General features: G+C 34.9%; 4 protein-coding genes and 1 pseudogene across 6 annotated transcripts; 3 read left to right on the top strand and 2 right to left on the bottom strand.

The window, feature by feature from the left end:
- The first annotated feature begins 20,530 nt into the window (after positions 1–20,530).
- LOC140814245 (polyamine oxidase 1-like) lies at positions 20,531–25,295 on the top strand (annotated as a pseudogene).
- Positions 25,296–27,844: 2,549 nt separating this feature from the next.
- LOC140815407 (uncharacterized) lies at positions 27,845–28,861 on the top strand. The gene is made up of 2 exons (XM_073174527.1): positions 27,845–28,311; positions 28,528–28,861. Exons 1-2 carry the CDS (start codon positions 27,845–27,847, stop codon positions 28,859–28,861), a joined length of 801 nt encoding a protein of 266 aa, XP_073030628.1.
- A 7,457-nt stretch (positions 28,862–36,318) lies between these two features.
- LOC140815094 (monothiol glutaredoxin-S15, mitochondrial-like) lies at positions 36,319–40,832 on the bottom strand. Of its 3 annotated transcripts, none has more exons than XM_073174205.1 (7): positions 40,671–40,832; positions 39,348–39,448; positions 39,030–39,158; positions 38,740–38,839; positions 38,122–38,206; positions 37,482–37,560; positions 36,319–36,647 (listed from the first exon to the last, which is right to left on the bottom strand). In XM_073174205.1, the coding sequence occupies exons 2-7, from the start codon at positions 39,411–39,413 to the stop codon at positions 36,597–36,599; spliced, it is 510 nt and encodes a 169-aa protein (XP_073030306.1). In that variant the 5' UTR covers positions 39,414–39,448; positions 40,671–40,832; the 3' UTR covers positions 36,319–36,596. The 3 variants fall into 3 exon arrangements, with proteins under 3 accessions (XP_073030306.1, XP_073030304.1, XP_073030305.1); XM_073174203.1 differs by having other exon boundaries at positions 38,141–38,206; positions 40,671–40,831; XM_073174204.1 differs by lacking the exon at positions 40,671–40,832 and adding an exon at positions 40,548–40,664 and having other exon boundaries at positions 38,141–38,206.
- An 11,831-nt stretch (positions 40,833–52,663) lies between these two features.
- On the top strand, positions 52,664–53,989 carry LOC140814992 (protein ANTAGONIST OF LIKE HETEROCHROMATIN PROTEIN 1-like). The gene has a single exon (XM_073174087.1). The coding sequence runs from the start codon at positions 52,669–52,671 to the stop codon at positions 53,875–53,877; it is 1,209 nt and encodes a 402-aa protein (XP_073030188.1). The 5' UTR covers positions 52,664–52,668; the 3' UTR covers positions 53,878–53,989.
- A 913-nt stretch (positions 53,990–54,902) lies between these two features.
- On the bottom strand, positions 54,903–58,169 carry LOC140813544 (cinnamoyl-CoA reductase CAD2-like). Its single transcript, XM_073172100.1, has 6 exons — positions 57,974–58,169; positions 56,958–57,127; positions 56,615–56,806; positions 56,150–56,312; positions 55,897–56,077; positions 54,903–55,209 (listed from the first exon to the last, which is right to left on the bottom strand). Exons 1-6 carry the CDS (start codon positions 58,089–58,091, stop codon positions 55,080–55,082), a joined length of 954 nt encoding a protein of 317 aa, XP_073028201.1. The 5' UTR covers positions 58,092–58,169; the 3' UTR covers positions 54,903–55,079.
- Between the last annotated feature and the right edge of the window lie 13,920 nt (positions 58,170–72,089).

The raw sequence follows: 72,089 nt of genomic DNA on the forward strand, positions 1-72,089 counted from the left end.
TTATTGACAGGTTGACCAAATCTGCTTGTTTCATCCCATATAGAATGACGTATAGACAGGATCAGATGGCGGAGATTTATATTCGAGAGGTAGTCAGATTGCATGGAGTGCCGAAGTCTATCGTATCAGATCGTGATCCACGATTCACGTCACACTTCTGGCACAGTTTACAGCAGGCCTTAGGTACGACATTACACCTGAGTACTGCTTATCATCCTCAGACAGACGGACAGTCAGAACGGACTATCCAGACACTAGAGGATATGTTGAGAGCCGTGGTGCTATATTTTGGCATTAGTTGGCAAGATTCCCTACCTCTTTGCGAATTCTCTTATAATAATAGCTATCAGACGAGTATCGAGATGGCACCGTTTGAGGCTTTGTATGGCAAGAAGTGCAGATCTCCGCTATACTGGGATGACGTTTCAGAGGTACCAGAACTTGGGTCAGATATGATTCGTGACATGACAGAGAAGGTGAAACTCATTCAGAAGAGGATGAAAACAGCACAAGATCGACAAGCAAAGTATGCCAATATCAGACGTAGACCATTAGTTTTTGAGGCGGGAGATAGAGTATTCTTAAAGATTTCTCCATTCAGAGGCGTTGTTCGATTTGGCAAACGCGGGAAACTATCTCCTCGATACATTGGTCCTTACGAGATTCTTGAGAAGATTGGCGATCGAGCTTATCGACTTGCACTTCCTCCTTCTCTATCTGGGATACATGATGTCTTCCATGTATCGATGTTGCGTAAGTATATGCCAGATGTTTCTCATGTCATTCAACCTGACGAAGCTGAACTTGATCAGACTTTGAGCTACGTGGAACAACCGATACAGATTCTTGATCGGAAAGAAAAGAAACTCAGAACGAAGATTATTCCACTTGTTAAAGTTCAGTGGAGTCGTCATGGCATCGAGGAAGCGACGTGGGAGACGGAAGCAAATATGCGACAGAAACACCCTGAGCTATTTATATGATGTAAGTATTTATTCAGTTTTAGATAGTAATGCTGTTTTAAATACTTTGATTGATTTATTCAGTTCGAGGACGAACTTATGTCTTAGAGGGGGAGAAATGTAATGCCCTAGATTGAATATGAATAGATAGAAATTAAGAAATGTAATGCCTGAGATTGTTGGAGGTAGAACAGACGGGGCGAAACGATGCGGGAAAATATGAAATTTTAGATGTGCAAGACCGCACCCGCGGTCTGGCAAGCACCGCACCCGCGGTGCAATGAGCAGAAATTTGTAACATTCCCGTACCCACACCGCAACCGCGGTAGAACTAGACCGCACCCGCGGTGCTGAGACCGCACCCGCGGTAGTTACATGACCGCACCCGCGGTCATCACTTGTAAAAAATAAAAGTTCTGCCGAAGTAACAGCGCACCCGCGCTCCGAAGGGCACCGCACCCGCGGTCATGCGTGGCTTATAAAGAATGAGCCATGTGTTCAAACCATGCAACATATATATAGAATTGTCTCGATTCTTTCTTCATTTTCAGCAGAAGGGGTCGAGAATTCCAAGGAGAGAAACTTCATTTCTTAGACTCTGTAATTGTGCTTTTGTAAGATTTACTCATCCAAATTTTAATCCGACTGCGGTTTTGAGCTCCTCTCGTTACTAGCTACAAAGTGATGTAAGTTTTATGTAATTTCAACAGGTTTTGAAATTCAGATGTTTAGGAAATTAGAATATGATAGTTATATTGTGTTCTTGACGTATTGAGCATGATATATTCGTAAACAGATCAAAGAAATGATATCATATGTATTTCCTATGGATTTCAGTAGGATTTATGAATTATTGGGATAGAATTATTGTGTTTTGGATGAATATTGTATTGGATTATGATTGAGAATGAGTTAATGTTGATATCTGTTAAGATTTGGAGTGACCGGTATCGAGAATTACGTCGTTATGCCGTCAGATTTTATAGAGATCACGTGGTGACTTGGTTATGTGTTGATTTAGATTAGAAATTGATAGAGTGCGTATCCACATTTCCATTTCAGATTCGTATTGACGACCGTGACAGCGATTCTACGACGAAAGGTATAGTACATGTTTTGTTTGGGGAATCACGACTCAAATGAGATCACATTTGAGTTTCCCAACCAAAATCACATACTTGTTTTATTGTTCATACCTTGATATGATTATGATTGTTATAGATTTGTTTATCGAATTTGTATGCAGATCTTGCTATGCTTTGTTTACAGATCGTGTAGCATTGCATTATGCTTGTTTACAGATTTTGTATTCATGCATTAAGATAGGGCAGTCTGGAGATCAGGCAGACTACTAGATGTTCGGCGATATCTCAGCTTAGGGGAAGATCACCGCCCCTATTGTAGACGCGGATACAGATCAGGCCGAAGTCTAGGAATAAGACGTACATCACCTCGATTGGGAGGGTAGGTGACAGACAGTGACGTCTTATTCACAACGGGATCCCTAGAGTTCTAGTCGAGTCGCATCTAGACATGATTAGACTTGCATTGCATGATTTTATATGAATGACATTCATATCAGCATGTTTCATGTTTTAGATTGTTGTATTGCATGTATACATGTTTATACTGGGATTTGTTCTCACCGGTTTTCCGGCTGTTGTTATGTCTGTATGTGTGCATAACAACAGGTGGGGCAGGATCTGGGTCACGACAGAGATGAGCGATGGACATAGCGTGGTGATCACGGGCCTAGCAGATGGACTAGTAGAGTTACTTTTATCTTGTACTGTATTTCCCTACTAGTTACAGAGGATGGATTAAAACAAGAAATGTTGTATTCTATGTTTGTATATTATGTTTTCATGTTGTAAAATAAATAAAGAACTGATGTTGTTTAGTTACATTTGAGTTAATGTAAAAAGCGAAAATTTGACCCACTTTTATATTATTGATCCATTTAATCCCAAGATAAAGAATTAGAGCCTGGGTCCCCACAGCAACCTTCTTTCAAAAATACAACAACCAGCAGCTTTTCTCGAATCTCAAGTTTTCAAGGAAGTTTCCTCCCCGCTCCTCCGGTGTTTGTCCGATGCGCGTATTTTCAAGTTTGTGAGCCTATAAACGTTAAGGCACGCTATGTATCTTCCTTTCTCATCATGCATGCTGTAATTATATGCTGATATGCGTGCCAGGGTCGAAGGTTTCTTAGTTCTTGCATGTTTAATCGTTTATGCATTCGGTTTGTCATAAAATCCACATGTTACGCATACAACTCACGTTTTTCTTGAATAGGTGGTGTAAGGGGATGCTGATCTGCGCGTTAGGGGGCTGAACACATCAGGGATAAGGGTCCTAAGGGCTGGAGTCACGGCTTGGTTGAAGGGAAGGGTAGTTAGGCGAGTTGGGTTCAGTTAAGGCTTGATTTGGGGAGATCGAGAGTTTTAGTGGGTGCAGCCGTGCATGGCTCGTTTCCATCCAAGGATCCGACCCCCTTGGGTTCGTGACATGGCTAGGAGAGGGCTGTGAGTGGCTAGCTGTAACGCCCAGACATTCGTATGCATATGATGTAAGGTAATGATTATGATTAAGTATGGTCATTATTCCTTTTATGGTTTATTATGATGAACGTTTGGGATATGCTATGTAATGGTGATGGTTTATGACTTCAAGATATGATATGAATGGTATTGAATGATTTAGAATGAAACCGAGAATGTATGGGTAGAATAGAAAGTTGATATTTAGCCAAATAAGTAATAGAAGTGCTAAAACTGTATGAAACTGTGGCAGTAGTTGTGGTTTTTAGCATAATGTTTTGTATATTGATCCAAATGATGTGAGGCCACTTTCATTAGAAAGATAACACATAAGGCTATAACTTTCTTATTTTGAGTTTTGTCCAAATCATTGTGGAAGACTAGCCAAAAGCGCCCCAAGTGTGTCGTGTGTATCGTCGTTCTTCCAGTGACACATGTTGGGAGATTGAGCATAACTTTTTACTCAGACCTCCAAATGATCTGAAATTTGGAGGGATTAAAGATAAGACATAGAGCTACAACTTTGTAGTTTACCATTTTTCCAAATTATGACGGGAAGAGGCGTTTCGGAGGAGATCTTTGAGCAGGCTGTGCGCAGAGCGGCGCCCGAGCGGTAAGAAACTACCGCCTGAGCGCCACTGGTTCTGTTTTTTTGGTGTTTGGCAGAGAGTTCCGCGCTAGGGCGGTAATTTATGCCCGCCCGGGCGCCAGGCAAAGTGTAAAAACGTGTTTTGGGTATTTTTAGGCTTAAAATCGATTGAGACTTCATTTTTCTTCACTTTTCTTCTTCTCCTTTCTCTTCTCCATCGATTCCAAGCTAGGGTTCTTCATCTTCTTCTTATTTTCTCTTTATATCAAGTAATTAATCTTCAATCCGGAGTTGGAACTTCACCTTTTTAGTGAAAGGAGCTAAGGTAAGTTGTTTTGCTTCTTGTTCTTGAGTTTTTGTAGATGGTGAAGTTGGGGATTGGTAGTTGTGATTGATATATTGGATTAAATGATCATTAAAGGTTATTATTTGGATGTTGATGATTAGTTGTTGGGTTCATTGTTGTAGGATCATCGTCAAGGTTTAAGAAACCAATTGCTCCAAGTGTAGTAAGTGGAATCATTTCTTCAATGCATCACATGATCCTATATGTATGAGTTTTGATGATTTTATGATGTTAACTCCTTTCATATTCCATTCATGATATATATATGTAAATATGTATATATAGTAGTGCAATTATATGCATTTTGATTGAAAGGAGTTAAACTTTTCAAGATGCCTCTAATGTGTTTGATAAAATGCTTGAATGGAGTTTTATATGATTGAATGATTGAATTGATAGTGATAGTAGCGGTGTTGCCTCTGGCAATTCTAAATCCGCAATGTAATTGGCCAATTAACGATGAAAACATGTGCTCTCTTATAAGATGCATTTTATGCATAGGTACATGTCCCTCCTATAAGATTCGTTTTTACGAAGAGGGTTAGCAATGAATGAACTATCTTATAAGAACTATCAATTCTTCAGTTAATCAATAAAAATGAATATCATCCTTATGTATTGTTGTATTATGATTCTTGACGGATGATATTAAATGATGTTTCGACGTTTATGATCTGATGAGGTTGACGTTTTCAATAAAATGAAATGGAGGCTACATTTTATGTTTTACAAATAAAATGATATATATGTATCTTGTTAGTATTGATTCCATTTGCTGAGTTTTATACTCATTCCAGTTATGTTCATGTGATGCAGACACATGTAAGAAAGAATGATCATCCCGGAGTTGTCGAAGCGAGAGAAGAGAATATGCCAAACTTTGGAGACTTTGAATGGATGTTATTTTGTTATTGTCAAGCTTTTGACTAGTTTGGAAAACATTGAAAATCTTGTTTTTCTCTTTGGTTCTGGCAAGATGTGTAGATACTTTGTTTACTGCTATTTGATGTATATGAAAATCTTTTGCTTGTGTATTATGTGTTGTTTGAGACATGTGGCATGTCCTATTTACGGGGAGATGCTGCCCAAATTTTTTAAATGTACACATTTTCTCCAAATTACATTTTAAAGCTTCCGCATTAATTACGTATTTTAATCACGAGTGTTACACTAGCCGTGGTCCATAAGCTGCTCGAAGGGCGTGGTGCTAGGTTGCTCTCGAGTGGTTCGAATGTAGGTTATGGTGGATGGTTGCGCACGTCTGCGAGTTTGGGGGATAAGGGCGTGGTTAGGCCTAGTCTAGGGCTGGTCCAGCCTAGAGTCTAGCTAGGGTCAGGTTATTCGAATTATGGTGCATTAGTGTTCGACCGTCCCTGTTGGAGAAAAAATTCAGTAAGGGCCAAGGGATTTTTTGAGGGTTCTTGGTGGTCTGAAATGGGTTGTTAGGGGCATGGTTACGCATTATTAAGTCATGGTTTGCGTTGAGAAAAAATTGGTTGAGTTTCAGGTTGATTTGGATTAAAACCAGGACTTCGGTCCAAATTAAAAAATGAATCGAATAAGTTTTGAATCAGGCTCGAGTTTACGTCTAAAAAATATTTGTAATTATGTTTTAGGATGTTTTAAGAAGTTTGATAAGCTTCGGTCGAAATCTAGAGATTCAAGGGTAAAACAGTCATTTTGGGTTTTCAAGAGCAAAATGTTCATTTTGCACCAGGGTCAAGTTTTTAGCCATGACAACGGCCTAAACACGTTTTGACATGTTTTAAACATATATATTATCTTGAATGAGAATTTTTATGTAAATATGAAAAATACAATGCATGCTTGGTTTTAAGAAAAATTTACGTATATGCATAGTTTATTAAGTGATAAATATGATGTTATGTTTTGAAAGATGAGAGTTGGTTGTGACTAATACGATGACATGTAAGGCCAGAGATCAGTGGACGAGTAATGTTGTCGCTGATGTCCCCCGTGGGGTACCGCAATTACATGTAGATGGATCCATCGAACATGATAATATGAAAGTCACAATTAATGAACTGAATTCAATTAAAAGAAAATGTATGCGTATATGATGATATGATGAGATATGTTTTGACACGTTATGCTAATCTACGACACGCTTATGCTTTTAAGTTCATGAAATGTATTTTATTACTTTATTTTTCACTGTTGTGTGTTATATGTAGTTGTTATACAGGTGTGTTGAGTCTTAAGACTTGCTAAGCGTGATTGATGCAGGTGAGCATGTTGATGAGGAGGCTGGAGGTGCCGAAGTCTGATAGGTAGGGCTGGATGTGTGCACATGAACCCGAGGACCACATTTTCCGCACATAATGTTTATGAGATAGAAGTAGACCTGAATATTTTTATGCATTTATTTTATTACGTTATTGGGCATTTTACTATATGGGTAGTTTTGAAGATTTTTACACGTTTCTTATCGCATTTTTTTAAAAACGTAAGTCTAGGTTTGACGATTTATTTATTATTCAAACACAGTGTTTCTTTTTGGTTGATTATTGTTATGCTAAAAATATTAATTTTTAGTAGTATTGCATGTATGCATCTAGATTTAATTTTCAAGTATTAGCTTTTAAAAAAAATTATAATAAAATTTTAAACAGCAGACGTTATATTTAAAAAAGTGGTGTATAATTTTATATTATAGTTTTTTTAATCTATTTTATATTATAGTTTGATCAAACCTAATATAGTTATATTCCACAACTTTTAAAAATAACAAAAAATTTCCATAATTTAAATATGGAAAAGAAGTTATCTATTTTTTTTTTTTTTTTTGTAAAACTATTACTTATCATACAAATAATTTTCACTCTTAGTCTATTACCTTTTTTTTCTTTTACAGTTTTAGTTATTTTTTTAACATGACGTTGATGTTAAACAAATGTGATGTTGATGTGTCATTGGCATATGTAGTGACACTAGCACTCAACAGTGCAAAAAAAAAAACCAAAATTTCCAAAAAACGGAAAATACATGACTAAAACTGAACTTTATAATTTAAAATACCAAAATCGAAAAAAACAACAACAATAACCACCATATATGACAAGTCTTCCATCGGGTGATAATGATAGTGGGTTGCTATCGTTTTAGCCATCCAAGAAATTCTTGGTAGGAAGAAAACATGTGTAAAAGGGATCTAACTTAGTAAATGCTTTCAAGAATCAATCATTACCATAATATGTCTTGTCAAATTCCAAGAATATAATTCAAAGAGTTGACAATAATAATGATTTATCAAACTCCAAGTTTATAATGGGGCGGCACTCCAAATTTTGAAAAACTGAAAATATCGAATAACCGATGATTTGTAGCGGTTGGATTAAGTTTTGGGAGTTGTATATGTAGACTGAACAATCTTCAGTTGAGCTAGTTTTTAGGGTGAATCTATGTTCAATTCTATGATTTTATCAATCTCAAGTTTTATACGTGATCTCGGATTCGAGACCCGATTTTTTATTTTTTTTGGCTTATGGCTAGTGAGAAAAGTTACTGAAGGTTTTATTATAATGTAATTATGTTGATTGTGAATAATAAATTATCATTATCCATTAATAATCCTAATTTCACGTGTGAAAAGACAATGTTTCATTTGACAATCTTCCTTTGAGTTCCAATTGGATGAGCCAAAATGAGTGGTCGATGTAACTTTTTCAAAAGCCATTTGAAATTACTAGTTAAATAAGTAATTAAGGGTAGACTCGTTGCACTCGACAATACATAAGAAATTTCAACTTTTATTCTATAAAATTATATAAATCTATAATTTTTCCCTCGTTTGGATCCATTATTATTATTTTAATTCGGTTGGTTAAGCTTACATATATTATATTATTAAGGGAAGGATGGACTTTTACATTTTCAAATGTAATGGAAAAATATCCTCATTTAATAAAAAAAATTATGAAAAAATCTATAATACTAGCTTTTTCTTTTTGAAAATGATAAAACCAGATATTTCATTTACTTAAACAAATCTCGCAATCCATGTCCAAATTCTTTCTTTCTTTCTTTCTTTCTCCCTCAATGTTTTCACAAGTTATTTTTATGCTTATATGATACAAAAAAAATAATAATAATGTGTGTTTGTCAAACTGAACTAAATCGGATTTGATCTGCAATTTGAATGTTATTAAATTGATCTTAGCACAATAATTTAGCTACTTTTCACTTTCTATCTTTTTTTGTCATAATATTGGTATGACGACAGATATCAGCAATATTCAGTGTTATTTCATCCTTTGACCAAGAAAATGAACTAAAAATCTATTTTAAAAAATCAAGTTATTGTACTATGACCTCACTCTTACCAATTAGATCACTTGAAAGATTATTTTATTTAAGCCAATTTGCAGGATTATTTTTTATGAAACACGGCTATTTTTTTCTACTAAAAATATTATTATTTTCCAACAGTGACAATCTTAGACATGTATATTTAGAGATCACAAAATACAATTAATTTATGTATTTATTTATATCTAATGGTAAAATTATTGTTCATCATATATTATATTTTTTCAATTAATTATATAAAATTATCTCTTGGACAAGGAATTGCTGCATTTTAATTTTTTTTTTAAAAAAAATTTAATACTTCTACTTTCATAAATCGGTCTAACTTGAAGGAATTATTGTAAAATTATTTTGAAGAAATAATTAATAAAGAATTAAAATGTTTAACTATTTGAAAAAATATCTATTATTTGTTGGAAAAGTTGGTGTCGGAAGGAAAAAATCAAGGTGTTCCCACTTCCCCCACTAAGGCAAAAGCAAGAACAAAGTCTAGAAGTTTAGTTTTGATAGTGCATGCATGTGCTATGTTGGAAGTGATCAACAAATGTGTACTTTCATTCAACTACTATTGGAATCAATAATTAATCTAATTATCGGGTGAACGATCGAAATATATTATTTAGATTACTGTGAGGTTTTGAAAAGATTGAAGTCACATGCATTGTTATTAGTAACTATAATTTTTCGTAAAACGAAAAGTACTTGATCCGTAATTATATCAGTTAGGGGTCGATTCTCATAAATTGAAAATCAATGCAAATATTGGATAGACATAATTTAATTATTCTTGGTAGGAAAACAATATAAACTTGATTTGGATTGATGTAAAATTTAAAAATATTTGAATTATATCATTACTATATGTTATAATTTTTTATAAAACAACATACGCTTAATAGATCGTACCTTTAAACAATCGGTCAGTGTTTTTCCCTGGTATATGTACCTTACTTCTTACTTATTTAAGTTAAAATTACAATTTCTTGAAATTTTGTATATATCACTAAAATTCGGTGAATGGCCGGGTCTTTATTAATAAAAATAAAATGGATTAATAAATATTACCCGACAAAAGATTAAATATTTGAATAATTAGCATCAGTCATTAGGATAATTGCTTTTTGAAAGTTAAAAAAATGCATTTTCATTTTATTAAAAAAATGTTATATATCTGATTGTAACGATGGAACTTTAACCTTTTAAACCGTATAACCGGATATCATTTTCAATTCCTCTTCTAATAAAAGCAATAATTACCCCTAACACAAATTATATTTTAGCGTACGTACAATTTAGGTCCAGCCTATAAAATTCATGACCCCTTCATACTTTTTAATAATTAAATAAAAAATACGATATAATAAAATAATAAGTGTATGATCTAATAAAGAGAATAACCTAACTCATGCAAATTAAACAAGTATCAGTCGACCTAATGTGATTTCATAATCATTTCGATCTGCAAGTAAAAGCGAAAAAGGTTTAAAAATGACGCAAATCAAATCAAGATTAATTTGGGGATTGCATTTCGAAATGTATATTTTGAATCTTCCTAAATTTTTTTAGAAAAATGATTTTCTTGAGGAAGTTCGTGATTATCCTTTGAGATTTTAATTAATTGTCGTCAAATAGGATGTAAATGAACCGAATCAAGTCAAATATTATTAAAAATTTTAACGTTCGAATTCGGATCGAATTAAGTATATCCAAGTTCGAGCTCGATTCTGTAGGACCGATCGCTTGCCGTTTTGCCAAAAATTATAGCTAGTGGTAATGATACAACTCAAATCTTTAAACCTCACAGCAGCTCAAGTACCACAGTTCGATCGCTCTACCAAGTAGGGACAATTATTGCACCCAACAATCTCTCTCCCAATAATTACACTCCTTGCAATCAATGTGAATCGAACTCGTGATCTTGGCTCTGATACCAATTATAGGACCGAGCGATTGCCGCTTTACTAAAAACTATAGCTAATGGTAATGGTGGAACTCAAATCTTTTAAACCGCACAGCAGCTCAAGAACCACGGTTCGATCGCTCTACCAAACAAGGACAATTATTGGACTCAACAATCTCCCTCCTAATAATTGCACTCCTTGCAATCAATGAGAATCGAACCTGTGATCTTGGCTCTGATACCAATTATAGGACTGAGCTCTTGCCGTTTTACCAAAAGCTATAGCTAGTGGTAATGGTGCAACTCAAATCTTTTAAACCGCACAACAGCTCAAGCACCACGGTTCGATCGCTTTACCAAGCATGGACAATTATTGCACCCAACAATCTCCTTCCCAATAATTGCACTCCTTGCAATCAATGGGAATCGAACCCGTGATCTTGGCTACGATACCAATTGTAGGACCGAGCGCGTGCCGCTATACCAAAAGCTATAGCTAGTGGTAAAGATGCAACTCAAATCTTTTAAACCGCACAACAGCTCAAGCACCACGGTTCGATTGCTCTACCAAGCAGGGACAATTATTGCACCTAACAGATTCGAAGCTCGAAAGTTTTAAATTGTTTTGCTCGAGTTCGGCTAAAAAAGAAGTTCAAGTTTGGCTCAAAATATTCGAGCATATTCGTGAGTTATTTGAACTATTGTTCGGATAGTAAGGTTCGACAATGAAGGTTTGAAACCTTGAAATATGTATGTATTTAATATATAATTATATTATGTGAATAAAATATTAAGGTTCACGATCAGCTCTTGAACTATGGAACAAAATAATTTTGACTCGGGTTTGGCTCAAAAATAATTTTAATATACTAGAGTTCTGCTCGAGTTTGATAAATTCAAAACCAAATAAAATATTTATCGAGCAGGCTCGAAAATTTCGCGAACCAGCTCGATTCGTTTACATCCCTATTTTTTATCGAGCTTTCTTAGGTTGTACGTATTGTGTAGCGACTATATCACCTAAATTTAAAATTAATATTTGGAAATTAGTTTTTTTCTCCTTTAATTTGTTACTTTGCGATTTTATTTCTATATATTATCAAATTTCAGTTTCAATCTTGTATCTTCAATTTTTTGTAATTTAATCATTTTTCATCGGGAATGCTCATGTGACATTATACACGAAGCGCCACATCAGCACTGCATTGGTGTCACATTAACATCATGTCGGAAAAATGAATAAAGTTGTCACAAAAAAAAAAAAAAACCAAAGATAACAGACTAAAAATGAAATTCGACATATAGAAGACCAAATCACAAATATAAAAAGATACCGGACAAAAAAAAAATTTGCTCACAAAGATAAAAAGATACATGATTTTGGATATTTATATATCCTGCATAATTAATTGTCGTCATTTTTTAACTAGAAACATCAAGTCGGCATTATATCAATATCACATCGATCTCACGTCAGCACTACACATATCTTACATTTTGCTCGCCATTTTTCAGTCTTCTCTTTCGGTTTTGTTGTTGTCTAGCTACATTATATATGAATCCTTGGTGCAATGTTCATCCCTCGTTATAATAGCCCTTATTTCAACCATTTTATGTATGATATGATTGAAATACAAGTTGTCTCTTTATTTTAGATTTGTATAACACAAAATATAAAATGAACTCGATATTATTTTAAAAAAATATGTTCAAAATCAAGGTGGTAAATGATCGTCCATGTCGACTTGAGAAATATTTGATTCTTACGTATTTGAAATTATTGAACTCAAACGATAGTTCGAACCGAATTCAAATCATAATTTTAAAATTCGAACATATATATTTCTGTTGAGTATCGATCGTCTAGCTCGTGCCTTTTTCTTCCGTAGCAACCTGCAACCAACTAGCAACAAAAATACAGCAGCATGTATATATAGCTATGATATATGCAATTGAACGAGGCTCAGACAAACTGATACGGCCTCTCCAAATGCGCAGTGAACCAAGGTGAAGACCACAAAAGGTTTCCCTATCAAATCCCCGATTACTCTACACACAGTAGGCAACACTCAAACAAGAGCCGAAAATGCACTGATCGAGACAGTGCAACGAGCCGAGGGAGTTTCCGATCTCACACACTCACTCTAATATCACTTAAGAAATAGAGAGGAAAAAGGAGAAGAGAAGATGAATAGAATAGCTCACAAGCACCTAGCAAAGAACACTACGTTTGGAAGAAGAATGACGAGAACGGCGCTGTCAAGCTACTGCCTCTCATAAATCTCACGCTGCTCACTCTCTTGGGGAGAAAGGAAACGATCGGCTGCTGCTTTAATAAGAGGAAGAATAACTTATTAAAGCCCTACAGCCCATATGTGAAGGAAGGGAAAAGGCTATGGTAATGGGCCGGAAGAAAATATTGGGCCAAACCCAACATTTCTCCACCTTTTGGTCCAACACCGGTTCAACTGGTTAGGAGAGTCACCTACAGCCATCATCATCGCCCCACTTGCAGAAAAACACAAAGTTAGTACAAGTAACAATATGTAGCAAACACTAAGTAAGCTACACTAAAAGAACATAAACCGAACACATCAGTCAGAAGTATCAAAATTTAAAATTTTCAGACAAGATATAAATTTTTCAACAGACAAACACTTAGTTCCCATATCAGCAGGATTGAATTGAGAAGGGATTTTTTCAAGATAGACTATGCCTTTAGCAACCACATCACGAATGTAGTGGAATCTAACATCAAAATGTTTAGTTCTATCATGAAAAACAGGATTCTTACACAGTTGTATACCAGACTGACTATCAGAAAATACTACAACTTCACCTTCAAGAAAACCAATTTAAAAAATAAGACCTTTCAACCAAATAGCTTCTTTTAAAGCTTCAGTGACAGCAACATACTCAGATTCAGTGGTTGAAAGAGCAACTATGTGTTGTAATTGAGATTTCCAGCTAATACAAGCACCACACAATGTAAACACATAAGAAGTTGTTGATTTTCTATTGTCCCTATCATTTGCATAGTTAGAATCCACATATCCAATCAATTTAACACCAACATCAGACTTTGAAAATTTTAAACCATACTTTACAGAACCATTCAGATATCTCAAAAGCCATTTGACAGCTTACCAATGGTAAACACCAGTATTAGACATATACCGACTCAAACAACTCACAGAATATGCAATATCGGGCCTTGTGCTAACCATTAAATACATGACAGAACCTATAGCATTTGAATATGGCACATTCTTCATGTTTTTAACATCAAAATCAGTTTTAGGGGATTGCTCTTTACTTAGAACAAAATGACCAGCTAAAGGCACATTGACTGGTTTTGCATTTAACATAGAAAATTTACTCAAAACTTTCTTAACATAAGTATCCTGATTCAACAAAATGACAGAACGTTTTCTATCTCTATAAATGTTCATGCCAAGAATACGTTTAGCATCTCCTAAGAATTTCATATCAAATTTAGCACTTAAGCAATTTTTAACATGATCAATGGTTTTCACACAAGAACTAATCAATAGCATATCATCTACATAGATAAGCAAGAAAACAGGAACTTTAGCATTTTGTTTGAAATACAAGCAATGATCATAATTACTTCTAGTAAAATTCATAGAGAGCATGCATTCATCAAACTTTTTGTTCCATTGTCTAGGAGATTGCTTTAATCCATACAAAGATTTCTTTAGCAAACAAACATGATCAGGATACTTAGAATCAACAAAACCATCAGGTTGCCTCATACAAATTTTTCATCAAGTTCACCATGTAAAAAAGCAGTTTTAACATCTAATTGTTTCAACTCCCAATCAAACTGAGCAACAAGGGCAATCATAATTCTCACAGTAGTAAACTTTACAACAGGAGCAAATATTTCAGTATAATCTATCCCTTCCTTTTGAGTAAATCCCTTAGCCACTAACCTAGCTTTAAATTTGACAGATTCACATTCATTCTTGACCTTAAATAACCACTTACAGTCCACAACAGAACAATTTTCAGGTTTAGGTACAAGAATCCAAGTGTTGTTAACATGCAGCGAATTAATTTCTTCATTCATCGCATTTAACCATTGCACAGAAGTTTTCAGATTTTAAAGCTTCTTCATATGAATTAGGTTCAACATTATCAATCGATTCAAACACACTAAATGCATGAGAAGTCATATGAAAATCATCAAATCGTTGTGGCTGCCTAATATTTCTTTTAGATCTATTCCTAGCCAATTGATAATCATTCAAATCACTAAGATCAGTTTCAGGAATATTTTCAAGCAATTTCTTCATGCACATCAGCATCACCTTGATTATTAAAAACAGATTCAGACAGATTTTCAGGTAAAATATTCACATCAGGAACATTCTGCACATTTTCAGAATCATGACTTGGACCAAGTAAATGCTCCACCTTGTTTGGAGCAGTGGCAGGTTCAGGAGTAGGTAAAGGAACAGATAAACAGGGAAATTCAGACTCATTGAAAACAACATCCCTACTGATTAACACTTTAAAACCAGGTTGTTCCCTTACCCATAATCTATAACCCTTAACCCCATCAGGATAGCCAAGAAAAACACATTTCACAGATCTAGGTTCAAGTTTGTCATTTTTCTGATGCACAAAAGCAGAACAACCAAAAACTTTCAAGTTTGATAAATTAATTTGAGTACCAGACCACACAGAGTCTGGACATTTACCATTCAAAGGCACAGAAGGAGACCTATTTATCAAATAAGCAGCAGTACAAACAGCTTCACCCCAGAACTTTTTTGAAAGACCAGAACTTGCAAGCATACACCTCACCCTTTCAAGTAAAGTTCTATTCATACGCTCAGCGACACCATTTTGCTGAGGTGTATAAGGGACTGTTCTATGTCTTTGAATACCAGATTCAGCACACAAATTATCAAACAATTGATTACAAAATTCAAGACCATTATCAGTTCTTAGAATTTTAATTTTCTTACCGGTTTGATTTTCAATCAAAGTTTTCCAGTTTTTAAACTTTTCAAAAACATCAGATTTGTTTTTCATTAAAAACACCCAAACTTTTCTTGAAAAATCATCAATGACAGATAGAAAATACCGATTTCCACCTTGTGTGGGCACACTCGCAGGACCCCAAACATCAGCATGCAAATACTCAAGTATTTCAGAAGTAACAGATTGTTTGGGAACAGGGGAATTGGAAAACTTCACTCTAGACTGTTTACCAAGAACACATGAATCACAAAATGGCATACAGGACAATTTGTCACTACTAAAATAACCATCTTTGTGCAAAATTTCAAGACCTTTAGAACTCATGTGACCTAATCTTTTATGCCACAAATCAGTTTTGTCACTTAAGACAGCATTCACAGAATTTTGTACACAAGATTCAGATTCAGCATAGCAAACATACAAGTTTTTCTTTTTAACAGCTTTAAAAATCACCAAAGACCCTTTCATGATTTTCATAACCCCATTTCCCCATCTACCCTGTAAATCATCATCTTCCAATGCAGCACAAGAAATCAAATTATGACATAAATCGGGAACATGCCTTACATTTTTCAAAGTTAACACATAACCAGAATCAAATTTCAAAGAGACATCACCAAGACCAGCAACTTGACACAATTTTTGATTTGCCATTGAAACAAACCCATGCTTCACTTCTTTATAACTAGAAAACAGATTTTTGAATGGGGACATATGGAAAGTGCATGCAGAATCAACTAACCATTCATTTTCACACACAGAATTTGAATGCACAGAATTCACAATAGACACATCACATATCTCAGTCACCATAAAAATGTCACCCAAGTTCTCACTACCAGAAGCCATATTAGCATGATCATCATGCTGATTTTTAAAATCTTGGTTTTTATTTTGCTTAGGCCTAGAGCAATCTTTAATGTAATGACCAGTTTCACCACAATTATAGCATTTTCTATTCTTGGGTCTCGACTTGGATCTTGCCTTACTCTTACCTCTATTTTTAACGAACGCTTGGTTATGGTTGTTTGAAGGTTTTTGATTTTGAAATCTATGTTGAGACCTTCCTCTAACAAACATAACCTCACCAGAATTATTACCACCCTTATTTGTTTTTAAATCTATCTCTTTGCTTTTCAGACCGTTCACAACAGTTTCTAAACTTACCTGATCTCTACCATACTTAATAGCAGATTTAACATCACTGTAAGAATCAGGTATTGCATTTAAAAGAACAATAGGGGTTTAATCATCAATATTCTTATCTCCTGTTTGCTTAATGTCTTGCACTAATTTGGTAAACACATAAAGGTTCTCATCGATGTCCTTGTTTAAATCAAGTTTGAACCGGAAAAATTTCTCAAGCAAAAACAATTTACTAGGCAACGAAGTTTCAGTATAAAGTTCTTCTAATTTTTCCCAGAGTTCCTTAGCCGATTTCAGTTTACCAACTTTTCTTAGCACAGAGTCAGACAAGTTCAAAATTATAGACGAATAGGCAAACTCATCCATTTAAGCAATTTTCTCAGGAGTTTCAGCAGCAGAATATGACAAGTCTATCGCTTTGAAAACTCTTTGTTGTACCAAAATACCTTTCATTTTCTGCTGCCATATTGAAAAATCCGTTTTTCCGTTAAAAGGTTCGAGATGATATCCAGTCATAGAAATTTTCAAAAAACACAATAGTTGATAAAAAAAAAACAACAAATTTTCACACAGAGAAAATTTAAATCACCAAGATCAAAGCGAACACAGCGGAAGCAACTTTTCGCCACGAAAATGGAAACACAACAAGCACATAAAACCTAGAGTTCTACCAGCAGCAAATTCCAGCACATAAATCTGCGGCAAGCGGTTACGCTACTAAATGCAGTAAAAGAGGTTCCAGCCAATATACCAGAGCAAAACTCTAAGTAAGAGTTTCAAATTCCAACGAACCGAAGACGACGGTGCGGCGGGCAGCAAGGCGCACGGCGGGCAGCAAGGCGGGCAGCGGGCAGCGGGCAGCAGGGCGGGCAACGGGCAGCAACCAATGGCTCTGATACCACTGTTGAGTATCGATCGTCTAGCTCGTGCCTTTTTCTTCCGTAGCAACCTGCAACCAACTAGCAACAAAAATACAACATCATGTATATATAGCTATGATATATGCAATTGAACGAGGCTCAGACAAACTGATACGGCCTCTCCAAATGCGCAGTGAACCAAGGTGAAGACCACAAAAGGTTTCCCTATCAAATCCCCGATTACTCTACACACAGTAGGCAACACTCAAACAAGAGCCGAAAATGCACTGATCGAGACAGTGCAACGAGCCGAGGGAGTTTCCGATCTCACACACTCACTCTAATATCACTTAAGAAATAGAGAGGAAAAAGGAGAAGAGAAGATGAATAGAATAGCTCACAAGCACCTAGCAAAGAACACTACGTTTGGAAGAAGAATGACGAGAACGGCGCTGTCAAGCTACTGCCTCTCATAAATCTCACGCTGCTCACTCTCTTGGGGAGAAAGGAAAGGATCGGCTGCTGCTTTAATAACAGGAAGAATAACTTATTAAAGCCCTACAGCCCATATGTGAAGGAAGGGAAAAGGCTATGGTAATGGGCCGGAAGAAAATATTGGGCCAAACCCAACAATTTCGAGCCCAATTGAGCTTTAAAATTTTCTTAATATTTTTCTCATTTCCTTTCGTAAATACGGTACTCAAAAAGACGGTATATATATCTTCACTATTTTTTTTTCTAAATTTTTAATTAATTTTTTATTAGTCAATAATCCATTATATATTGCCCGACTCGAATTTATATTAAATTAAATATGGTATTTAATAACTAAAGCGGTAGTATATATAATATTTAGCCATAAATTTATAAATATATAATAAATAATAATAACAATAGATTAATAATATCCAAAAACAATTGATAAAATTTGTGGAAATTAATAGATTATAAACTATGTAAACATGAAAAATAATTTGTAATTAAGACTATGAAATGATAAAAACATGCATATGAATAGTATTACAAGGGATTTGGATCCTCTAATATGTTGAAAACACATCATTTGGTGTTGTGCACTTTTTACACGAGATGATCACGTGATCATCTTGTAGACATCACACCATATCAGATAAATTTAAAAAGTTATCAGATTAAACGAGATGATCATGTGATCATCTCGTATAAAAAATGCACAACACTTGGTGCTGTGTTTTCAACACTGTATATGATTCAAATCCATATTATGAGAAAAGCGAACACATGTAAAACACAAGCAATATAGCAAGAAGGGCCAAGTGGTGACGATAAACCCTACCATGTTTATTTTGGAATCGTGAATCCAATTCCAAATCGAAATCGTGATAATTTTAGTTTTTTCTTGACATGACATTGACGTGTTGTTGACATGTTTCTACATAAACTTTCTGATGAAAAATGACGAAAATTATCAAAATTTGAAAGATACATGCTCAAGTAAGAAATTTGATAACATATATTATCTAAAGAGAATATTGCACTTTTATCAATGTATGTTGGCACGTTTTGAGTTTTAGTGTTGTAACTTGTCAATGTTTGGTTTTCATCAAATAAATTGAATATTTTTTTTTTATTTTGGTCCTTCTTCTTTGCTAGAAGTAATTAAACTCATCAAATATTATTTATCTGATATTGATGTTCTCTTATGTTTAGCGACAACAAAATTACACACATTAAAATAAACCTAAACATAAATGAATGAGAAAAATAAAACAAAATAACACTTAATATTTCAAAATTAGAGGAAAAATACTTGTTGTTTGTCTTTGTTTTTACATAGAGTTTCTCCAAGAGAACTTTGATGCCAATAAACAATATTTATTGATTTAGTCACTTCCGGCGAAAAAAAGACCAAAAAGTGTGTATATATATATAAGGTTGTATCTGGATGAATATATTTGAATTCTATGTATTTCGATTATATTTTTATTACTAACAATTAAACATCTATATGAAATCATAAATCCATAACTTACTTATTACACATTATATACACAAAGTAAAATTGATTTCAATTTCCTCTATTATTTAGTGAACTTTAAATCCATTATAATTAACACGAAACAATACATAAACAACATGGAAGAATTGAAGTTTATAATTTAGTTTATCTAAAACAAAAACAAAAAATCATTTGAAATATATTTGAAATCCATTGATCGAAACGTAATTTAAGTTGTTAGATGAAAACTAAACACTGATAAGTTACCAAATTAAAACTCAAAACATGTTGATTTGCATGACTAAAATTACAATATTATCAAGTATAAAAATACCTATCAACCTCAAAAAGTAATTTTTTTTCATATAATAAAAATTACTTCGAAAACCTATTTTCATATATTTATAATTTATCCACAACTACCACATTTCATCACTTTTTGAAAATAAACACACAAATTTATACAAATAATCGACATATTTTATATAGTTGCATCATATTTTTATTATAAAATTCACTTAGTATCCACACAATAATTACAAACTATAATAGCATAATTGAGTGGGTTTTATACGAGACAAACTCACGTATTTATATCCATAATACAATCAATCTGGGCTATATATGAGGTGAAAAATAATATTTTTTTATTTTTATAGATCAGATCAGATAGACGATATATATCACAAAACTTACTTTAAGACAATCTTAAAGGGAACATAATTACAATATTTTCAATATAAATCTTGATGGTTTTACTTTAAAATTATCTAAACTCCAAAAACAATTACCCATTATCAACCGACTAAGACGTGACGGTGGCCAATTTATTTTTGTGCATAAGCAAAACAGGAAAGACGTCGGAAAGAGTCCAAAACCAAGAAGATACATGAAATGCCATGGATTCCTCTATATATAGCCTCGCCTCTGCCCATTATTTCCTGCCCAAATCTCTCCCCGTCTTCTTCATCAATTATCCATCCATTTACATTCATCACATTTTTTCATGGATAACTCGAATAGATGCTCTGTTATCATCGTCGGAGCCGGAATTTCAGGTACATAATTCCCAGTTGTTCAATTCCTTGATGCCCAGACATTCTTGATTCTGATTAATGATTTGCATGTGCGGGTGTACGTTCTACGTAGGGATGACGGCGGCGAAGGTGCTGGCGGAGAATGGGGTGGAGGACGTGGTTATACTGGAGGCGTCGGACAGGATAGGCGGGCCGGCTGAATAAGGAGGATTTTGGAGGCGTTACGGTTGAGCTCGGAGCCGGATGGATATCCGGCGTCGGCGGGAAACAGTCGAACCCAGTGTGGGATCTCGCTCGCCAGCTCAACCTCCGCACCTGCTTCTCCTGATTACAGCAACGCTCGATACAATATCTACGATAATAGGTAATTATCATTATTTAAATTAATTCCAAATTAGGTGAACGAAATTTTATTTTTAAAAAAATAAAAATTTAAAATATATTTACACATGCATGCACTTTTATTAAACCAGTTTATCACAATCATTTAAATTAATATTTATCAATATTCATTTACACACGATACATGCACGCATAGTAAACTGATATCCCTCCATTTAATGTGTACATGTACGTGAGACGGTTTCATGAGTCAATTTTGTGAGAAATATTTTATATTTATGTCATTAATGAAAAATATTACTTTTATGTCAAAAATATTAATTTTTATTGTAAATATCAACATGATTGACACGTCTTACGAATAAAAACTCGTGAGACCGTCTCACAAGATCCACATATATATATATATGCCATTCCTTAATTATTGAATTTATACTAAATATTGGTTTAGGGGGAAAATATTTCCAAGCTGTATTGCGGCAGACTCATACAAGAAGGCGGTGAATGCTGCAATTCAGAAGCTACACTACGAAAAAGCCAATCAAGATTACGACGACACCGCATCGTAAGCATTTATTTGTAATTTTTCTCTAAATTCGAACTCGTGATTATTTAGTTTCGTACGTATTTATTGTTCTATCAACTCGAACACTCGATATATCGGTCCAATTTTTTTTTTTAAATAAAAATTGTAATGTGACAGAGTTCCAAAGACTCCAATAGAGCTGGCAATTGACTTCATTCTGCATGACTTTGAAATGGCAGGTCAATATTTTATGATTTTTACTTTCATTTTTTTAATAATTAAATAGTAAATAATATGAATATATAGATGATAATCACGTATAACGGTTCAAATATTATGTTTCGATTATTCTGTTTAACATGGACAATTATAATTATTACATCGTAGTTACCATTTTAATTTTTTAATATATATATATATATATATATATATATATATATATATATATATATTTATAGAGGTGGAACCAATTTCGACGTTCGTAGATTTTGGTGAGAGGGAATTTCTGGTGGCAGATGAAAGAGGATACGAGTCTTTGCTATATAAAATGGCTGAGACCTTTCTTTTTACCTCGGACGGTAAAATTTTGGACGATCGGTTAAAACTAAATAAGGTTAGTTTATAACTTTTTATGTCAAACATATTATTTTATTTTATTATTATATATGTTGTTTAATTTAATCATAAGATTTTTAATAAAAATATATATATTTGGATCAAATTCCAAGAATATAATTAAACTGGTTAGTCGTGTGGTATATGTTTGTTTTATTATGTGGATTTGGTCCATTTTTAATGAATCTATATCATATGGGAACCAAACAAAATATTCAAATTATTTGTGTACTTTTGTGTATGTTGCTAATATTGTAGTATCGTAAAATGATATATGTCTGACATCACATTATAAAATGAATTAAAACAGACGGAAATTAAAAGTTAATGTATCAAGACAAATTAATGGACAAGTTAATAAAGTAAAACGTGATATCAGACAAGTCAGTGGACCAAAAAAATAATAATTTATGAAATCTATAAAAAAAAATTGAAGTAAATTTATATTTTGATGTGATTGTTAAAGAAACCTTTGCGTTTATCTTGAGGAGAAGCTTATTTTAGGAAACATTGTACGTCAAAAATTTCTCCAATTTGGTTAAATTTTGTCTTGTAAAATTGGTGGATAGAAAAGAAAACGTGTTAAAATAAATTTTTTTGTTTGAATTTGTTACAAATTATAAAAAAAAAAAATTGTCTTTTTTACTAATTTGTTATATAATATATTAACATTTCTTGGATTTATTCGATGTCTATAAATCAAGAAAATAGTGATTGGTTCGATGGAATTCGGTTCAGGTGGTCCGGGAGTTGCATCACTCTAAAAACGGCGTCGTGCTGAGGACCGAGGACGGTTCCATTTACAAAGCCGACTACGCGATGTTATCCGTCAGCATCGGTGTTCTCCAAAGCCAACTCATCAAAATCTCACCACCTCTCCCCGTAAGCCTATTCCCAAAATATTTTATTTCAAATTATATTTTAAAATTAATTATTGCAATTTTCCTAACATGCATTGAACATGTACATGTCATAATCTTGAACTTAACATTATAATCAGCACTAATGTTTAAAATGAAATTTAAAAAATAATTAATTATTGTATTGTTCTTACTCATGGCCCCACTGGATTTGGAAACCTAGTCTAATAAATTGGTGCAACTTACAACACTAATATTGATAGGTGAAATCCACGTTCCATATTATGTGAGTATGAGTGAATTGGTAAACGCTTCTGATAGATGTAACCATCGACGCCATTTTATGGTTCTTTCGCTTATTGCGTTATTTTTTTATAGGGGTGGACAAAAAATTGCCAACACGTTTATTTATCTTATATTATAAGTTGATCACTTAAAATAACTACTTTTGGTGTCGTGATCTGTTTTAATTCAACATGCGAATCCAATACGGTGTTTGTTTGTTTTTTTTTTTTTTTGTTCGTAATCGGAGTACAAGTTTTTTCAATAAAAAATATCTGTATGTATATAATCTAAATGTGACGAGATGGAAAACAGAAGCCATGCAAGTTGGAGACTTATGGGTACACAAAGGTGTTCCTAAATCCTAGCAAATTTTGGCCCTCGGTCCTGGCAAAGAATTCTTTATCTACGCCCACGATGAAGAGGATACTACACGTTTTGGCAGGTAAAATTTTATTTATTTATTTATTATTTTCTTATGTTTGCATTATTAGTTTATTAGTTAGTCTAATTATGGCTGGCTCTCCTCTATCTGCTCAATATTAAGCACGATGTGATGATATTGTCGTGTCGGCGTCATATCAAATAAAATGACTAAAATTACGAAATTAAAAAAATTAAAACTCAAATTTGACAACATATAAATCAGAATCATAGGAAAATTTAATATATTTTTTTCTCGTTTGTGAGGAAAATTTAGCCTTTAGAAACTCAAGTATTCGAAATAAACCATTGATTGCCCCGAGAAAGTGTCTGAGTTTATGAAATATGTGAACATTTGGTGAGGAGTTTGATTCCCCTACTAACACTTTATCAGACGATTTTTGTAACACGAAACTTGCTCAGTGTGATTTACCTCGCTAACTTAGTTTGCAACACTTTTATTTCTTATGATTGCATGATATTTTTAACGATTAGCTACCGTTATTTTATCAGCACATGGAGAATGCGTACCCCGGATGCAGCATCCTCGTCGTGACTTTGACAAACGGAGAATCAAAACGGATCGAAGCACAATCCGATCAAGAGACGATGAAGGAGGCCATGGAAGTGCTGAGAAACATGTTTGGTCCAAACATCCCGGATGCAACCGATATACTCGTCCCTCGCTGGTGGAACAACCGTTTTCAGAGAGGAAGCTATAGCAACTACCCGATTTACGTCGATAATCAAATTGTCGATGACATTAAGGTTTGTAGCTTGTGTTTACCTGTCAGTTTTAAGATGGCATGTTTTCCTCCATTGATTTTGTAATGCATTATGCATATAATATTGTTTCAGTGTCCGGTGGGTCGGATATTTTTCACCGGCGAGCATACGAGCGAGAAGTTTAATGGCTACGTGCATGGGGCTTACCTTGCAGGTGAACTATTCATGTATACGCGCGCGCACACACACACACAAATACATATATAGTTGTAGATATAGATATATTACCTTAATTATGTTGCATATCTAGCAGGAATCGAGACGAGTAACGCTCTGCTAGATGAAATGACGACTCGAAACAAGCGAAGAAGCGAAAATCAAACCTTTCTACTAGAACCATTGTTATCCCTGACGGGATCTTTAGCATTGTCCCAACCTGACCCAAGATCAAGCTTACATACAATGGACATTCCTCAACAACTCTTCTTACAAGCAACCAAGATTCAGACTACCAATATTCGAGTTCCGGAGGCTATCTTATGACTATACGGACCTATTGATAATATTTGTCCTGAAAATCATAACAATCTGACTGATAACGAGAGCGTTCCTACAGATTTTGATGAGCATCAATGAGGGTGATGGATCGGCGGCGAAAAACATGTCGCTGATGTTGAACTTGCTTCTGTTTTGTTGAAGATCTTGAAGGAAGATGAGTTGATTAGAGGAAAGGTTACACATGTTTCTTTGGCAATGTACATAGTTTTTCTACGTCTGATTTGGTCAATTGTTGTTTGAATGAATATAATTTCTTCTTTTTATGAGTTTGCACATTCGTCGGGGAAATTGGTTAAATAACCTCGATCAACTCTTTTTTTAAGAAAATGAACTCCTCAAGTGTTTTCGAAATATACTTGAAGAGGTCATTTTCTTAAAAAAATAATTGACCGATGTTAAAAAATAAATACCCTTTCGTTCGTATGGAGATATTTTTTTTAATCTTTGTATGTATAGAGTTAGTCATGAATCATCAAATTAGCTCGATGAAAAAAAGTTCAAGCTAATTTCATTATGTCGGAAATAAGGGTCGATAGGTGTAGCAAAAACAATTTAGAAATTATAAATAATAACTAAGCTAATTTCAGTATATCATTAAGCCCATTAACCCAATTTGGAGCTATAAATATTGTCAAAAGATTAATAAAAATTAAAGCCATAAATCAAGATATTAAAATCATTTACATGCAAATGAAAGTTACTTGTCAAGAAATTGAAATAGTAACTAAAATTTGAAAATAATTGATTTCTTCGAAATAAATTGAATATATATTTAAAGTACAATTTTGATCAATTGTACATTCACTATATACCTATGTGAACACGGCTGAGATGAAATTCACATGTTAGGTGTAATGAATTATATCAAAATTATATATCTAATAAGTGAATATCACATCACCGATCTCACATAGATACTCATGATAAATGTAGCATATCAAACCTATATAAAATTATACGTATTAAACCAATAAAATCTTATTATATCGACATGTGACACGAATATAATGATATAAAATGTTATTTAAACCAAATTTTGATATTTGTGCAATAAATTATAGTAAATTGAGATTTTGGATAATGACACAAATTGTTATTATAATATGAAAAATAGTCAATTTAGTCAACTATGTTTTGTTTACTATTTTTTCTTCTTAACATTGTCAAAATTCAGTGACTTATAATTTTTCTTTTTGTTGGTTTATAGTCTTTTTTTGCCATAATTCTTATACGAGTCGGACATATCAGCGATTTTTTTGTGCCACATTAATATGTTTCAACATCACATCAGCACTCAGACGATATGCAACTAAAAACCAAAAAAAAGAAAAGAAAAGTTACATGATAACATGAGTAAGGCTTAATACTGGATGCAGTAATTGTCTTTGCTGGGTTTAGCAATCGAAATGAGACGCTTGAGTTGTTGTACGATAAAAAATTTGAGTTACACTGTTACCACCATCTATAATTTTTGGTAAAACGACAAGCTTCGATCCTATTATCATGACTAAATCACGAGTTCAATTTTCATTTATAGCAGAGTGACAATATTGAGTTGCAATAATTGTTTCTGATGAGAAGAACAATCGAAACACTTGCGCTCAGTGGCAGAAGTATATATGGGGCTGGGTTGGGCTCCAGCCCCACCTAATTTTTTTTAAAAAATAAATATGTTAATTTTAAAAATTTTGTTGATTAGCCCAAAGTCCAATATATTTTTTCTCTCTCTTTCGCTTGTCTGCTGCGTCAATTCTTCTCTCTCAAACCATCACAATTTTCATTACTTAAAATGACCGTAACTTCATCATCGATCGTCAGTTTTCAAAATCGATTGTAGATTCAGAAAGCCCGCGTCAAAAGCTTTCTTTTTATACCAATTTTTCTAAGTTTCTTGTCGTCTTGAAATCAGCCTTCGCCCATCAGTCGTCGTTTTCACCGGAAATCACGAGGAAATCTTAGTGATAGACTTTCTACAGCTTCTTTTTGTTGTTCTTAGTTAGATTTCGAATTTAAAGGTAATTTCATATTTTAGTGTTTCGAAATTTGGATATTTTAGTTTTTTGAATTCCGATAATTGATATATACGAAATTGCTGATTGTAGATACTATATTTGAGTCGACTGATTGTATTGATAATTTTTTGGAATTTATTTGAGCGTATTTCGAATTTCCAAATTTTATATTGGGGACTGTGATTTTTAGTGTTAATTATTTATTGTTTGGATGTTTAGATGCTATAGAAAATATAAATGCGAATTTATGGAATTTCACAGGAATTTTCGAAAAATTCAGAATTATGTTAATGAGATTTTCGAACTTAGCGAATTTATGGAATTTCATAGAAATTTTTGAAAAATTCAGAATTATGTAAATGAGATTTTCAAACTTATAAGGCTGTCAATTTTTTATATTTAAATATATTATGCCTTAAGATTATCAAATGTTAACTTCGGAATTGTTTTGAAATAATTATAATTGTTCGAGATTTATTGGATTAAAGTAACAATTATTTAGTGTTGGTAATGTTGATTTGATTCAGTTATCCATAAGTTAAACTAATGTGATATTTTATGGTGTAGACGGCACAAGGAGAAAAGAAACTCAATAATGAAGAAAAAGAAAACCATCGACTCATTTTTTAAACAAAAAGAGCAGACATCGGCAAGTCAGGGACTATTCTCCATCCAATATTGACGTCTCAAATCCCAGTGATCAACATCTTAACAAATCTCCTAGAATTGATGTTGATGTGAGTTCTCTTGAACCTGATCCAACATTACGTACTCCGATATGAAAATATCTTCTTAATCAAATGGATGAAATTAGACGAGCTTATATCAAGATGGGGCCATATCAACCAATTAAGAAAGAGTATCCACCGACCAAATTTATAAGTCAAAATCGACGATTTCAAAGTCATTGGTTCCAAAAATTTACTTGGTTAGAGTACTCTCCTTTGAAAGATGATGCATTTTGTTTTTCGTGCTTCTTGTTTGAACATAAGCATCCTCGTAATCTTGTATTTACAATTGATAGATTCAAATATTGGAAGCGAGCTAATGATGGCGATAGATGCGCATTTTTGATGCATATAGGATGCAATACTTCACCACATAACAATGATGTGGAATATCTTGCTAATTTGATGAATATATCTCGTCATATTGACAAAGTGATAAATGCACAATCTTCAGAAGAAAAACAGAAGAACAGATTGCGGCTTACAGCAACTATTGAAAGCATTCGATGGCTCACTTTGCAAGCATGCGCATTTAAAGGGCAAGATGAATCTCAATAATCGTGGAAATTTTATCGAGATGATAAATTTTATAGGAAAAATAAATAAGAGTATTGGGGACATCGTCTTAGAGAAAGCTCTTAAGAATGCAAAGTATACTTCACCAGATATTCAGAAAGATGTCTTTAATATCATTTCCAACCAAGTGAGAGCCAAGATTTGTAAAGAAATTGGGGATGCAAAATTTTGCATTTTAGTTGTATGGCTATTGTATTAAGATTTGTGGATACTGAAGGCTTTTTACGAGAGCGGTTCTTTGCCATTGTACACGTGACAGATACAACTGCTGCAACACTTAAGAAAGAAATATCTGATGCACTTGGTCGTTATGACTTGCATATCCACAACATGCGTGGACAGGGATATGATGGTGCTAGCAATATGCGCGGTTCTTGGAATGGATTGCAGGCTCTTTTCTTGAAAGATTGCTCGTGTGCATATTATGTACATTGTTTTGCTCACCAACTTCAACTAGCATTACTGCAGCTGCTGAAAAAGAGGTATCCATTTGTTTATTCTTTTCAAAATTGAATTATTTGTAATCTCATTAATGCATCTCCTAAACGGCACTGTTAGTTACATTTTGCTCAAAGAATTGAAGTTGCGCATATGGTAAATACTGGTGAACGTGATACAGGTAGAGGATGTAATCAAATTGAAAATTTATTACGACCTGGAAATACTCGTTGGAGTTCTAATTTCGACTCACTTTGTAGCATGATTGATATGTATAGCTCTGTGATTACCGTGTTAGAAAATATGGTGAATGATGGAGCTTCTAATTCCATTCGTGGTGAAGCTAGTGGTGTATTGATTGCGATGAAGTCTTTTTGTAATGCACATGGGCTGTTCCCGATTGGGCTGTATCCCTCTCGGTTGTCCCATTACCCATTACTCATAGAACTTCTCCAGCCCAGGCACTGGAGGTTTTGCCTTCCCCAGGATTAGAACCCAAGACCTCCTGGACTTATATAGATCTTGGCAGCAATTTTGGTACCACTTGATCCCGTAAATCAGTCTACGTATAAGCCATGCATAATTCTAGTATTTTAAATTTAATTGACTTCATTGCATGATTATTTTAAATGCATTTCTTTGAAGTTAATTATTTTATTATTTCAGTTCAGTAGTTTGATTTTTAGCATTTCAGTTAATTCAGTGAGGCCGGACTGGAGTTGGAGCTTTGAGATAGAATTTAAGATTCGATAAATATTTCCAGACTTTATTTTAGCTAGCAAGTAAGTTCATTTAAGTTAAAAAGGGAGTTTAAAGAATTATTTAAGTTACTTGAGGTGAATAAGAAATAAGCTCATTTAAGTTACTTAATTAAGGGTTTTATTCACTAAATGAATTAAAAGATTAGTGAGGCTTTTAAAGGTTATTAATTTATTAGATAATCAACTTCTTCACCTTCATTTTTAATTGTGAAATTCGCCACCTCATCCCCAAGTAGATTTGATATCAAACAATTCAATTGCCAACTCACCTTTGACCCTTTCTTGTATTTAATTAGGAAAATGACTCTTGGATCTTTCTAGCACCATTTAATTAAATTAAAGATCATTATCCTACCTATCCTAGCCTTGTTTGATCGGCCACATATACCCCTAAAATACTCCAAACAATATTTGATAGCAACTAGAATTCAAAATTCAATGAGAAGAGACTTGGTCTTGCATTATCCCCTTTATCTTGCACCCACTTCCCTCACTCCCCTAACCATTTCCTCCCCTCTCCTTTTTCGAAATTCAGAGTGCATTTCAGAGGTAGAAAGTCGTGAGAATTCAGTAAGAGGAGAGGTAAGATAATCGAGAGCAAGAAAGGTAGAAAAGAGAAGCGTTCCACTCCTAAGCGCCGCATCATCTCTTCATTTCGTTTTTCATTCAAACGAAACCAAGGCATGTCTAGATTCTTTCAAACCTCAATCAAGTCATATTATCATTTATTTTTCAGTACATGATCATGTTTATTCAAGCAAAAAATCGAGATCCATGTCAAAACATTTTGAAACAACACATGCAGAATTTTTGATATTCCTTGGCAAGCTTCACGTTTTTCTTGGTTTGTGAGTTTCAGGTGATTGGTTCGACTCCAGGCTCCCAAGGCGACATCTATACACGTAATAGGATGCATTAGGATCAGATTGGTCCGTTCGTTCAAGCCCCTGGTTGCTGGAAATTCAGAAGTGGACAGCAACTTCTCATTTGGTCCATTTGAGTTTCGAAATTTCAATTTTGATGGCAAGGAGGAAGGATCTGATCTTGGCTGCCCCAAGGGCCTATATCCATGGTTAGATCACTCCCCTAGCATGTCTAAGACGTGACTAAGTCGCCCTTTTGGTGGCTTGGTCCATGGTGCATCGGTTTTTAATCAAAATGCAAGAACAGCCCCCATGTCCCTTCGGCCCCTTCCCATTTCAGCATATGTATTTCGGTTTTGGTTGCTTGGTATGGATCTTGGTTGGCCTATAGCCCTTAGCCATGGTTCATACCATGCCCCTATATGTCTAGATCGTGCCATGGTCAATCAAATGGCCACTGGAACGACGCGAGACATCGATCAAAGCAAAACACACCACACGCGCATCAAATGTGCTCTCGGTGGATCTTCTCGGTTGGTTGCTGGAAAAATTCGAATTGTGACTGGCCTAGGGCTCTTAGTCATGGTTCGAATCATTCCTTGGGATGTTGGTAAGAGTATCTGGTCGGTGGTTCACGCCCCAATGGCCGGTAGTCTCGAAAACAACACAAGTTACACGATTGTACAGTTGCTGGAATTTTACAGCAAGTTGCTGTTTCTGTTCGGAGGCTCGTTCGAGTTCTCGGTCGGCTTTTAGCATATGGCCTTGGACTGGACAGTGTCCCATTGAGTTAGGAAGGTCATGTTTTTGACCGTTTGTGATTCGGATCACTTTTGAGGTCGTACGAGAATTTACGGTGCGATGTGCCAAATTGACTCTCGAAAGAGCGTTTCATGTTTTGGCCTCCATTTCACTTAGATTTCGACCCTAATCATTTTAGGAGCATTATTTCAGTATTTTAAGCGTATTTTAATCATGACTTTATGTCGGTTCAGGTTGGTTCGGAGTCATGATTAAATGCGAAGTCATTAGGCATCATAGTCGTATCTTTTGAACGTAAATTGCGTAGTTGGTCATGTTTAAGCTATTGCATATTTTTCATAGCACAGTTAGGTTGCAGCGAGCCTGGGGACGATCCAATCCAATCCAGTTGGTAAAATATACAGGAATTTTCATTATGCCAGTTAATTATTTTACGTGCATTAAATAGAAAATGATTATTTTTGAGATTTATGCGATATGGCTTGTGGTTCATTCACTATGTGGGAGTATTATTTTATACGGTCGTCAGTGACCGCTCAGTTCAGTTTGGTACCATCCGGTCGCCAGTGACCGGTCAGATCAGTTTCAGTTTCAGCCTCCCCGGTAGCCAGTTACCGACCAGTTTCAGCTTAGTGCAGTGGCCACAGGTGTAAAACATAATCTCAACAGAAAATTTTACCAGTTATTTCAGTACAGGCTCCAAGGAGCAAATATTTTTACTGTGATTATCAGTTCAGTTATGCACGTATTATAATTGCTCAGATCAGTTTATTTTCAGCATGATTATAGATTATTTTCAGTATGCCTCATGACATGATATTTTACCCCATGCATATTTTACTTCAGATTTTACTCGTTACCTGCGATATATGCATGCTGAGTCTTTAGGCTCACTAGACTTGATTGTTGTAGGTACTGATGAGGCTAGGGCCGAGGGCGGGGACCAGTGAGCCAGCTTGGGTCGGCAGTAGTGGCACCCGAGGACCTCAGTGCAGCAGTGTTTATTTTATTCCGCAAACAAACATTTTATCAGTCATTGGATATTTTTAAGTTGTTATTGTTGGCAAACAATTATTTTCTTCCGCTGCAACATTTTTGAAACATTGAACTTGATTCACCAGTTGATTTTATGAATGAGGTCCGTTTAAGTTCTTTTAAAAAGAAAATTTTTAATTTTCCGCAAATTTTAAAGCAAGAAGTTAGAGGGCCTTTACACTTTTGATTTCATATTCATATTACACTTGCTGCATAAGATAATGGGGATGACAAATTTGCTTTGTCGAGCATTGCAAGAGAAATCTCTAGATATTTTAAGTGCAATGGATTATGTTTCAACGACTAAAACTTTGCTTCGTACTTTGAGAGAAGAAGGATTTGATCTCCCACTTAGTCATGTGAAAGAAGTTTGTGTCAAGTATGACATTGAGATACCTCACATGGAAGCTCATTATAAATCTGGTACAGGCCGTTCTTGTCAACATAATGATTCAATCACAGTTGAGCACCACTATCGATTTGATGTATTTACAGCTGCAATAAATTTTCAAGTTGAAGAGCTTAATAATAGATTCAAGGATGAGGCAGTTGAACTTCTTAAACTTAGTTGTGCTTTGGAACCTCAAAAAAACTTTAAGTTTCTTATTGTTGATCATATCTATCGATTTGCTGAGAAATTTTATTATCTTGATTTCGATTCACAAGATTTGCATCATTTGATAATACAATTGGATCACTATAAACATGATATTGCTAGCCATGAAAGATTTCATAATTTATCAACTATTTCTGAATAATGTCGAAGATTATTGAGACAAATAAGTCAGGAACCTAAATCACTATTCACGAGAGGAAGAGAAGAGAGGAGGCGCAAGACTCAAGTTTTCTCCCAACAATTAGTTTGCACTCTTTATTTTCTATTATTATTTAATTTTCATGGATATTTTAGATCAAACTATGCGAGGCTAATTTTCTTAGTCTGATTCAAGGGATAGTCTACTGTTTAATTTTAAATTAAATTAGACTAGTAATAGTTAATATTTTATCTTCATATTTCCTGTTATTTTAACCTACGATATGTTTAATTGACACGTTTTTGTGTAATTTTATTGTAGGAGGAACTTTTACGGTTTTGTAACAAAGTTGAGCTAAAAAGGCGATATTTATCACAATTGAAGTTTCCAAGATCGAGTTTGAAAGAGAATAGCCAAACCAGAAGAGGTCCTGGGATAAGGCGTGGCCACGCCTTGTGATGATATTTCAGCTTTTGATTGACAAGTGATTTATATATTTTTATCTATGTCGTTTACTTATTTATCAAATCTGATATATTTGTTTAATTGACAGGTTGATTCGTCTTGTTTTAACTATCCCCGTTTCTACATCAACAACGGAACGAGCATTTTCAGCAATGAAACTTGTTAAAACAACTCTTCGTAACTAGATGGAAGCAGAGTTTTTCAGAGATTCTATGGTAATCTACATCCAACGAGATTTGGTTGAAAAAATTGATAACGATTTAATAATTAATTAGTTTTATTCTAAGAAGAATCGAAGAGCACAACTTCAGTAGTGTTTTAGCTCCATGTTTTTTAAGGTATTAAATATTAAATACTCTTGTTTTATGTTTTCATGAAGTCAATGTTTATATATTTTTTATTTTAAATTTGTTAGTTAATTATTTATTTTATTAAATAGGACGGAGCTAGCCCCAGGTGATTTTGAATCCTGGCTCCGCCCCTGCTTGCGCTACTGTATGGTTGAAAAATTTGAGTTGCACCGTTATCAATAGATATAACTTTTGGTAAAGTGACAATCACTCGGTCATATATTTAACATCGACGATTGGTTAGATGATAAAAATAGAAAACACAATATATTATAGATATTTAACCAATCCATATTTTTATACAAATCAAATTCCTTGAAAGATGAGGGAAGATTAATGTAATTTACCTCTATGATTAAATCCAATATGAAAATAGTACAAGTATCTACTATTTGATTAACATGAAGTAATTCAATTTTATACAAGATTTTCAATACATTGAGAATTTTGCTTATTCTAAGCACTAAATTAAATATCCAAATTGTGATGATAAAAATTTAATGTCCACAACTTTGACAAATGAAGAAAATATTAATTGAAATTGTAATGAATCATAATTGAGTTATTTCTTTCCATAAATTGGACCAACCTTGTATGTATAAATTAAAAGCAATGCAATGTATTTGTTGAATTAAGCCAAATCACATATAATTAAATAGTAGAAATATGAAGCATTTCTATGCATATTGCTGCTTAATTTTCACTCTCACTGCTTTGGTCGCTGGTAAGTTCATAAATTAATTGTCCTTTTGTGTCTTTAATTATTCATTGAAAATTTTAAAATATAATATTTTCATAGTTATTCAAGAAATAATAGTAAAAATAATATTTTTTATTTTTTTCGACGTATTTATGAAAAAAAACAACCTAAAAATATATAACTTAATAGATGTTAGTAATTATTCATTAATATTTAGAGACAAAATCTTAAAAAAATAATGTTTTTCTCTAGAACAAAAAAATTAATTCTACCAATTTTCTTTCTAAGAACCCAATTTGTATATTTTACTATAATTTTCCCAAATTTCAATTGATTAATTTGATTTTATGAAATAATTATTAACAAAATATGGTTGTTAATATAGTTTTAAGCTTTTGAATTAATCGCATCAACAATTTTTTTCTCTTTAAAAATAGGTTTTATAAAATAAGATGCTTCTTACATTGAAATAATATAGATGAATATAAATTTATAAACATTTTTTTACTAAAATTTAAAACAATTAACCTAAAAATTTTCAAAAACGATTTATTTTTATAGAATTTACAATGCATGGTTTTCATAAGATTTGTTTGATGATAAATGGGACTAATTATTTAAGTAGGTTTTTTTGTATCATTTTCAAAATTTATGGTACACAAAACATGTTGTGAAACAGTATCAAAGTTAATTTTGTGAGACATATATCTAACGACCCAACTCATGATAAACAATATTTTTTATGTCAAAATAATTAATTTTCATTGTATGTATAGATCAGGTCGAACCGTCTCAAAGATATAAATATATGAGACCATCTCACAATATATCTATTAATAATAATAACTTTAATTTGTGGATTGATTTTGGAATGATCTTTTTGTCTCTTAGCAATAAATCTCTCGAGTATGTCTCATAGGAGACCGTCTCACGGATCCTAATCTGTGAGACGGGTCAACCCTACCCATATTTACAATAAAAAGTAATACTCTTAGCATAAAAAATAATACTTTTTTCATGGATGGCCCAAATAAGATATCCGTCTCACAAATACGACACGTGAGACCGTCTCACACAAGTTTTTGCCAAATCAAAAAAGGGTGATTTTTTTACACTCCTAATAAAAGATTAATTAAGCTCTCGTCACACCTTAATTATCGACAAACTAATCCATTATTCTTCGTGAAAATCTCAATGTGGACTAAAGAATTTGCTCACTCGAATGAGATAAATATCAAAATTAAATTTAGGATAAAACATCAACTTTGATTATTATTTTTGTTTGGCGACGAATTATATATTTCGAATTTTTTTGTTGCAGTGGAGAGCAGAAGCAGTCAAAGAGACATCCAATGGGAGTCGCCATATTGCTACAAAGTATTGCCAGAAATCCAGTGCACAGTTGCGAACGTGACGATAGAATGCGAACCCACATGCAAGAAGAAGTGCGGAGTCGACTCGAATGCGCGTTGCGTTTTGCCTTACGTTGGTGCACCATCTTACTGTGCTTGCGAATTTCGATCTCCCGATTGCACCAAATTCTACGTATGTTGAGCCCTATGATTATGCCAACAAGTTTTTACTAGATATATTTGTCTTGGAAAGGATAATTCCTCATGTAACGGGAGCAATCGAAATATTACGTTTGAGATATTATATGATTTATAAGATTATTTTTTTACTATTCCATCCGCTATAGTTTTTGGGTAAATACAATTATATGATCCATTATTATTATGACACAGATATAATAATAATGATTATGATGGATTTGAAATCAACCTAAAATAGAAGTAATTTTGAATCAACTTAACAGATTCTTCCTCTATTCAAATCCCAACTTCCAAATCAAATCACTTAATTTATTCAAACGCAACCTAAGATTATCTTTGGTTACTTTGATATCCACAAAATCAAATAGCTGCAAGAAATTACTTCTGCAAAACAGCAAAAGACAGGTATCACATTTGCTTGTTGCCGCCAATTATTCGCTTATTCGAAAATGATAGGTGGTGCAAGTAATAAACATGGTTTCATCTTACATAAACAAAAAAATAATGATAATAAGACATCTCAAATATCTATCACACACTAGGCAAGCTATGATGCCTCGCACTGCTTATATATGTTTTTCTGCGACATCTTTCAATTTTTCCTTCAATTCACCGGTCTGCGTACGAAAAAAAACAAGAGGAAGAAGAAGAGTTTTAGAGTTCTCTGATCAGAAAAATAAGACACAAACAACCATGCAGGGCTTTGATATCCGTATGGAGCCAGACTAATCAGGCACCTCAAAGTGTTTCAAAGGAGAGTTGTGTGGTTACAACAAACACCTTCCTGTTATTCAAGTAACAGGATTGATCCATCATCATATAAAATATAGGTGATCTGCGTCCCTAAAATGGTTCCAGTGAATAATTGTATATTTTGTCCCAAATGTTACCACAAACAAATTTGGTCCTCCATTTGATTCAAGCCACAGAATTGGCCCCTCCCCGCATAAAAAATAGACAATATGTGTCCACACCATCACCCACCTACCTAACATTAACACACTCTTCAGCCTGAATTTGAAGATTTTAATATGTGAACTACCATAGTTTCTTATCAATTCGATTTGTCACAACTTTGCCAAGCTTATTTTGGCACTTTTGCTAAATTTCTATTAATTTTATCAATTCAAATGAGAGATAAATTTCGATATTTGTGAAACACAGGGGACCTATACTTTAGTGGTAAAAGTTAGGGATGAAAAGCAAGTGTATGAACCCCTAGTTTAAATCAGAAACATTCAAAGATGCATCACATACATGCAAACACATCTTTAAGAAATTGGACCCAGTATTTTATGGTAGGGATGTAAAATGACCAATTTTGACAATACTAAGGACCAAGGTTATCACATGCATGTACTAGAGGATCAAATATGTTTTGCTGGTAGAGTTTAATGGACAAAAGTTGAAACTGTCCTGGATTTGAAAATGAAAGAAGAAAAGGGGCGAACCTGATGCATGCTAAGAATGATGTCAGATCCCCCAATGAACTCCCCATTGATGAATATTTGAGGGAATGTTGGCCAGTGGCTGCAATAAATTGTGGCATGTGTTATTACATAGCGTAATTTTTGAAATAAAAAGAGAAAGAACAACACTTCTCTATTTTGTCAAGTATATGTAAATAGATAAGAGTACAAGAAGGCTTATGACACTATGCAGACTAGTGTAGAACCAAGCCTTTGTGAAGAATTTTGGAGAATACTGAGGTAATCTATGATATTATAGTGTTCCCAGCAAAGTTGAAATCAGAATATCACACAATCCATTTCAACTTGAGTCCCAAACACGTGCAAAAAGTATGTAATTTATCTGTTTCTGAAAAAAGGAATATGCAATTTATTACAAAAAAAAAATTACAGATTCACTCCAAAACATAAATCAACTCATCCTCGCACATATCCTAGGGTGAGTACCTATTAATTATAGGGGTAAAAGAACAAACAGGGAAGACACATAATGGTGGTAGTAAAATATTTTATTTAGTATATTCAAAAAAATTATTTTCTTCGGTAGCCATCTATTCTATCAAACTTAATATCGCATAAATTGAAAAATTCTAGCTATTCAGACATTCATACCAATAAAAACATGAATAGTAATAATTTACCTGAAGCTTTGACAGCATTCTTTAGTTCAAGGTCTTCTAATATATTTCTTGAACTTAAAGGAACATCTGCAAAGCCCCATTTTAACTGATAACAAGGTCGAGCATAAAAGTGTAGCAGAAAACGATCCATTCCATGTGAAGAAGTTTAAGACTTAATGTACATATTGCTTTTGTAGAACTATACTGAGTGCATGTTGTTTGTCAATCAACCCAATTCAGTTAAGTTGCAAAAAATGATTCATCAAAAATCTTATGGCTAATAAATCTATCTCTTGCATGTAATTCAAACCACTGCATTAAGGAGCCCACCCCACCTCCAAACAACATTAAAAATCAGGATTAAAAACATTGATTTTATAAAAAGAAAGCACTTTTTTTATGAAATCTACCAAAGCCAAGGTGGGATTCATTCAGAAACCCCTAAAAGTAAATTAAAATAAATAACAGAAACTACAAAAGAGTAGGACTAGGCTAAGAACACTTTTGGATTATAACACAGATAAACAAAATAGAGAAAGATGGATGAAAACACCTAGACAAATTTACAATTGAACGCAATAAATTGCGCATTTAAAAATAATATGTGTAGTCTTTCTTACTATGTTCTTTCAAAACTCTCACTGCTAATGCACTAAATCCACATCGGGGAAGATCAGGCACCCCTTTCATGTATATCATTACAGAGTTTTCCTTCAAATCCTGTGAATCAGAGATAGCATTACCATACAGATGTCAACCCTTGTGGATATAAGGCAAGGCTATTGAACATGCGTACTTGGACAATAAGGGAAATGAAATAAAGGATGAAGAAATTTTGAACCAAGTACGTCATTATGTTAGGGACTGGATCAACAATACAATGAAGCACTCAGATGACAAGGGTACGTACCTGCTCGACAATGTCTTTAATTGCAACACCAGAACTCTCAGTTTTAATAGCGGGTCTAAAATCTTCATGTGTATCACCAGGCACATTGGTAGAAAGCCGAAGAACGCTCTGATAGAAAGAACTAGATGCCTATAACAGGAATAGAGCAACATTAGATGAAATTTGGCAGTCAGAAAAGACTCTCATAGATATACACAGATGATAAGAGTATGAAAAGTCCTTGTACAGTAGCTAAGAATCTAAAATGAAAAAAATGATGAAACACCAGAAAAATTTGGGAAAAGGGTGGCCCAAGTAAAATAGAACTTACAAACTTACAGTCAACCTCGAGGCTGGAAAAGGTGCAACACCTCTACGAATTATGTCAGCCAATAACCTCACCATATTTATATGCTTAACTCAGCGTCACCCTATTATAGCTGCATAAAGTATCCAATAAATAAAAAACTAATTTCAGATTCTACGAAAATTTGTACCAAGACATAGCAATAGAAATCTACAATGGGTAAAGTCATAAAACAAAATCTTCAAGATTGGATAAAGTCATAAGAAACTTCAAGATTGGATAAAAATACTGACAGTTAAAGTTTCAAGGTAATGGTTAAGATATCACATATCTTAAATAAATAAAGACGACTTAAAGAACAAATGGCTCTGTCTTTTTAAGTCAGCAGCATAACTGAAAGGAATCAACTTCCATCCCCTTCCTGCCCCAAAGCCCAAATCAGAAAAACTAATGACAAACTATTTTTTCAAAAATAGCTTAGTCAAGCGTCAAGATGTCAATAAATATATAAAACAGTAATATCTTTCAGCACATGGAGACAACAAACAAAAGCAAGACACAGTTAAAAACAAAAGCACAACACACTGATATTTTTCCATGTGATCTTTAACTCTATGGAACAAAATCATGTATCCATTCAAACCAATTGTTTAAAAATTAACACATCTTTGGTTCCTAAGGGAACACTCAAATTTAAAATGTACAAAGACATAATACAACAACAGCCTTCAACACAGCCAGTCAAGTTCCAAAAAAACAGAAGTTCCTTAGAGTTCCAGGTTTTATATTTGCTTAAAATACAAGAAAACAAGAAATTGTCAAAAATTTGGTTTCCCTTTTTTCCCGGACAATGGTGCAAAATTTTCATTCAAAATGAACTGATATTCATCATCCAATCCATTCTTAAAAGTGTCATTCACCCTTGAAGTCATAAGAACGAGAAATTATTCACTACAAAATGCAAACTCAACATTTAATTATTTCATACTCCATATTGAGCATGAATCTTAACAGAGATTTGAAAAAACCATAATTAATTCATAGAAAACCTTGCACGACACGAGAACGAAGAGACGACCAAAACATTTCCATGTTTCACGTAGAAACCTAAAGATTTCATTAAAAAACAAACAACAACAACGCAACCACTAATTCAAGAATATCAAAGAGACCCTTTTTTCCTGAGAACCAATTAGTCATTTCAAGTCAGAAATCAACATAAGATCAAGTACCAGTAACGATAAACCCTAGCTCATCAAAGCCAACAAATCCATCACATGCATAACACTGAACGATTCAAATTCACAACAATAGAAAGGTTAAATTTACTAAAAATTACAAATGTGATTTCTCACCCAGAATTTTGAATTGAATAGATTCGCCAGAGGCCCGCATAATTTCAACAGCATCAGCACTTCGAGCAAGATGGTGACTGGTGAGAGACGAGGAGAAGCCAGAGCATTTCCAATTTTCATTTGTCAGTGGCATTTTGTAGTACCAAAAGCCACTAATATTAATTAACAAACATCCCTGAAACTTTCAATAATTACACTTTATTCCTATGTAAATTTGTTTTAAATCTCTACTTTTAAACTTAACTTAAATTTACATTCAGTCCAGTCTCTGTCTGAAAAATGATATGTCTGCACTACCTGAACCACAACAAAACTCTCTGAGCCCACATATATTTTCTCGGATGAAAATCAGTACAGAAAAAATAAAAATATGATATTTAAATATCACACTGTTTCAGAACTGATACTAATATATGATTTTTGAGTACCAAAACATATATAACAAATATTGATATTAATACCAAATTTTTTTTCCGGATGAAAATCGGTATAAAACATTGAAAATATGATACTACTGTCTAATATTTGAGTACCAACTCTTTCAAATATGAAAATAATATATGATTTTAATTATATTTATGATTTCATCTCGTTTAATACATAAGAATTCTCAACTATTCCTACTTCATTTCCCAAGTGGTACTTAGAAATCATTTATCTAAAGTCGATTTCAACTTCCTTATTAAAAAGCAAACAATAACTAATTCAATAGCAAAATAATTTTTTTTATTTGATTAGTTGGAGTTATAGGTCTTTCAAACTCTATAAACACGAATGATTTATTTTCCTATGGTCATACTCAAAATCTCTTATCTCAAATAAATATGACAATTCAGTAGTGATCAAGTAACTGAAAGTAACAAGATCCGGAAATATAAATAAACAAAAAGTAATCGCGTATACAACTCTACAATTCATAAATATATATTCGACCAAACTACGTCATCTTCTATATTTATTAATTAGTTCATGAACGAAAAACAACAAAATAAATTCATGTTCTTCAGCATCACTAATCGACTAAAATTAAGTAAGAAGAATGGAAGAAGAATCAAATCAGAGTTGTGACTTTGTCCCCGGTATATGCTCTCTTCGTCTTCGTTTTTCGATCTTGGTCTTTTTCCCGTCTCTAGATTTTTGTGCGTGACGGTGGCCTTCTTCCTCTCGTGGCTAAGGCTTCGCCTTTTTATATTTGCATGACGGGTTCGAGAGCCCATGAAAATGCCCGTCCAAGTATGTGTTTGGCTCTGCTCGTCCGTGTCGTGTGCGCACGCTCGTGTCATCAACGCAGCGCGCGACGCTTGTTCTTGGTCTGCTTGGGCGTGCGGTGCTTGTTCTTGCTGGTCCTTTCTTGTTTACTTCATTCTTCCATTTCGACATTTAATTTATTCCTCGTTGGTCGCGAGTTATGCACACATGTTTGATTCCTACAGCCGCATAAACAATAGCCAAAAACACGTAAATCTGCTCGATAATCGCACACTTTCATAGCAATTCCTTGGATAATTTAGGTGCAAAACTTGCACTTATCAAGCATTCACCAAACTTTTGTCGCTTTACCTAAAACTATAACTAGTGGTAATGGTACAACTCAAATATTTTAAACAGTACAACTACCCAAGCATCACGGTGTGACCGCTTTCTCAACAGAGACAATTATTACACTTCCAGAAATCTTATACCCAACAATTGCACTCTTTACAGTTAATGAGAATTGAACTCGTGAACTTAACTCTGATACCAATTGTAAGACCTAGCGTTGGTCGTTTTACCAAAAACTATAGTTATTGTTAATAGTGCAACTCAAATATTTTAAATTGTACAATAACTCAAGCCCCACCGCTCTTTCAGCAGAGACAATTGTTGCACCCCAAAAATCTTTCACCCAATAATTGTACTCCTTGCAATTAATGTGAATCGAACTTGTGACCTTCACTCTTTACAATTAATGTGAATAAAACTGTGATATTGACTCTTATACCAACTGTAAGACCGAGAACTTGTCGTTTTATCAAAAGATATAGCTAGTGATAATGTTACAACTCAAATCTTTTGAACAATACAACAGTTCAAGCACCACAGTTCGATCGCTCTTTCGACAGAGATAATTATTGCATCCTAACAGTATACTACTATCATTTGACTTATCATTTTGACATCTAGCAAAAACACATTTGACATCTAGCAAATACGAATCAAATAATTTTTGCTAGATGTCAAATGTGTCGACAAGTCAAGTAGAAATTAAAGACTAGGAGAATTTTTTCAACAACTAGAACTTCCGAAATGAAAATAAGAGCATATTTCTATGAATCTTGTAGTAGGTTTGCGAAAGAAAATAACAATTCATCACTAAATATGGGTGACTGTGATAGATTCACAAAGTTCGTGCATCGTTCGCATGAATTTAATCTACCTTATACATGAAGCATCCGGTCTAATAAAGATTCGAGCCATATTCTTAAAACAAGACCACTCTTAATTAGAGGAAACTCAAACAAAGACTTAAAGTATGAAGAATTTCCTATTCATATCGTGGAATCATTCCGGATATGAAAGTACAAAATTCCAATCACATAGAACAAGAATTTACCTGAGAGTTAGAAGAGAAAATACACAAATAATATTCTTACCTCTTTGAAGATCAAATTAAACCAAATTTCGAGGAAGAATCTCCCAATAAAGAGGGAGGGACATGAAGACTCGGACAAACTATGAAGGGGAGGCGACAAGAACATTTCGAATTTTACTGATTTAATCATGAAAATCAAACCATGAAGGAGAGATGATCCGACCAACTATGAAGGTTATGTGAAGTTGCGCTTGTTGGGTCGATAAATTAGAGGATATTATTATTGATTTTGTGCTTCAGTAATATCAATTAATTTGAGAGTGCAGTCTTATCCTTTTAGTGGAATAGAATAAGATTAATAAATTATTTTGATAAATCATGAGTTGATTGGATCAAATTAATTTATTGGAGCTTAATTTAATTGAATCCGATCAGGTCCCTTTGGTGGCTCTAATATAAACTCAGATAAATTATATGAGTTATAATTTATGGTATATGTGGGATAAATTTATCTAGACAGAATTATACATGGAAGTTTATCAGCTAATCTTCTAGATATGGTATAATATATTCTGTCCATTTAAATTTATATTTTAAAAGATATTCTAGTTATCTTTTTGTTACAAGATATCACAAATATATCTTATATATATGTGATATTGTAACTTGTGACCACACACAATCCTACGTTTAGAATTTGAGAGAACATCAGAGAAGACTTGGAGGTTTGGAGCGTAGATCCAGTGCAGAGAAAGATCGAAAACACGCTTCAAAGGTAATCTCTAATCTCTGTGTGTTATAATTAATTAATTCGTGTTAAATACGTAGAACAATCGATCCTGTGAAGAAGAGAACATTGAAATCACAAGAAATCAATTTTTGTGATCCGATCTTCTCGGTCTTGGCTAACATATGGTATCAGAGCCACGAGTTTTGATATCGTTTTGCGTATTTCGAATTAATTAATTATTTATGCATGTTTTAGTTTAAAGCGGTGTTAGATTTATGTGATTATGGTTTGAATGGATGGATTTATTTAATTTTTGAATGGTTTATGGCCTTAGTTTTTTGGTGAGATTGTATTTCGTATTTTCGAGTCTGTAACCAAGGGGGTGGATTACGACTCCATGTTTCCCCTTGTTATTTTCGTGCAATTTTTATTGTATTTTTCAGATTTGGGCTTTTCGGTTACTGTTTAAAGATCTGGAGGGCCGGATGCAATTTAATTGAAACTACAAGGGCTAGACGGAAATTTCGGCCAAATAATTCCAGGTACCAGAGTTCATCTTCTTCAATTCGTAAGGGGCCTGTTCTGTAATTTCCGAAATCCACCATGAAAAGAAAATCTAGATCGCGTAATCGGAGGCACGCGGCTGCGAGGATGAGGGATGAACGCGAAGGTGATTTACGGTCCATCTCATGCGTCGTTTTCCACGTTGGAGAGGGCGCGATTGAGATGTGAAAATCGCCATTTTCTTTGCGCTGGATCTGGAAAATCGGGCATCTATTTTCGGTTTCGAAATGGATTTGGTGTCTCGGTGATTTACCAGTGACCGGCGCGGTGGAGATCTTCAATTTCGCACGTTTCCGGCGACTCCAGCGGCAGCGCGGCGGCGGCAATTTTTTAGGGTTGCAAAAGACGGGTCGCGGGCTCGGGTAATGGTTTCGGGTCGGATCCGAGCGATTTGTTTGGGTTGAAGATGGTTCGCTGGTTCTGGGTCACAGGTTCGGATTTCAGGTCATTGGTTTTCGGGTCGGATCCGGAAATTTTTTAATGGGCTGGACCAGGCTGTTGGATTACTACTTGGGCTGGAAATATTTTTTGAAGTATTGGGCCAATTTTTGGGCTCAATTAGATCTTTAATTTTATTGTGTCTAGGATGGGCCATAAATTTGTTCTTGTTTAATTATTGCTTATATTTGTCATTCATGTATCATGCCATGTAGATTGCATAAACACCGCTTTAGGTACCATATTGTCATGCATAAAATTTTATTTATTCTATTTTTAGAGAATAAATATTTTGATTAATAATTGAACTATTTTAAGAGTTAAAATAGTCATGATTTTATTAATTGGATAAAACCCAAAATTAAAGTTTAAATATTAAGTGTGAGAGGGTATATTTTTTAATAAGCCCACGGTCTCCCTTATTAGTCCATTAGTAAGAATTATGTATGCCTCGTGCCAATTTTATTGGTCTCCCTATAGGAGGGCTACATTGTTTCGGTTACTTGATTGGACTAATTATTATAATTATTTTATAGTAAAATTAATTGTGACCACCCTATAGGTGACATAATTAATTTGGTACTTGATAAATAATTAATTTAAGGGTATACACTTAAGTCAATAATAAATTTATTTTAATTTCAGAAAAATGACTGAAAATTCACTGTCTATGATATTAACCAACAACCAACTAGTCGGAGAAAATTACATTGATTGGAAACGTAATTTATTGATTGTCTTAACTGCGGAGAAAACACAAGTTTGTGCTCAATGAACCCTGTCCATTGGTGCCTACGACGGAGTCCACGACAGCTCAAAGGCAGGCTTATGATAAGTGGATCAGTTCTGATGAGATGGCCCGTTGCTAGATTTTGGGATCCATCTCAAATGTGCTGCAACAGAAACATCAGAACATGGACACAGCTACGAAAATCATGGATAGCCTCAAGAAATGTTTGAGCATCAAGGACGTCAGACACGACAAGCAGCCATTCGAACCATTATGAACATGCGCATGAAACCTGGGACGCCCGTGAGAGATCATATGCTTGCATTGATCGCTCAGTTTAACGTGGCTGAGGTGTTAGGGGCTGAAATCAAATCAGAGACTCAGGTTGACATGGCACTTGAGACTCTCCCTGAGATGTTCTCACAGTTTAAAGTTAGCTATAACATGAATAAGCTAAACATGTCCCTGACTGAGCTGATGAAGGAACTCCAAAATGCTGAAAGTGTTCTTAAGACTAAAACTGGTGATGCATTTCTTGTTGCTTCTGCTAGGGCCGTCTTATTCCAAGCCGAAAGGTAAAAATGGGAATAAAAGGAAGAAGCCCAACAAGAAGGGTCCACAACAAAATGAAAAGAAGGTCAAGGTAGATGGCAAGCCTAAGGGAAAATGTTTCCATTGCAGAGAAAAGGGTCATTGGAAGAAAAACTGCCAAGGATATCTAGCTTCCAAGAAGCAGGGTAGTGGTGAGTTATCTTTTATTGAGTCTTGTTTAGTGGTTGATTCTACTGATACTTGGATTGTAGATTCTGGAGCCACTAATCATATATGCAATACTTTGCAGGGGTTTCAAGTAACCAGAAGCCTCAATGAAGGGGAACATACTCTAAGAGTTGGCACAGGGGCTGTGGTGTCTGCAAAAGCTGTTGGAATTGTTTATCTTTATTTTTCGAATAATAAACATTTGGTTTTAAGACATTGTTATTATGTTCCGGAGATTACTAGAAATTTGATTTCTGTTGCTTTATTGTTTAGACAAGGATATTATGTCCATTTTTCACAAATGGTGGTTGATATTACCTTGAATAAAGCCCTTATTTGCAAGGGACATTTGAATAACGATTTATATGTCTTAAAACAAGATGACAACTCTTTGCATCACATTGAATCCAACAAACGAATTAAATTGTCTCCCACTAATGAAACTTATTTGTGGCACTTGAGACTTGGTCATATCAACCTTAATAGAATTCAATGGTTGGTAAAGGATGGTCCTTTAAGTAATTTAAAGGTGGAATCCTTGCCTGTATGTGAATCATGTTTGGAAGGCAAGATGACTAAGAGGTCTTTTAAATCTAAAGGACATAGAGCCAATGAAGTTTTGGAATTAGTGCACACTGATGTATATGGACCAATTAGTGTACAAGCTAGAGGAGGATTTGAGTATTTCATCACCTTCACTGATGATTACTCTAGATACGGTTATGTTTACCTAATGTCCCACAAATCTGAATCTTTTGAAAAGTTCAAGGAATTCAGAAATGAAGTGGAAAAACAATTAGGTAAGAGCATAAAAACGCTTCGATCAGACAGAGGTGGCGAGTATCTAGCCAATGACTTTAGAACATACTTATCAGATAATGGGATAATATCCCAATTGAGCGCACCAGCTACACCTCAGCAGAATGGTGTCTCTGAAAGGAGAAATAGGACTTTGTTGGACATGGTTAGGTCCATGCTAAGTTTCTCTAAGCTCAGTAAATCCTTTTGGGGATATGCTATCCAAACTGCAATATACTTATTGAACATGGTTCCTTCTAAGTCTGTCTCTAAGACACCTCTTGAATTGTGGAATGGGCGCGTGCCTAATCTAAGACATATTCGGATATGGGGATGTCATGCTTATGTGCTAAAGAGAAAGATGGATAAAATGGAACCTAGATCAGAATTATGCATGTTTGTTGGATATCCTAAGGGAACAAGAGGATATTACTTCTATAGTCCTCAAGACAAGAAGGTATTTGTAAGTACAAATGCAACCTTCTTAGAGGACAAGCACATAGAAGAGAGTGAATCAAAGAGTAAGGTTCTTTTGGAAGAGATTACTGAATCATCTACTCCAGAGATCCGCACTGAACCTACTCAGTTTGAATTCACATTTCTACCACCATTAACCACTGGTTTCCAAACGAATGAAGTGGTAGAAAACATTGGTTCCAATGATCGGTCACACCATCATATCCAAATGGAGAATGAAGGAAATGATCAAGAAGAGAACTTAAGACAACGAAAATCAATTCCAATCAACCAAGAACCTCCACAGCTTAGACGTAGTGGGAGGGTCATTCGACAACCTTCTAGATACTTGCTCTATGGAGAATCGTTTGATGCGGTTTCCATTGAACAAGAGGAGGATCCCATCACGTACAAAGAAGCTATGGAGGATGTTGACGCTGACCAATGGAGGAGTGCCATGGAGTCAGAAATGAGATCCATGTACACTAACTCCGTCTGGGTTCTTGTAGACATTCCTGAAGGTGTGAGACCTATAGGATGTAAATGGGTCTACAAGAGAAAGAGAGGAATAGACGGAAAAATAGAGACCTTTAAGGCTAGATTGGTAGCCAAAGGTTTTAGCCAACGAGAAGGAATCGATTACGATGAAACCTTCTCACATGTGGCTATGATAAAGTCTATTCGGATCCTCTTATCCATTGCAGCTCATTTTGATTATGAGGTGTGGCAAATGGATGTCAAGACAGTCATTTCTTAATGGAAATCTTGACGAAACCATTTTTATGGTACAACCAGACGGTTTTATTCACAACGGTCAAGAGCATAAAGTATGCAAACTGAAAAAGTCTATTTATGGACTTAAGCATGCGTCAAGGTCTTGGAACATCGTTTTTGATCAATCTGTGAAAGATTATGGTTTCGATCAAAATCTTGATGAGCCTTGTGTCTATAAGAAAATTTTGGATGACAAGGTGATTTTTCTTGTGCTATATGTGGATGACATCCTACTTATTGGGAATAATGTAGGGGTGATGACATCTGCTAAAAATTGGTTGTCTCAACAGTTTGACATGAAAGACTTGGGAGAAGCAAGTTATGTTCTAGGTATCCAGATCCTTCGGGATTGGAAGAACAAACGGATTGCTTTATCTCAATCTTCATATATTGATAAAATATTGGTGAGGTATGCAATGCAAAATTCCAAGAAAGGTCAAACACCTTTCAGACATGGAATTCACTTGTCAAAGGACCACAATCCCAAGAATCCAAGTGAAGTGGAATACATGAAAAGAGTTCCCTATGCTTTGGCTGTAGGAAGTCTTATGTATGCTATGCTATGCACTCGACCAGATATTTGTTATGCTGTTGGGATTGTTAGTAGATATCAGTCTAACCCAGGACCAGAGCACTGGATTGCTATAAAGCATATTCTCAAGTATCTTCGCAGAACTAGAGGGTATATGTTGGTTTACTCGGCTTCAGATTTGGCACCTGTGGGTTATACTGATTCTGATTTTCAAGCTGATAGAGATTCTCGTAAATCCACATCGGGATCTGTATTCACATTGGGTGGTGGTGCCGTTGTTTGGAGGAGTATCAAGCAATCATGTATTGCTGATTCCACAATGGAAGCTGAGTATGTATCGGCTTGTGAAGCATCAAAAGAAGCCGTTTGGCTGAAAAAGTTTTTGCTAAGCCTTGAGGTTATTCCTGCTGCATCAAATGCCATTACTTTAGATTGTGATAACAGTGGTGCAGTGGCAAATGCAAAAGAACCAAGAAACCATCACCGTGGAAAACACATTGAACGAAAATACCACTTAGTGAGGGATATTGTTCAAAGAGGAGACGTGACAGTGTGCAAGATAGCATCTGCTGAAAATCTTGCTGATCCTTTCACCAAAAGCTTACCTGCTAGAGCTTTTGAGGAACATATTCAAAATATGGGTGTACTAGACATGACTCATTTACTCTAGGGCAAGTGGGAGGATAATGAAATAATGTTTGATAGTATGATGCCCATCGAGTACTTTTGTTATACATTGATGACATTTTGAAATTAAAATAATCTTCATTTATTTGTTTAAATAAATTTATTTTGAGCAATGCATATGTCCGTTGGATTGTTGTATTATTATAAATTGAGTGTTTAAGTCGTTAACACAGAAAGATTCAATTTGTAATTCAATCCAAAGTTTTATTGTCCACGATCGGAAAATAAATAAGGACAAATTATTTTGATAAGATCGTCTCAATTTTATTGAAGCCTATCTTTGGTTTGGTAATAAAATTAAGGATACATTTTGTTGTATTGGACTGGACCACGTGAGATTTGAATTTGATTTGACCATACTAATTCAAAATCACTTGATTGTCGTACATAACACCTTAATCCTGACGGATAATGAACTTTGATTACTAACTTGAAGTTCTTTGATGCATCAATGAGTGAGACCAAACTATTGATCAATATCTCGATGTTTTGGGAATCAAAGTGAAATAACAAAGAACATATATTCGTAATATGGAATCTGTCACCTAGTCAATAGGTATGATCATAAACTCACAAGTTCTTCTAAAAGACAGTAAAATCTGAGCTCAGTAGTTCAACATTCTTGTTGAATTAATTATGTGATGTGATCACATGGGACTGTCAAAGAGAAGATTAGGGTTGAGAAGCTATGAATATCTAATATGGGTTATATGGTCATGATACCCTGTTTTAGATGTTCTAATTGATCGACAGGGGTGATATGTTGGGTCGATAAATTAGAGGATATTATTATTGATTTTGTGCTTCAGTAATATCAATTAATTTGAGAGTGCAGTCTTATCCTTATAGTGGAATAGAATAAGATTAATAAATTATTTTGATAAATCATGAGTTGATTGGATCAAATTAATTTATTGGAGCTTAATTTAATTGAATCTGATCAGGTCCCTTTGGTGGCTCTAATATAAACTCAGATAAATTATATGAGTTATAATTTATGGTATATGTGGGATAAATTTATCTAGACAGAATTATACATCGAAGTTTATCAGCTAATCTTCTAGATATGGTATAATATATTCTGTCCATTTAAATTTATATTTTAAAAGATATTCTAGTTATCTTTTTGTTACAAGATATCACAAATATATCTTATATATATGTGATATTGTAACTTGTGACCACACACAATCCTACGTTTAGAGTTTGAGAGAACATCAGAGAAGACTTGGAGGTTTGGAGCGTAGATCCAGTGCAGAGAAAGATCGAAAACACGCTTCAAAGGTAATCTATAATCTCTGTGTATTATAATTAATTAATTCGTGTTAAATACGTAGAACAATCGATCCTGTGAAGAAGAGAACATTGAAATCACAAGAAATCAATTTTTGTGATCCGATCTTCTCGGTCTTGGCTAACACGCTTATACTGATAAATTTGATTTGGAGAAGGATTTGATAAATGAATTTCAAATAGCTCCAATTTTCGATGTATTTGAAATGCATTAAAATTAAAATTGAAACTCATTAACATAATATAAAATTCATTTGAAATTTACTTGAAAATTTTCAATCGAAACAAGTCAAGAAATTTGAAATCATGGGATGTCAAATCCATCCATCCAAACGTAACACAAGAGAATAAAGATATATTTAAGTAATCTTGTGTAAATAAAACATCATATGATTTTTTGTTATTATGACACAATTATATTTTTAACCACAAAAATATTTTGAATAAAAAAAAGTTACTGAATATTTGCAAGACTCCAAGTGATTTTAGCTATTCCGAGTACGGGTGGAGCATTCAATATTTTTGGTCATCGATGATACTCAATTGGGCAAGACTGAACCAACCGAATTTTTTTTATAAAATTCTATCGACTGATTTTTGTTCATGAAAATCAAACAAAATTGAACTGATTTAAAATTCATTAACCCAGTTTTTTTTTAAAAAAGATTATTTTTGTATAATATAATCAATAAATTTTTCGAAAAATAATTATAATTTTTTTTTTTTTTTTTGCAAATGGGGCAAGAATGAGAAATGATTTCATAGTTAAATGTAGGGGTCCAAATGAACCGAACAGGTTCGCGAGCTTTTCGAGCCTGCTTGAAAAATATTTGATTTGTATTCTTATCGCATTCGAGCAGAACTTGAACATGTTCGAACTTCTTTCGAGCCGAACTCGAGCCCAAATTATTTTGTTCGATATTTAGCGAGCGCACTCTCGAGCTTTAATATTTTATTAATATAAAATAATTATATATTAAATAAATAAATTTTGAGCATTTCGAGTACTTATTTTCGAGCAATAATTAAAAATCTTTGCAAATATATTCGAATCTTTCGATCCGAATCGAGCTTTAATTCAAACCGAATTCGAGCAAAAAATTTTAAAATTTTCGAACTTCGAATCGATCTCAAACTAAAATAGCACTAATTTGAGCCAACAAATTTTTGTGATATTTGACTCGATTTGTTTCGTTTACTTCACTAGTTAATATAAAATTTTCTAACTTCGAATCGATCTCAAGCTAAAATAGCACTAATTTGAGCCGACAATTTTTGTGATATCCGACTTGATTTGTTTCGTTTACATCACTAGTTAATGTAAAACACACGTCCCAATACAAATAAAATATGGTCAATAAAAAATTATTTTTAAAAAAATTATAAGACAAACAGATTTTCTTAACCTAAAACGAAAACCAGACTGATTTAACCAAATTTTCGAAAATTAAATTGATTTTTAGAATGACCAATTTGATATGTTGGACCAAATTATTGCTCAATCCTAACTTCGTGGGATATTACACCCTTTATTTCTTTAATCCTTATTTGTATACAATGTCTCATTCTTCGAGCAGCTCGAGCTCGAGCTCCAGCTCTAGCCCAACAAGCGAAGACGAAGTACAAACTGAAGTTAATGACGAAATTTGTGATCCGGGAGAAGAAATGATGTTATGCATGCTTGAACTAAGCAGAGAAATACATGAATCTTCTGAAAGTAGTAACGATATTCGACGAAGAAGAAGGTTCATCCAAAGAAATCGTGAAGCCGGTCACTTGCGGCTCGTCAATGATTATTTTTCCGCCAGCCCAGTGTATCAAGATCATATATTTCGAAGAAGATTTCGTATGCGAAGAGAGTTATTCCTTCACATTGTGAATGCACTTGAGGCCAATTCAATGTATTTTCAAATGAGGAACGATGCTGCTAGAAGGAAAGGATTGTCACCACTACAAAAATGTACAGCTGCTATACGTCAATTGGCTTATGGAGTCCCTGCCGACCATCTTGATGAGTACCTACGTATGGGGGAATCAACTGCCATCAAGTGTCTTTTCAAATTCTGCCAAAATGTGGTTGAAATATTTGGTGATCGATACCTGAGAAGACCGAATGCTGATGATATTCAACGTCTTCTTCAAATGCACGAAGAGAAACACAAATTCCCTGGCATGTTGGGTAGCCTTGATTGTATGCACTGGCAGTGGAAAAATTGTCCAGTTGCTTGGAAAGGGCAGTTTACCAGAGGCCATGGGTCGCCGACAATCGTACTTGAAGCAGTCGCATCTCAAGATCTGTGGATATGGCACGCATTCTTCGGGGTCGCGGGTTCACGTAATGATATTAACGTGTTGTACGAATCTCCCATATTCAACAATATCTTGCAAGGAAATGCCCCGGAGATCAATTTCACAGTTAATGGCACTCATTATACGAAGGGTTACTATCTAAAGGATGGAATATATCCGGAATGGGTTACTTTCGTTAAGGCTTTTCCTTGTCCGGATGATCCTAAAAGGAGATTGTTTAAGGAAAGACAAGAGTCTGCAAGAAAAGATGTTGAACGGGCATTTGGAGTGCTCCAATCTAGATGGGTGATTAGAGGTCCAGCTCGTTATTGGTACAGAAAAAAATTAAAATATATTATGTTAACATGCATTATTTTGCACAACATGATTGTTGAGGATGAGGGGTGTAACGTGACAAATTGGTCTAACGACGAAGGTGACGAACCCGCACAACCTGTCCAAGGCTCAAACCGAGGATTTCATGATTATCTCCGTAGAAATTCCGAACTACGTGACTCTCAATTACATCACCAACTTCGTGCCGACTTAGTTGAGCATATTTGGACAGAGTACAACAACAATTAGTGAAGTCAGTTTATTACAAATTTCAAAATGTTTGATTTATATGTTGTTTTTCATTATGTTCAACTGTTGTTTCCTATGTGTACGCTTTCAGTCAAATTTGTAATAAATTTTTAAATTTACATAAATGAAACTCGTAAAATAATAAATAAAACTATTAAACAGTTGTTTTTTCATTTTTTAAATAATATTTTAAATAAAAAAGTCCAACTTTTTTTTCATTTCTTAATAATATTAAATGAATATTGGAATTAAGTTATTTTTAAAATAATAATACTAATTATTTTTAGTAATATTTGTTGTAAAATTTTAGAAATATTAGAAAGAAATTGAAATAATTAAAAATAAAAAAAAATGAGTAAGTGGACAGTGGGACCCATAAATAATGAAAGTTGAAATTAAATGAATGTGAGTGTGTGTTAATAATGGGGAAGTGTTAATGTAATGAATATGTGGCTCGTGGACCCCATCATTTTTGATGAGATGGAGAGTTATTAACATTGATTAATTCGACGGATGCGGATGCCCTTAGTAATGTAAATATGAATGACAGTGGATCCGAGTAGAACCTCATCTCAAGCGGCACTTTTCCTATTTGACGTAAGTTTGGATACATCAAATCGGTATAGTCGGAACAAAAAAATTTATGTAAGACCGTCTCACGAACAAATTTTATGAGACAAATATCTAACTCAACTCGATTCATAACAAAGTATTACATTTTATGTTTAAAATATAACTTTTCAATTTGAGTAGGTCTCTTGTGAGACGGTCCACGAATCTTTATATGTGAGACGAGTCAACTTTATCGAGATTCACAATAAAAAGTAATATTCTTACCATAAAAAGTAATTGATTTTTTTCAGAAAAGGTAGAGCACTCGGTTCCGTTTCATGCCGTTCCGACCGGTTCTTGAATGACTTGACCTCTAAACGGTTTATAAGCTTGGTTCAGACCAGATCCGTGACCAGTTCCCAATCCAACAGGATTTTAAAACAATGATTTGAAGTGATCCCAAACATCTCCAATTGAAAGCAGAGAAAAGTTTGAAATAACAAAGTTTAAATTAAGGTTTAAGTAAAGAAATCCGCCTATGTTTTTTCAAAAGTACGACAGAAAAAAGTACTACTAAAATGACTTAATAACTTGCTACATGCAATGGATTATGAGACAATACGAGTCCTAAGGCATTGTTGTTGGCAAGTTCAACAGAGGAATTTTTTCTCTTTCAAGCTTTCAACCATATCCTTCAAGCTCACCTCGAAAGGCGTGAAGACGACGCCCAAATCTTGTGCTCTCTTATTGCATACCTGGTATGCAGGATCCCCTGCAGCACTGCAGCAACGAAGAAAAAGATGTAGAGCGCATGAAACCTTCAAATAAACAAGAGTGCAATGGATCATTTAGAGAAATATGTTGTTCTTGAATATAAAAGTGCAACAAGAGAATTCTATGTCAGATGATTCTACGCTACTCCCGGAGATGTTGCATAGAATCATCTGACATATAATTCTCTTTTTGGACTTTTTTTATTCACGAACAAGATATTCACGCGAACATTTTGTACAATAACAAAAATGCTAACGAACCCCACGTAATTTGTTTTTCATAGAGATGTTCGTGCGAACATCTCTATGAAAAACTCTCGGTGGAGCATAGAATCACCCATTTCAACATATTTTTCTTGTCTCAGGTAAAGAGTGTTTGATACATGAATGACTTGAAATCTGATCAACTTGTGAAACATTTGAACAAGATCCAACCCTGGAAATCATACATATATATTTCATACCGGCGAGAAGAACACAATCTCTGCGAGCTACACGACTAGTAGTCAGAATAAATTCATTAGTTCATTTCAAGCTGCAATCAAAAAGTTATAGGAATCCTTCAGATTCAAATGGCTCGTGAGTTGGGACATGACACAGAGCAGTATGCATCAACAGAAGTTAATTTCCTTGAGCAATGAAGGATCGACCGGAAGACCGAGAACGCTAATTTCTTGAACAAACACACACTTACATTTTAGGCACATCCATGGAAGGATAGAGCTTCTGTAAAATCTCCATAACTTCCGAACGAGTCAAAACACTTCCGACCAAAAGGTATCTGCCACTCGCTGAAGGGTTCTCAAACCCCAGAATATGTGCTTCGGCAACATCTCTAACATCTACAAATTGATAGGATGGGAATCCTCCCTTTCCTGTAACAGAATATCAGTTTAATGCTCAATAAATCTGAGTTGCCAAAAGGACATACAAATCATTTGACATACCTTTGATCAAGTTCAAGAAAGACTCAGAAGACAAATTAAGCGTTGGCTGAAGGATAGGACCGATCACGAATCCAGGATTCGTTACTACCAAGTCGATGTCATTCTCTTTAGCGAATTTCCATGCAGCTTCCTCTGCCAATGTTTTCGAGACAAAATACCATGCCTGCTAGAATGAGATATGATGTTTGGCTCAAAAGATTTCTCGATTTTTTATGTTACATTCAAAAAATTTATAAATCCCAGTTTTTTTTTTCAGCAAACTGTGAACTGCAAGCAGATTTGTGGAGTACTTTAATAGAAACAAATCTGGACAGAATTAGAATCATCAAGATCAGATGCCTTAGAGTCTCCTTTAAATTTTCAATCTTACGAGTCGAAATTCATCATGGATATTGATGAGTCCATGAGGGATAAGAATATAAAGTAGAAAAAGATAAAATTTGTGGTGTTCTCACAAGTACAAACCTTGATTTCTTCACAGAATACTGGATCAGAAAACCATGTTTCATCAACAACAGTATCGGGGCCTTTGGGACTGCGATTGAACGCAACTGCGACGATTGAGGATGTTAGAACCACTCTTCTAACAGATGATTCTCTGCTGCATGATTTTAGGACATTTAAAGTTCCCTTCACTGCCGGATCTATCAGTTGTACCTACACGATAACATAAACAAAACAAGAATTTAGTTTTACAAAAGATTCAGAACAAACACAGATTTCGTGAAAATATTCATGATCGATTATAGTTGGAGTCCAAGATCAAGATTTCAAAAGAAATCAGCCACAATTCATAAAGGTCACGAACCTGTGGGTCGGTTAGTTCAATGAAAGCTGGTGAGGCTGTGTGAAAGACCGCTTCACACCCATGAACCGCGGAATCAAAAGATCCATCTTCCATTAAGTTGGCTTTGAACAAGTGTAATCTCTCATCAGCTCCCTCGAGTTCTTTCAAGTGGACTACTTTATTTGGATCACCTGCATTTCGAAGCGCTTGAACAAATGTTGATAGCAGACAGACATATTGTGAAGAATCTTACTCACGGACACAACCCATGATTTCTTTGTGTGAATGCCGCAGTATTGTATTCACTTCTGCCACTTGATTCTATTATGCAAGATATACAAACTTAACTACACCTACAATCCGAAGAACCCAAGATTTTCTTCCCTGTTCAATGTGAACAGTAGCAGAAACATCTCGATTTCTGACGAAACTCTACATTTCACCTATATGGCTGAAGCAGAGGAGACACAGCAAGGCATACACAATTTTCACATATTACAGAAAGTTTGCGATTTTTAGTTTAGCAACCCAATTCATTAGATCACCGGCTCTGCTGCATGCCGAGGGGACGAATTCATTTGATGATAGGGATGAAGAACTATGAGGCCAATCAGAACAAACTAAGAAGGTGCTCAATCAGAAATAAAACTCTAGCCATGAAAAATGGTAACAAAAGTTCCTAGTTGGCCGTATCCGGGATTCCTTCCTCATTTGTCTTAGTTCTATTTTACGTTATTTGTTTGTTTTTTGAGATCGGTACTGATCAAGAACGGATATCACATCAAATTTTGCAATACAGACTGTAAGATAAGAAAGCAAAGACAACTCTAAGATGATCAAGAACATAACTTCCAGATTGAATACAAAGAAAAGCAAGGAAAATTCTTGGTTTTATTGACAGCCATGGCTTCAAAGAATCACTGATTGCATCCAACAACCAACAACGCTAAGATTATCAAGAAATAATAAGTCCAAAACCCGCAAAAACAAAAAAAATAAAAATTGCAAGATGAAAGATATATATTCATACTACTTACGGAGGTTTGTAACAGTGGCTTTGACAGTGTAACCCCGCTGGAGCAGAAGCTTAACCAGCCATGAAGCTACGTACCCCGATGCTCCGGTCACGCACACAACTTTTCCCGCACCACTCATCCTTTCTCTCTCTCTCTCTTCTCTCTAGTTTCAGCTTTCTTTCTGCGTCTTCGAGTGTTTAGAGACCACACAAATAAATTAGTTTCTTTCCCATTAGAAAAAAAAAAAAACATAGCTCAGTTTACTCGTCAACTCTAAACTTATAAAAAGTATTAATTTTTCAATTGTATTTTTAGATCTTACTCGTATCGGTGAAACTATTTCACAAACTCTACTTGAAAATATATAAAAACAACCTTGATTATGACCAAACATAGTATTTACGAAAGAAAACGGATTCTTCGACTCCCGTGAATTGGACGGGGGCACAATAATCCAAGATTCACTCACATCATGAAGTATTATTACTCACTCGAATTTCTTGAACTATTTGTCTTGTTTCCGCAGTTTAGCTTGAATACAAAAAAAAGGAAAAAAATTTGTAAGCATATTTTTGGTAGTGCACGACTGCTGACAGACAACCTAAATAAACATTAAGGTTATTATTCAGTGAAATTATCATATCTATTTGTGATGAATATTGTATGTATATATCGTCGGTGTCTTTTTCAAGTTGGTTTATCGCTTGGGATACGTCTACTCTGGTGTTGGTTGAACACCATTAATTCATTTTGGACGTAGATCATTCAAAACTGATCCTTCCATACCTACCCACCTCGACCGGGTTTTTTATATTTTTAGAAAAGAGTATATCTTGTGAGACAGTATCACGAATCTTTATATGTGGTATATCAATGTATCATCGATTAAATTTAACAATGATTTAACAATCAACTTCATTACCATAAGAAATTATAAGTAAAATATAACAATTTTTCTTTTAAAAATAATGTAAAGTTATTTAATATTCATCAAGAGATTGCTAAATCGTAACTCAACCTTTTTTTTTTGACGTCTTTGGACACCCTAATTGACAACTCTAGTTAGACGCCATGCGAAAGTGCTGGATTAAGGAGTTCTGGTCTGAAAGGCGACCATATACTTTTTTATAAATATGTAACTCCTCCCCTTATTTCCAGTATCCCATTTTGAGTTCTCTCTTCTCTTATATCATAACATTCGTAGTATTTAACTGTTTAATTCTATAATATTTTTGAGGTGTTTGTTCTCTTGTATTAAGAGAACGAATGTTCTATTTAGAAGCAGTGCAAGTTGCAACCTACAAAATATCATAGTTTAATTATTTACATCTTGTCCGTGGTTTTACACTAATAATTTTAGGAGTTTTCAAGTAAATCTCGTTATCCAATTTTTATCCTGTATTTTCATATTTTTATCTCAATATTTTGTACTTGGGACCAATAAGTGATATCAGAGTTTTGGTTGCAGCTTATACTGATATTCCATATAAGAATTTTTTTTTAGTTTTTTTTATTAAGGCGGAATTATTTTTTCCGGTGTACTAAATTATTGTAGGAAAAATGGTGGGAATGTAAAAAGAAAAAGTTTCAGTAAGAACAATTTTATGGTGCGGAAATTAAATATACATGTGATTTTTTTAATAAATGGAAATTTTTTGGCGGCTATTGGAGATAGACTGAGAGAGATATCATGCTCGATGAGAAGTGAAATGAGATGAATGATATAACTGTCCAAACTTGAAATCAATTAAACTGACCAATGAATAAGCCAAATAAACTTTTTGCTAATTTCAAAGAAAAGAGAAAACAATAAAGAGTGTGTCTCATGTGAGACCGTCTCACGGATCATAATCTGTGAGACGGGTCAACCCTACCCATATTCACAATAAAAAGTAATACACTTAGCATAAAAAGTAATACTTTTTCATGGGTGATCCAAATAAGAGATCCGTCTCACAAATACAACCCGTGAGACCGTCTCACACAAGTTTTTGCCAACAATAAAATAGAAGTTTTAGGAAGTTCAAAAGGAAAAAAATGCAAAAGAAAGCAAATGGATTATAAAATCTTATAACAACATAACGATGTTAGATATTCAAGTCGTCCAAAACTTCTTCATGTCACGCCCCGAAACTCGGGATTGACACCGGCGTCGTTTACAACCACACAATTGAAAACAACAAGCCCTTGTAGCACAGTTTAAACCGAAACCAGTCTAAGATTCATATTTCAAACGAAATAAATATTGTCTTTACAATAACGAAATAACTGGAACGACAGAGTTTATAATGCGGAAGCGTAAAACTGAAATAAAACAACTTAAACTAGATTCCTTTAGCATTCACCATCCCCAGAACGGTTCGGACTCCTCATCCTCGAGTTCTTCTTCGGGCTTATCTGGGAAGGGTTGTAAGGGGGGTGAGTATTTTGGGAATACTCAGTAAATGGGGGAAAATCGAGCACAATAAAGACAACATGCATAAAATTCGAATCATAAAACATGACTTGCATACATACTTCATAAACATGCATAACCTTGACACAGCACTGCGACTCATCTACTTTGTCACGCCCCGAGACCGGGGTTAGTCGACACCGTCGTTATCTCTCAATCACATAATTGCAAAACAACTAGCCACGTAGTACAACATATACCAAACCAGTTTATTATCATAAATTTCCCAAAAGTTCAACGTCTTTACAACTCAGAAGGAAATAGAAACATGCGGAAGCGTAAATACGAAATACTGAAAATATAAGACTGAATAATCAATCGGTCACGAATTAGACTGCTTCTTCACCATCCCCAAAAGTATTCTTGCTCCTCATCCTCAATTTGATTCTCATTCTTATCTGGGTGGGAAAGTAAGGGGTGAGTATTTTGGGGAAAATACTCAGTAAATGGGGGGCCAATCGTGCATGAAAAATAGCGAGGTTATACATATACACGAATTATCACAATTTCAATATTTAGCATGTCGAATCAGATACAAAGAAAAACGGATACAGCACTGAAATCATCTCATTTTCGATGGTTTTAACTGATCAGTCCCCTATATGTTACTCCTCTAAGGGGCGAGGCCAAAGGAACGGTTATTATAACCCACCGCATCAGGGCCTAAACAAAGATTTCAAAGTTCGGAATTTCCTTTACCATTTCTAAATCGAATCATTACAGTGCTTTACAAATACTCAACATGCTTTCAATAAACGAAAATTCCAAAAGGGTTACATACGGAGCAGAACGAATATATCATGCCAATATAATTTTCAAAGGCATAGCTATTTTCGAAATATATTATGCCAATTGAAGTAGTAGCAAAAACCCACTTACAGTATTCTGACTGCTCAAGGAACGCAAACGTGAACGATGAGATTGCGGCGGAGTTACTAGAGGGCGAAGAGCTTCGAGAATACGGTGCTGCTAGAGAGGATTTCGAGAATTTGGATGTGCAAGTTTCGAATGAGGAGCCCTCCTTTTTATAGGCACGAATAACCTTCTACAAGGTAAGCTCTGAAGTCGCTCCACGAATGACGCTGCGTTGATGGCTCCACGAATGACGCTGATGGCTTAATCCATGGGTGATTGCACTAACTTCTCCCGGATGAATGTGGCCACTTTTTGGTTCAAGGTGCTCACTCGGGATTTATGCTGAAATGGATTGATTTTGGCTGTATGAGTTCCTCCACAATTGGTGCACTTCCATAGTGCATGGTCTTCACATACTTTCTACGGTTTACTGACGTCAGTCCCTAATTTTTACTCCTCTAAGGGGGCGAGGCCGTATAGCGGTTATGTCCCCCACGGCGTAAGGGTACGTCGTGGTTGAGATTCCCTCCCGTATACAGTCGACTCCTCACAGTGCTTTTAGAATCGTATGACAAAACAAGAAAAGAGTAGAAAGATGATTGTACTCGACTATTTATTTTTCTTGTAAAAATCGAAAACATGCATACCCAAATCCGAAATTTTAAAGTTTAAAAATAGCCCACTTACAGTGTGTATTGATACTAAAACGTGGATGATTGGCTTAGAAATAGGTCGCTCCTTGATCCTCACTTCGGCGGCACTTCGGCGCGATTTTACTTGGACGAATTTTGAGTGGATTTTTGGCTAGGGAAGAGCTGCTGGAATTCGAAAACTTCAGCAAGGGATTCTCGAAAATTGGCTTGAGGAATGCTATGGTTTGATGTAGTATTTATAGGGGAGAGGGTTGGGGCTAAGTATGGCATCTAAATCATGCTCAATATTGCCTCAATCTCTCAATATTTGCCTTCAATTCTCCTTGCCAAAATCGAAAATTCAGCTACTAAATTGGTGAGATTATCTTCCAATTCCATGAGATTTAAATCCTTGCTTCCTACCTCAATATTTTCGAAAATATGGTGTCTAGTTGGAGGGATTTGCTTTCAATTATCTATGTAATATCCATAACAATAGTGAGTCATATGCCTCAGTGAGAATTTCGAAACCTAGGGTTGTATCCCACCAAATCATGCATTATTTCATTCCTAATTTCGAATTTTGCATGCCTTAATATGCATATTGTTGACTTGAAATATATATCCCACACATTCTCTTCCCAATTTCGAGAATAATCATGCTTTGGTATAGATGCTATCTTGATATCAATCATTTCCCAAAAATTATTTCCCCAAGGTGCACGATTTATTATTATACACCAAAAATCAAATCTTAAAATTTCTTTACAAATCATTAAATACAATATGGGGATTTTTCGGTTCTCACACTTCATCTCCTAGAACTTCATCTTCCATAGGCTTCTCTTCTTGGTCCTTCTCGAGATCTTCCTTTACCTAGTTGGCCACCATATCCCGACGTTGGTTAACATGGTTTTTTTTAGTAGTCAAGGACTGGACTAAAATCTGAAGTCCTTGGATGGTTGCCGCATCTTGCTGACAGCGTTAGGTTTCCATCAGGATGATCTACTGAATCTGGGCCCGGAGAGCCTGGGCTTTATTTAGTATTTGTTGGTTTAAGTTGTCCAGTTCGAGGATTGTTGCTTGGGAAGCCTCTAGTTCATTCTTGGTTATTTCGTGTTGTTTTTCCTCTGAGTTGAGATAATAGCCAATCTCTATACATCAACTTGGAGCTTGGAGGGGTCCTTAAGATCTTATAACTCCTGTTTTTGTTGTCGCTCATTAACAAGCTTGACTGTTAAACGATTGATCAAATTGGTCTTGGTTATCGAAGGCAAAGCTGTTTCATATGGATAGTGGCTTCAGCATGGGTACGAGGTTTGAAGGGAGTCATTTCTTGAAATAAAATTAAAAGAGATGCTCAGAATATTTCAAAATAGTAACAATGAAAATAATAATTGAAAAGTAAGAAAAAATAAGCAGTTGTCAAATGCAAATTTTTGAGAAATTTTTAGAAATTGGAAAGTTCGGAGATTTTGATATAAATGAATAGCTTACGTCATAAGGTTTCCGGAACAATTTACGAAATCGAATTCAAGTATCTTAGACAAAGTCACGGTTTCTACAAAATTTTCAAAATGGAATGCAACATAGGTGTCGAGGCGCTAATGTCTCAAATTTCCTGTGCTGAGGTGCCTCTTGATGGTGCTGAGGAGCATGTTCCTAGAATTTTTCAGTCGTGAACTGAATTTTTGGTGATTAGGCACATTGTGGTGAGTGAACTTCATAAAAAAAATAAAATTATCGAGGTGCATCAAGTGCTTGGGAAAAGGCGTTGAGATGCTTTATATGCTCATTTTCACAAAATCTAGGCGCTGAAACACCCATCGTCGGCGCTTAGGCGCCTAATGCTCGAATTATAGGCGTTGAAGTGTCTGTCTTGCACAAATTCGCTCAAATTCTCCTAACCGGATTATGAACCTGGTGGGTTTTGATACCACTTAAATGTTACGCCCAAAACCGAGATGTGTCATTAGCATTGTTTAAAAATTTAAAATCGTGAAACAACAAGCACATAGTACATAAAATAGTCAAAAGCCAGTATATTACATAAATCAGGACTTTTTTCACAGTGTCTAACATAAATACGAAGCGCTAATGTAATGAAAATAAAATTGAGTTCGATGCTTGAAACTTCATGTCTCGAACTTGATCCCATTCCCAAAACATGTGTCCTTCATCTTCTTCAATTGGTCTTCGCCCTTATATAGGAGACAAATAAGGAGGGTGAGTGTTTGTGAAAATGCTCAATATGTAGGGGCGATTAATCGTACACACAAATGTCGAAACAAGCATATAATATGAGTTTAAAAGTGACATGTCACAGAACTTGTCACAACATGAATAAAGGAATGAGACAAACATAATTCGAAAAAATATATCAAAACATATCATAACTGAAGCATAAAATTATACAAGACACTGTTATTCATATTTTTATCCATTGTATACTGACCAATCCTTAATTGTGACTCCTTTAAGTGGATGAAACCATATATGAGTTATTATTACCCACTGCATCAAGGCATTATCTTATAATGTTTTGGATAGTTCCTTATCATTTTTAATTCGAATGCTAACAATGCATTCTCAAAATTTTATAGCAAAACAGAGAAATCACGAAGAACGAAACATATATGGAATCAAAGGACATGAATTGAGTAGTGTACAATTGAGTTTTCAAAAATTGGAACGTCATTTTCTTAAAACACACACACACATACACGCACGCACACACACACACACACACACACACACACACACACATATATATATATATATATATATATATATATATATATATATATATATATATATATATATATATATATATATATATATATAAGCCCACTTACCTGTTTTACTTGAATAAAATAAAACGTGAAGAACTTGCTGCTCGAAATGCTATTACCTTGATGCTTGCAATTGGCCCAAGCGAGAGCCAAGTGTTGTTCAAACTTTGGTGCTGCTTGGCTTGCTTCTAGGACATAAACTTGGCTCAATATATCGACAGATCTCTTGCTCTAAAATACCAAAGGAATTGTAGCAAGAAATCGCCGCCCCTTTCTTGCAGCTAGTTTGACCCAAAATCTGGAGTATTTTGGAGAGGATTTGGTGTGATTTACTTTAAGCTCCAGCTATTATTTATAGGATGCAAGCAACCAGCTGAAAATTTCTCCATTCATGACTATTAATCATTCCATTTAAATGCCATTGTTCCTCCTTTATGCAGGTACAAGTCCATGAGATTGATTAACCTTGAAAGGAATTTTTATTCCTTGAAATACTTTCTATAATTATTGTTGATATTTTGCCTTTCTAGTTTTTGATATGATATTATAATGATATGATTTGACAATATCTTTAAGATATTATCCTTATATTTAAAGAGTTTGTTTCCTAATGAAATTGCTTTTTGTATAGGTTAAATAGGACTCCAAGCAACAAAACGTGGGCGTGAGAGTGAGGATTATTAGAGAGCCAAAGGTGTTCGAAGACAAGTTTGGAGATCGAAGCTAGCTCATGCTGTTGTTGCCGAGAAGTGCTTACATCCTATGACGCCAACACCTAATCATTGTGTTGATTAGGGTGTTGATTTTTGAAGACTTTTTCTTTCTCGGTTGATGCATCCCTTGTATACTGGTTATACGGTTTGTTAGAGGTTTAGGATGCAATTTGTTACTCGCCTTAATAAGGGAGTTGTTTTATTCTTTCACTAGTATTGGTTTTTGTAAACTTACAAGTTTTCTAGTGAATTATTTTGCCCTGAGGCACCGCACAAGTATTTTATACTTGTGCATAATTTATATCCCGTCTCTCTTATTATTATCGTTGTTCCAACTGCGTTTAAGTGTGTTAAATCTATAACTTCCGCTGCATGTTGTCGTGAGTGTTACAACACCTACGTACAACACCTATATTCTGAAACACACAACATTCACGTTCAACTCACTCACACATACACTGTGGAAACAGAACTTTCAATTGGTATCAGAGCCTACGCTTGATATTACTAAGTGAGATTCTGTTTTTTTTTGTTTTGTTTCCAGGTGAAGAAAAAAAAAAATTATTATGGAAGCTTCAACAAATACTGTCTTTAGGCCTCCCGTGTTGGATGGATCAAACTATGCTTTGTGGAAAGTAAAGATGAGGGTCTTCATTAAATCCATTGATGAAAGAGCTTGGCAACGTGTACTTGACGGTTGGAGTCCACCAAAACTCGCGGATGCTGATGGAGACACACGACTTAAACCTGAAAGTACATGGACTGTCGATGAAGTGCAATCTTCAAACTATAATTCCAAGGCTCTCAATGCTATATTTTCATCCGTTGACACAAGGATGTTTAATTTAATCACCACTTGTGTATGCGCCAGAGATGCCTGGGAGATACTCCAGAAGCACTGTGAAGGATCTGCGAGTGTGCGTAAAACTAGGCTAAGGATGGTGACAGCAAAGTTCGAAAGTTTGAGAATGGAGGACAAGGAGTCTATCCTTGAGTATGACTGCCGGCTAAGACAACTCTCAAATGAATCACATGGCCTAGGAGATCCCATACCAAATGAAAGATTGGTGAACAAGGTCCTAAGATCTCTTCCTGAGAGATTCAATGTCAAAGTCTGTGCCATTGAGGAATCTAAAGACACTTCAAACATCAATCTGGATGAACTCATGAGTTCCCTAAGAATTTTTGAAATGAATCTTGATCTGCAGAAAAAGGATAAAGGGAAGACAATAGCCTTTGAAGCCTCAACCGAATCATATGAAGAAATTCTTCAACTATCTAAAGAGGTGGATAAATCTGATTTACGTGAAGAATCTATCTCTCTTTTTACTAAGAAATTTGGTGACTATTTGAAGACTATGAGAGAAAAGAAGAAAATTGGACAAAAGTCTGAGTTGCTCAATAACTCCACATTTGCAAAATCACAAAAGTTTACTCCTATGAAAGGACAGTTTCGACCAAAGACCGAAGTGCAAATTCAATCTAATGTCAGAAACCTGGACTCAGTGCAATGTAGAGAGTGTGTTGGGATATGGACACTATGCCAATGAGTGTGCCAATCGTCTTAGGAAAAACAAAGGCATGACTGTCACCCTGAGTGATGAAGAATCTGAAGATGATCAAGGATCAAATGAATCTGAAAATCACACATCATTATCTACTGTGATCAAGGAGAAACGCTCAATGCAAATCAATCCTTTGGGTGTTGCCACAGGTGTTGCAATACCTGGTCGCAACACCTCTTCGAATCCTGTATGTCTCAATTCTACAACCCTTAATGAATCAAGTCAGTCTGAAAATCAGGAGGTAGATGATGATGAGATCACTCTGGAAAGTGTGCAGACAATGTATGAAGAATTGTACGAAGACTGGATCAAACGAAATAAAGTGAATTCAATTCTATCCAAAGAAAACACTGAGTTGAAATCTCAAGTATCACGACTTGAAGTAATCTTGAGCAAGAAAGATCTGGAGCTATGCAAAGTCAAGGAGGAGCTTGAAAAATCATCTCAAATTTTTGCCAAACTTAATTCAAGTACATCTAAACTTGATTCACTTCTGATGAATGGAAAGAATGACAAAGCTGGACTTGGTTATTCGAATAGCTTGTTTGAAATTGGAGAATCATCCAATACTGAAAGAAAGCCAACTGTCTTTGTCAAGGAAAAGGCTGAAACTTCGAATGTTCCACACACTGGTAAAGGTGCTCCATCGAAGAGGCAATTGTCTACCAAGAAGTCCAAGTCTAGGAAACGTCACTTCATCTGTCACTACTGTTTTAGACCTGGTCACATCAAACCCTACTGTTTTAAACTTAGAGATGACTACAAAAGATGGGAATCTAAACAGGTGTTGCCACATGTGTTGTACAACACTCGGTGCAACACTGCCAACAGGAAGCTATCGGTAAAAAAGGTTTGGGTACCCAAGGCCAATATTAAATGTTCTGTTATTTATACTTCATTAAAGACTAACATTGCAGGAATTTGGTACTTTGACAGTGGCTGTTCACGCCACATGACAGGTTCTAAAGACCATTTGATTGACTTTGTTGAACTAAGGAGTGGTCATGTGACGTATGGTGGTGGTGCTAAAGGAAGAATTGTTGGCAAAGGAACCTTGAATGTTGATGGACTGCCAAATCTTCACAATGTGCTTTATGTCGAAGGGCTTAACTCAAACTTAATAAGCATAAGCCAACTTTGTGATGACGGTTTGCATGTTAAGTTTGATAAAGACAATTGTGAAGTGTTTGATAATTCTAATACTCGTATTTTGACAGGTATAAGGTCTGCTGATAATTGCTACCAACTTGGAGAAGACTTAGTATGCAATCATTCAAAGGTGAGCGAATTAAACTTGTAGGCATCAAAAACTGGGACATGCAAACTTCAAGACATTAAAGAATCTTGGTAAGTATGATGCTGTGAGAGGTATGCCTAATTTATCCTCTGGAATTCCGTATGTTTGTGGTGCATGTCAAAAGGGTAAGCAGACACGTGTTCCTCATCAAGTGTTGCAACACTTTGGGACAACACGGTGTCTTGAACTGTTGCACATGGATCTTATGGGTCCAATGGAAGTGGAAAGTCTTGGAGGTAAGAAGTATTCATGTGTTTGTGTGGATGATTTCTCTCGCTTTACTTGGGTAAGATTTCTTAGAGAAAAATCCGATACATTTGATGTTTTCAAGAAATTACATGCTAAGATTACTAATCTACACAATCTAAAGGTTGGTAAGATAAGGACCGATCATGGTAAAGAATTTGAAAACTCACATTTTATATCATTCTGTGAAAAGAAGGGGATAACTCATGAATTTTCAGCCCCTAAGACTCCTCAACAGAATGGAATAGCCGAAAGGAAGAATAGAACACTGCAAGAAATGGCTAGGGTCATGTTAAGTTCTAAGAATATTTCAAAGAGATTTTGGGCCGAGGCCTTGAACACAGCATGTCATATTTCAAATCAGTGTGTACTTAAGGAGTGGTTCTACTATGACATCCTATGAAATCATCATGGGAAAGAGGCCGAACCTCAAGTATTTTCATGTCTTTGGGTGTGTATGTTATGTTTTGAATGATCGAGAACATCTTGCAAAATTTGACTCTAAAAGTGACAAATGCTTATTTCTTGGTTATTCATCCAATAGTCGTGCATATCGCATGTATAACCTGAGAACAAGAACGACTATGGAATCTATTAACGTTGTGTTTGACGATCTTGCAGATCTAACAGGAAAAACAATCGAGGATGATGTTGATGGGCTCCTGAATACAAGTGAGACACTGCCTGACACAGATGTTGGACCCGGTGTTGTAACACCTGAGACAACACCTGCATTGGCAGAATCAAATGATGAACCAGAAGAGTATACTGAAAATGATGATGGTGTAACCAATGAAGGGATTGACATTCCCAGCAAGATTCAGAAAAATCATCCTTCATCTCAGATCATTGGAGAAACTTTTGGAGGAATGCAAACTAGAAGAAAGGAGAAGGTAGACTATCGGAAAATGATGGGACTAGTATGCATTGACTTCCGTATACTCTCAGGTAAGCCATACTTGTTTTGTTTCTCTAATTGAACCCAAAAATGTCAATGAGGCCTTAAAAGATGAATTCTGGGTCAATGCCATGCATGAGGAACTTGAACAATTTGTTAGAAATGATGTGTGGGATTTAGTTCCTAGACCCGATAATGTGAATGTTATTGGAACCAAATGGATTTTTAAAAACAAAACCGATGATTCTGGAATTGTTGTGAGAAATAAAGCTAGGTTAGTAGCTCAGGGGTATACTCAAGTTGAAGGGATTGATTTTGATGAAACATTTGCCCCTAGTTGCTCGAATTGAATCAGTGCGACTTTTACTAGCCATTGCTTGTCACATGGATATAAAGTTATACCAAATGGATGTGAAATGTGCATTTTTGAATGGCTTTTTGAATGAGGAAGCGTATGTAAGCCAACCTAAAGGATTCACTGATCTACAACACCCTGACCATGTCTACAAGTTGAAGAAGGCTGTAGTATGGACTGAAACAAGCTCCACGGGCATGGTATGGTAGGCTTACTGAATATCTTCTTGACTTAGACTTCAAACGAGATGAGGTTGATAAAACCCTTTTCATTCAAAAGTCAAAGCATGATATTCTTGTGTGTCAAATTTATGTGGATGACATCATCTTTGGTGCTTCTTCTCAAAAGCATGTTGATGATTTTGTTAAATGCATGTCTACCACATTTGAGATGAGCATGGTAGGAGAATTAAGTTTCTTTCTTGGCTTACAAATTAAACAAATGCATGATGGTATCTTTCTATGTCAGTCTAAGTATGCTAAGAATGTGGTAAAGAAATTTGCTGCCGACAACACTAAACACTTGAAAACTCTAATGAGTTCGACTGAAAAATTGTCCAAAGACGATGTTGCTACCGGTGTTGACAACACCCAGTATCGCAGCATCATAGGCAGTCTCCTTTACTTGAGTGCAAGTCAGTCCCGACATTATGTTTAGTGTATGTTTGTGTGCCAGGTACCAGGCTGATCCTAAAGTCACTCATTTAAAAGCTGTTAAAAGAATTTTGCGATATATTTCTGGAACAGTTGACTTAGGCTTGTGGTACACCAAAGAAACAAACACCAATTTAGTAGGTTTTAGTGATGCTGATTGGGCAGGAAATTTAGATGATAGAAAAAGTACCACTGGGGGATGTTTTTATCTTGGTAACAATTTGGTGTCATGGTATAGTAGAAAGCAAAATTGTGTGTCCTTATCCACTGCTAAATCTGAGTATGTCGCAGCGGCTAGTTGCTGTTCACAACTTTTGTGGATGAATCAAATGGTTAAAGATTATGGATTTAACAGTGACACTTTAATTGTATACTGCGACAACTCAAGTGCAATTGATATTTCAAAAACCCAGTACAACACTCTCGAACGAAACACATAGACATTAGACATCATTTTATTCGAGATTTAGTTGAGAAAGGTATAATTCGAATGGAATTTATTAGAACTGAGAACCAACTGGCTGATATCTTTACAAAACCATTGGACTTTGAGAGATTTTCCAATCTTAGGAAGTCTCTCAGCTTGTGTGCGCAATGATCACTCACGGATGTTGTCTGCGGTGTTACAACACCCGTGGACAACACTCAGCATGCATGTGCATTTTATTTTTAGGATGCTAGACATATTACATTCATCCTGTTTTGTGTGAAGACTGTACAGGTGAAGGATACTAAATGGTAGGCTCTCAGTTGTGAATCAACCTTTCTGTCAAAATTCCCTGAAGGATGGAGTGTGCTCAAACTAAGTCATAAAACTGTGAAGTTGTTCATGTACTACATGATCTTGTCCCATGCGGATAATGACTTCGAAAATTTTTTTTGAGCAATAAGGTGAAAAACAGAAAAGAGAAAAAAAAAATTGTTTAGAAGAAAATGGAAAAAGCTACCTAGAGGAGTCCTATGAAGACCGTTCTTCTAGAGTGAGAGCTACCACTTCTTAGTTAAAATACAGATGGAAAAAGCTACCTAGAGGAGTCCCATGAAGACCGTTCTTCTAGAGTGGGAGCTACCATGTCTGAATAAAAATGTTCAAGAAAGGTTGAGTCCAACTTGTGAGTGTTGCCAAGAGGTGTTGCCAACACCTGTACATGATCACAGTTTTATCACATGCGTGTTTATTTCATTTCTGATCATATCATAGGCATAAACTTAGGTCATTCGTACTGCTGTTTTGTAAATTCATCATATCCAGTGGGGTGCCAGTTTTTAATTCATAAAATTCGAAAAAGAACCTAACCAACTTAATCTTGAATATTCTTGATTTCTAACTGATTGTGGGGTTAATTTGATGTGGCGTTTTGTTCTGATTGGTTTCTTGAAATAATAATTACACCGGTTCAGAAAAAGTTACCGCTGGGTGAGCAAAAACTGATTCGAAAAGGGCTGTAGTCGCGGCTCAACAAAATATTACCGTTGGAGGGTAATGCTTAAATTCTTGCGGGGGTATAGAGACTAGATTTACTGTTTACTCTTTCCCTCACATTTTCAATATTTCGCATACCCTTGATGTTCATTTGTTTTTCGCGCAAATCATTTGTGAAAATTTCTGTGCAGTTCGAAATCTTTCTACCACATTGTTTCGTGATTTTGCTGATGGCTGGCTTTGATCCTCAAGA

This window comes from Primulina eburnea, chromosome 15, assembly GCF_022965805.1.
Source record: "Primulina eburnea isolate SZY01 chromosome 15, ASM2296580v1, whole genome shotgun sequence".
Lineage (NCBI taxonomy): Eukaryota > Viridiplantae > Streptophyta > Magnoliopsida > Lamiales > Gesneriaceae > Primulina > Primulina eburnea.

What these genes read in the sequence shown, in the direction of transcription:
- LOC140813544 (XM_073172100.1), bottom strand. Translation starts at nt 58,091, where the DNA reads ATGAGTGGTGCGGGAAAAGTTGTGTGCGTGACCGGAGCATCGGGGTAC. An exon ending in TTGAACTAACCGACCCACAG is followed by an intron (nt 56,807 to 56,957) that starts GTTCGTGACCTT and finishes GTTATCGTGTAG; the next exon opens with GTACAACTGATAGATCCGGC. An exon ending in TATTCTGTGAAGAAATCAAG is followed by an intron (nt 56,313 to 56,614) that starts GTTTGTACTTGT and finishes TCATTCTAGCAG; the next exon opens with GCATGGTATTTTGTCTCGAA.
- LOC140814992 (XM_073174087.1), top strand. Translation starts at nt 52,669, where the DNA reads ATGATGTTATGCATGCTTGAACTAAGCAGAGAAATACATGAATCTTCT.
- LOC140815094 (XM_073174205.1), bottom strand. Translation starts at nt 39,413, where the DNA reads ATGGTGAGGTTATTGGCTGACATAATTCGTAGAGGTGTTGCACCTTTT. An exon ending in TTAAAGACATTGTCGAGCAG is followed by an intron (nt 38,840 to 39,029) that starts GTACGTACCCTT and finishes TCTGATTCACAG; the next exon opens with GATTTGAAGGAAAACTCTGT. An exon ending in GAGAGTTTTGAAAGAACATA is followed by an intron (nt 38,207 to 38,739) that starts GTAAGAAAGACT and finishes GGGGCTTTGCAG; the next exon opens with ATGTTCCTTTAAGTTCAAGA.
- LOC140815407 (XM_073174527.1), top strand. Translation starts at nt 27,845, where the DNA reads ATGGATGAAATTAGACGAGCTTATATCAAGATGGGGCCATATCAACCA. An exon ending in CAAGCATGCGCATTTAAAGG is followed by an intron (nt 28,312 to 28,527) that starts GCAAGATGAATC and finishes TTTGCATTTTAG; the next exon opens with TTGTATGGCTATTGTATTAA.